At 40.6% G+C, this 72089-nt stretch overlaps 1 protein-coding gene and 1 long non-coding RNA gene across 5 annotated transcripts; one reads left to right on the top strand and one right to left on the bottom strand.

Annotated features, from left to right (window-relative positions):
- Positions 1-16373: 16373 nt before the first annotated feature.
- WASL (WASP like actin nucleation promoting factor) lies at positions 16374-67064 on the bottom strand. Of its 3 annotated transcripts, none has more exons than XM_090136939.1 (12): positions 61530-65643; positions 39552-39686; positions 38273-38359; positions 37635-37731; positions 33476-33499; positions 28446-28614; positions 26256-26298; positions 25824-25977; positions 25049-25066; positions 21474-21994; positions 20782-20890; positions 16374-19577 (listed from the first exon to the last, which is right to left on the bottom strand). In XM_090136939.1, exons 1-12 carry the CDS (start codon positions 61569-61571, stop codon positions 19516-19518), a joined length of 1461 nt encoding a protein of 486 aa, XP_089993065.1. In that variant the 5' UTR covers positions 61572-65643; the 3' UTR covers positions 16374-19515. The 3 variants fall into 3 exon arrangements, with proteins under 3 accessions (XP_089993065.1, XP_089993052.1, XP_031470999.2); XM_090136926.1 differs by lacking the exon at positions 61530-65643 and adding an exon at positions 66519-67064 and having other exon boundaries at positions 16375-19577; XM_031615139.2 differs by lacking the exons at positions 25049-25066; positions 61530-65643 and adding an exon at positions 66519-67060 and having other exon boundaries at positions 16380-19577.
- Positions 43517-54105, top strand: LOC149919449 (uncharacterized). Of its 2 annotated transcripts, none has more exons than XR_016464983.1 (3): positions 43517-45814; positions 46613-46822; positions 49673-54105. It is a non-coding gene; the product is annotated as an uncharacterized LOC149919449 (long non-coding RNA). The 2 variants fall into 2 exon arrangements; XR_016464982.1 differs by having other exon boundaries at positions 43517-46822; positions 49673-49756; positions 50011-54105.
- Positions 67065-72089: the final 5025 nt, after the last annotated feature.

Below are 72089 nucleotides of genomic sequence, written 5' to 3'. Positions count from 1 at the left end.
TGGAGGAAGGCAAGGAAATGGAAAGAAAGACTTCAAGGAAAGAGAGAAGAGTGAAAAGTGAGGAAAGTAATGGCACAGGACGTTAAAACTGGTATCAAAAAGGAGGGTAATTCAGAGAAAAGGAATACTGAAAAGTGGCAGATGAGGAAAGAGAATAAAATCAAGAAAAAGTAAAAGAAGATAGAATTCAAGTTTCAGGTCAGTGACAGCTTGAGTTACTTCTTTACAGTTCATATATTTGGGAAGTGGAAGAGAAATAGATGCAGTCCAAGCTGCAGCCTGCAGTTGCTGACACCTTGTTCATCAGTCCTGTCTCCATCACTGCTCTGCTGATGGAGATTAATGTTTCAGCTAAAAAGTAAAGTCACAGAAGCGCCAATCACTTGTGGTTATTTAAGCTCCTGAGGCACACTCCTTCCTGAAGTGTCAGTTCTGTGTCCTGGCCAAATTCTAATCTGGGTAATTACCTTCTGCCTACATAAACTTCACAGCACTTTCAGTTGGAGGCATTTCAAAGCCTGTTTCCTAGCAGAGCTGTGAGACAGGGCTCCTAAATACACCTTGTTAACATTTGATGCCCCACTGAAGGGGAAGGCAGCGCCTTTCCTCCCTGGGTGGGCAGCAGTTCTGCACCCTCTCCTCCCGGGGGCATAAACAGCTTCCAAGAAGCCATTTGTTTTCCTTTCAAATAGGTGATGGAGCACCATATGACAAGCACACAGCACTGCTCTAGGAGATACGGTGTCGCCTCCCAGTTTAGCACTAGCCAGGAGTGGAGGGCAGCCAAGTTGTGCTCCTGCTGAGTTTCAGCTCTCCTGGGTGCAAACACCCTGTAGTTGTGCATCTCTCTGGGGCCTGGGGCCTGCTGCTGAGCTCACATCACTCTTTACACCCCTCCTTTCAGGCACAGGAAGGAAAACAACCTCCTGTGAAGGTTTGGCTGCCTTTTGTTCGGCCTATTTGGTAAGTGTGTCAGCTCCTGCACATCCCTATGCTTTCATTGGGGCTGAGTGCCTCAACAAAGAGGCTCTGGGATGCAGGAAGTTCCTCGAGTGAATTTGAAGTATTCCCTGTCCACTGTCTGTCAAAGACCAGCCAGAGAAATCATACACACAAAAATCTCTCCAAGTGAATTGGTCAGCAATGGTAGAGCTACAAAGGATAACCAAAGTCCTTGCTGCCACTGAAGAGGTGAAGAGGCAGGCGAATACAGCAGATTAGTGTCTTTAGGAAAAGCCCACATGTTCTTAGAACTTTGTCTCATTGTGAATGGCAGAAATGCTGACCTCCTCCGAAAAGCAGGAGGTTCCTGATAAAGAAAAAAGCAAAACCTGCCTCCCCTGAGCTGAATCTCTCCTGTGAGTGTTTTCTGAATACAGGCTGGTGAGGGAGCGGGGGACCCTACAGACCATTGAGGTCACACTCTTGTTGAGACTGACTCTGAGTCCTCCTGGTGCCCGGCTGCTCTTCACCATGTGACACAAAGGCCAGCTGTCACCTGGCTGCTGACATAGCAAAGCATCAGAAAAAATCAGAGCTTAATTTTAACCAGTAATTGCAGTCCTTTAGTCAGTGATTTATCACCTGGGGAAGTGCCTGAGCTTATAGAAGGAAAACAAACTTGAAAAAGTCCAAGAGATTCTTTTTCCATGAAATTTTATGCCCACCTGCTGAGCCCCTTGTTCAAAGTTTTGGATAGTGACCTCTGTTCCTCTGCAACTGCGGACTCAGTGGGGGGTAGACGTGCTGGTCCAGCAACACACTCTGTTCACCCCTCCGGCCCCATGGAGGTTGCTCCTTCCCACTGAGCGGGGCAGGTGGCCAGCAGAGCTCCATCTGGGTGAAGCCACCTGCATTTCCAGGGCCTGAGTCTGTGCTACATGCAGATGAGAAGCCAGAGGAGCTTATGCACACAGTTCTAGCAAGATTTTTTGGAGGATGGATGACCTGGGACCTGGAAGGATGCAAGGCAGAGGGGAGCAGGAGGTTATTGCCAAGGACCCTCCCTCACCTGCATACCAGCCACCTCAGCATAGAGGACTAGCTGTGAGTATTCAAAACTTCCATTCCCCAACTCATATAGTTTCCTCAGAAGTTCATCAGATAGATGAAAGTAATGTAGAAAAATGTAAGGTGAATAATGTAGAGCAGCTCCCTAGCCAAAAGAGAAAACTTTTCCATAGGTTAATAAGAGAATGACTCCTAACTACCTTAAAGTACCTGCAGTTGGTGGATGTAATGGGAGAAGTAGATCCAAGAACTATTCCTGGGTGTAAGCCTAAGTGAAACATCATCTGGGAGAGTGCGTACAATTCTGGTAACTAACAGTCATGACAAATTGTTTTGAATTGGAAGCGAGACAGAAAATGGCTAGGATAATTGGGAAGCTGAAGAAGCTATCCGATGAGAAGAAATGGGAACAGGTGTTGGGATCAGTCTAGCCAAACAAAGGCTCAAAAGGATTTCAGCTTATGTCTATAAATACTGCAAAGGGGAAAGGGCTATTCAACCACAGGACGCTGTTAGCAGTAGAAAAACAATAGATGTAAACTGTGCATGGCTACATTTGAAGAAGAAATCAAAAGAAATCTTAACAGAACATGAGGGTTGTCAAAAGAGCTTTCTCATTAAAAAAAGAGTGGGCAAATTTGATGTGTTAAAATAATGCAGGAAACTTATAAAAAGGACAGTTTGGTATGGTACTCTCAGTAGCAGAAGTTTGAAGCTGATGACACAGAAGGTCCTGCCATTGTTGTTTTAATGCTATTAGATGTGATAACTCCACAAGATCTGCAAATGGTAATAGTACTGAAAGATGAAGTTGTAAAAAGCTCCTACAATTTGCAGTAAGATGTCTTATTTTCAAATCTGTACAAGTCAGCTGCAGCTTTATAAAAAGATTATGACGTGGAAGCCCAGGTCTTTCACTAGATTCTGGCTTTATACCATCTGAACTTTATACCAACAGGAACCAAGTGCAAGAGGGAACAAAATGTAGTTCACATATTGCTAAGTCCAGCTGTTTTTGTCTGATCTCTGTTTTCAAAACCCTGCAGTTAAGACAGAATTCATTTTTAGATGCATTCATCTAATGTCAGAAGTTGAACTATCAGATAAATGTCTTCATTCTGTATTTTCAGTTCTTGACTAGGACTGAGTAAGCTAGGTGGTTTCTCAGAATAACAGAATCACCAAGGCTGGAAAAGACCTTCAAGATCATCCAGTCCAACCATCCACCTATGACCAATAGTACTCATGTCCCTCAACACAAAATCCAAACGTTCCTTGAACACCTCCAGGATCGGTGACTCCACCACCTCCCTGGGCAGCCCATTCCAGTGCCTGACCACTCTTTCAGAAAAATAGTATTTTCAGAAAAGTAGTATTTCCTGCTCACAAGCAGGAAACCTGCAACCAAGAGACCTTGACAGGGAGAATGAAGCCTTGCACTGAAATTCGGAGGTGAAGGAGTGAACTGCAGCTAGTGCACAGCTAACCCCACAGTTAGAGGTCTTACTTTATTGTGATGGTGGTGGCAAACACCACCAAGCAGCTGTGTGTGACTACTCAGTGTGGAAAGGAAAAGGATGGATTGGTCCTAAAGAAAAATGGAAATACTGAAAAATTCTGGCCTTATTAAAACCATGGCAACAGCCTCCTTCTCAGGTGCATTTATTTCTCTCTGTAACACTTTACCTGTTCAGTTCAAAATGAATATGAATTTTAATAAGCCTTTTTAATAGCACAAGTGAATCATTTTGTACAGAACTCTGACACATGGAAACTTGCTTATCGTTAAAATATTGTCAGAGCAGAAATTATCTGGGATTTTGGTAAGAACTAGAACATTCATCTCAGAGCCAAGTTTGGGGACTACGTTCTGGGCTTTGCTTCTACTATTTATGTACTCTTGGGTGAACTGCTTAATTTCTTATACCTCTACTTTGCCTTAGAGATAGCAATATTGATATGCCTCAAAGTCTTGTATGGTTATGACCATACAAGTCTCAAACACTGACTCATGCACTGACTCAAATTTGCTTGAAAGATATTGGGGTCTCTAAGATGGGGCATTTTTTTTAACATTTAGAAACATTTAGAGCTATGGCTTTATTTTGTAATGAATGTTCTTCAGGCCTGCAAATGAGCTACATGTCCAGCAGTGAATTTCACAGGCACCTGAAGGAAGTGTTTATGTGTACACAAAATGGGATCACTCCTCTTGCTAGGTCTCAGTTTACTTCTCTTTAAATTTGTGATACATGCATATGTTCCTGTGTTTCACAAACAAGTTGCAAGGCAACTGTGCTCATGTTTCAAACACTGCTGAACACTTCCTTCCAGCTTTCCATTTTCACCTTCACTTACCACAGCAAGCTGGTCTTGGTAGCACAGGGCAGGCAGATACCAGCAAATGCTGCCCACATTGTAAGCCAGTGGGACAGACAGCAACACTGGTCCAAAAGGTGTGTGACTTCACAGGTAGCACTCAGCCAGTGCAAAGGTTTCTGTTTCATCCAGGTTTATCACACTTGGGTGCCAGGCTGGACAGTGTTACTTGACTTTCAGTCAACTCTCTTTTGTCCGCAGTGGCTCTGTAGGCTGCACCTCATGTAGACTACATCTTATGACAGGCTTAACTTCTATCTATTTATACGTGATCCCAACTTCAGTTTCTTGAAAGTGATTGAAAATAACCTGAGTTCCAGTCGCTACAAACACCCTGACTGCTGAATTTTAGATGTAACACCAGCACAACCCCAGCAGAATTTTGCAGTTCTGAAACAGCACTGTGGCAGTCCCTGTTGTCCCTTGTTTGCTTCCCTGGTTGCATACTACTGTCCCTCTCTTGGTCCAAACCTGCAACTACTTATGGGAGCTAAGTACAAAACTAACCTAGAAAGAAAAAACAGAGCACTGTTCTGCTGGTTTGGCTCCCTGACCACTTGTTGCAGGCTCTGTGCTGTGCCGCTGGTGCAGGGAGGAGACCCTTTAGCCAGAAACAGGAAGATGATGGTATCTGGGCAGCATGCATTTAGATTGGCTTAGATTGTTCTGGATACATACCCTCTGCTCTTTGTGATCCCTGTGACAACAAAATGTGGATGTTGATAGCCTGGCACAGCTGAGCAGCCCGCATCACCCTGCTGTGCCACTGGCTCCTGGTCTCAGGTTCCCACTGTGATGAATCCCATGGATCACATGGAGAACTGGGCTCACAGCTGGGTGTCAGACAATCCTTGGCTCTAATTCCACTCCACTGGCTTGCTGCTATCAGACACGGTGTGTCTCAAGGGCACTGAGCAAGTCGTGCCAGCTCCCTACTTCTGCAGAACATAGAAGTTATTTCTAGAAAGTGCTTCCAGGGATACCATTGCTCCAAGGCAAGATCAAGCATAATTAAATCAGTCATTAAAAATATATTGTAGATTGTCTCCCTCAACAATCATCCATTATATTTATCACTGGGAAGTTTTCTTAGCGCTTAGTCTTCCCGACTGGAACGTCGAGTCCATTACTTTTGATGTCATCTACCTTAGACCCATAAAACCATTTAAAATGGATTATTCTTGTTTGTCAACCTCAAGGAGCAGCCACAAAGAGACCTGGGGGTTCTTGTTGTCGGCAAGTTGAACACAAGCCAGCAGTGTGTCCCTGCATCCCAAAGGGTCAATCGTACCCCGGGGTGCACCAAGCCCAGCACTGCCAGCTGCGTGAGAGGAAAGCATGTCCTGCTCTGCTCTGTGCTGTGTGGCCTCACCTCCTGCACTGGGTGCAGCTTGGGGCCCCACAGTATGAGAAGGATATAAAGGTATAAGAGTGTCCAAAGAAGTGGGAAGATGGGGAAGGGACTAAAGGGCAAGGTGTGTGAGGAGCAGCTGAGGCCCCTTGGTTTGCTCAGCCCAGAGCAGAGAAGCTGAGGAGAGGCCTAATGGCGGCTGCAGCTCCTCACAGGGAGCGGAGGGCAGCGCTGAGCTCTGCTCTGTGTGACAGCGACAGGGCCCGAGGGAACGGCATGGAGCTGTGTCAGGGAGGGTCTGGTCTATGGTTCTGCAGTTCTATGATCTGTGAGTGACTGTACAGCACATTAATATTACAAAAATGCTGTATCTCATCCTGCCATTTACATGCAGGGAAGCCAGCGCTAAGGGTACTGGGCCCTTTGATATTCATCCTTAGGATCCTTAATAGGATCACAGCTTATTGCACATTAACTAGCTGTGACCTAGGCAAGAGCACAGCTACTGAATCACAGCTTAATCCTGAAGCAGACAGGTACCCCCCTGCAGCATGCTACTCCGCAGCCCCTCAGCTGTATTTCCAACATATTCAGGCAGCAGTGCCAGAGGAGGAGACATGGTGGTGAGTAATTTGGAATGTGGATTTGTTATCAGATTTAGGTATCTGAGCAACCCAAGCTTGCTTTCCCCTTCACTCATCTTGCCCATCAGTTTTCTGACATTGTCCTGTCACGATGACACTAAGTAGTACTACCTGGGATAAAGTGACAGTGAAGTGACATGTGGTTCTTTCAACAGGAAAGGGGCAATTCATCACTTCCAGGGTGGAATATATCTTAGAATGAGAGTATCAGCCTGACTCTGCATGTCTTGTGTGCTGTTTCTGTAATAGGACTCCCATAGGAGGGACTGCCCAAAACACAATCCTGGACTTCACTCCTTTGTATTTTAATGGCTGTTTAAAAATCTGATTTCCAAATCAGCTTATTTCCAAGCTGACAAAATGTCTATAGCTCTAGATTAGAATCACAGAATCATAGAATATCCTAATTTGGGAGCGATCCCCAAGAATCATAGAATCACAGAATCATAGAATTGCTTGGGTTGGGAGGGACCTTAAAGACCATCTAGTTCAAACCCCTCTGCAATAAACAGGGTTGCCACACACAAGGATCATTGTGTCCAACTCCTGACTCCACACAATACCACTCAAAAATCAGACCCTTGTCTGAGAGCACTGTCCATATGATTCTTGAACTCTGGCAGCTTTGTACCATGCCCACTGCTCTCTGGTGAATAACCTTCTCCTAACATCCAAACTGATTCTCCTGTGACATAGCTCCATGCCATTCCTTCAGGTCCTAAACACCTTCAAGATAATTTCAGTTTGACTGTAACATTATTTCCTTATGTGAATTTTGATGTTAATGCATTTCTTGAGCTAACTCAGGTCCACTCTCTCACTTCCTTTTTGATGAAGAATGGAGGGTTCCTTTCTTCCTAAGGAGACTGGTGAAACTGTTAAGGTCTACAAATAGCAAATGGGATGGAAAACCTCTACAGGGTCATTCAGTCCTCTGTCTGGGGCTGGGAGAGCTGCAGTGATCTCCCTGAAAAGGAGAAAGAAGATGAAAAGTGTGTCCACTCAGTTCTAGCCTTTCTGCTTCAGGAAGAGACACCGAGATCCACTCCACTCTGATGAGTTATGGATGTTTATTGCAGCCTTGTCTTCCCAGCCTGCTGTCCTGAGATCACAGGACCAGGGCCTCAGGGCCATTGCTAGCATTTAGAAGCAAATAATGGACTTGGACATGTCATTTCAGATACATCGTTATACCTTAAAAGCAGTGCATCTGATTTAGTTGAAGCAGGCTGGGAATTACCTGAAAGTAGAACAGGAGTTGCATAATTTATTACAGACGGCTTTTACATGAAAATATGGATTTAGTCTGGAAATGCTGCTGAGGCTGTAGCTTTACCCTGTCTTCCCATCTCTTAAAACAGATATTTTGTAATGCTTTAAAATGTGAACACCTGGGCTGAGAAGTGGCAGAATTTCCTGCATGATATCAGCACAGACACTTTTGAAAAGGATTCCCACCACAGCAGGAGAGGACTGCTTCATAAAACACATCAGGAACTAAAGATGCTATAGCCTTTATGCTGTTCCTGCAAGCACTTCAGTGTTTCGCATAGATGAAGCTTGCTTTTTCAGTGCTTGCCTTGGGACATTTTTCTGTTTAATAACTCCTCTCAGAGAATGATCAGCATGATCAAAGTGTTATCAGCTTGGGCTCAGATTGCTCTCATCAGTGCCAGTCCTTCCCTAACACGTACTTGTTCTGGGATCTGTGTTGTCATGTAAAAAGACACCATGCAATCTTTTCTTTCCCCTTTAATCCTCATCTAGCATTGCTTAGGTCATGGGAGATGTAAATCCATGAGGTAAAGAAAAGCCAGCACAACACCACCAAGACAGAGCAAATCAAAGCTCCATCAAGCTGCCTTTTCCTCCCTGCCAGCTCTGAACCAGAACAAAGAATAAAACACCTTTTCATCTTACGTCTCATGACAGATGAAGAAAGAACTTCCCAGCAGACATCAAACTACAGAAAGGCTTTTAAATCGCTGGGAATGTTTCAGATAGAGGTTCTGTCCCGGTGGCTGGAAGTCTGATAGGCAGAATGGAGAGGATTCTCTGGCAGATAAAGAAAAATAAAACTGACACTGGGTCTAAATGAATGTTGTTCTTGAGCAGGAATGTTTTCAAAACAATTTACAAAGCATTTTCATATATATTTGGTGTTTTTCTCTGTTCTAAAAAAAATCTTTTACATATTTTATTGGAAACCAGATGCCTACAGCTACATAAGCACCTGCACCACACATGAAATGTGTATTTACAACTTGGAGGATAAAGTAAGTTTGTTCTAGGGTTAAAAATTCTCTATCTAAGGAATTTGATAAAAGTAATGTTGTGTACAGAACTAGCCTGATTTCTATTGCAAATGACTTCTCTAGACACTGCAGGGCCATGGCCTTTCTAGAACCTAAATCTCTGCTTGCAAGAATTGCAAAAACTGTAATGTGAACTGGTAGATCTCTTGATATATTCTTGTACATGCTGTTATCTTTCTGTGCAATGGGTCACCGCCTCAGATAGCCTGACAAATCTTTCCTCAAGCCTGCTATTCCAGGCTTTGTTTCTGCTCTATGAATTCTATCAAAAGCTCATGTGCCCTGGGGGTGTTTCAGGGTTTGATCATAGATGCTGCAAAATTGCTTCAGACGCTCCCATCTCTGGTATAACTGTGTATTTGTACACCAGGTGTGTTCTACTCTAAGATATAGCGGATGATTAAGAAGAACCACTGATGAAATGCAGAGAGAACCTCATAGCATGTTTTCCCAGCAGGTAGCCATGATACACATGAGAGCTGCTCAATGAAGATAATAAACTCTCCCTCTCAGCAGCCTGCTATCTCCATTTCTCACCACACCTGTGGCTGAACCATCACACACCAATTAAACCACAGATTCTGTTGCTACTGAGCCATACACTGTGTTCCTGTCACAGCCCCCATCCTTTCTACTCCCAGAGCACACCAAGAATTTGACTGAGTCCATACCAGCATCTCACTCCAGTTTAATACTTCCACATAAAGCATGGTTGAAAGACTTTTGTGATTGGTAAAATACAGTGCTTGATATAAGGAGCAAAATGTGGAGAAAGTCACAAACATCTGTGAAAGCTGTGGTGAATCCTCCCTTGTAACTTGAGCAGCAATGTTCTATTGCCTGAACCCTTCATTCAACCTCTTCTAGTCTGATCTGGATAGTGTTAGAAAAGTGCTTACAGGACCTGAATAAAACACTGTCACTCGTGCACAGAGAAAATATCTAAACTGAATGAAAATCTTTGGAATTAAGACTAGTCTGAGATTTGTTTAGCAAGGCCTTCAGAAGTTGCCCTGGGCAGGAACATCTTGCCAGTTTTGATTAAATGAGCAATATGAAAAACAAAGCTTTTGTTTCTTTTTTCCTTCTTTAATACTGCAGAAGTGATGCTACTAAATTAAAGTCCAACTGTTTGCATAGCAATAAAAACAGGAGGTCAGATTTAAAGAGCTGCATTTGCTCTTGTGTTTTTTGGAAGACCTCTCTGCCTCTAAACTGACAGCGCAGCTGTTCATTCAAAATTATGCAGAAAGATTAAGAAATTCTTCGTTTGGATCCCAAAATATATGGCAAACACAGCACTTGGAACAAAGCGTGGAGCGCATCCTTCAGCTGAAACAGGGAGCCATCACACTGCTACCACATGGCTGCAGCACTTGATTTGTGAAGTACAAACGGTAAAGCTATAAAAGAGGAAAATAAAGCAATCTGACTTCAAGCACATCTAGCAACAGTTTCTCTTAACATGCCACGATGGTCTGCATGGCTGATGATGTAGTGTGACTGTCAACCACCAGCAAAAATATTATCACACACTTCAAAGCTATTGGCTGCCTTTCCTCAAATTAAGTCAGAGCTTTAATGTGCAGCATGATGAAAACAGGATGGCCCCTTTCAAACCACAGTGATAGAGGCAGATGAGACAGTAGGGCGAAACCTACAGAAGCCAGCAAAACACAGAGCCATAAACAGAATGCCTTCTCTGCTTCAAGTCTTCAGAGCCCCTGAGCTTTCTAGAGGCGTGGCAATTGCACTGCTGCACCCTGTGGTCTTGCAGATGTGCAATTCGGTGTACTGACCCGTTCCTGTGATTATATAACTCACACCTGCAAAATTAGTGCTTTTTACATCTTCAGGAGGAAACGCGTGGCTGCTCACGGCCAACCAGCAGCGAAGCCTGCTGCATTACACAGGCAGAGCTCTGTGGCCACCTGACAGGGGAGAGCTGCTGCAGCTCATACAGGCACTGCCTGCAGCACTCCTGGACTGGGGCAGCTCAGCAGCCAGGACTCAATGTTCTGATCAGCTAAGCTTCTGACACTGTCCGTCACAGTGAGGTTCTCCTGACGGGACCTGCTGTGATGGGATGTGCTGCTGAACCTGGGGAGGGCATTTCACTTGTATTCCACAGGATTAGCAGCTGCTCTTTAAGTTCCAAATGCTATTCCAACTCACATCTTTCGTATGTAGTTTATTAATGCTAAATCCATAGAGAACTGCATGCTGCAGCTAGGTTTCCAATGCTGTAATTGCACAGGACATTATATTCAAAAGCACTGTTTAATGCAGCACCAGAGTATGATCCAGCATTTATACCCACGAACAAACAAACTGCTCAGATTAACTCTGGGATATGGCTGTGATTCTGGTGGTGGGGATTTTGCGTTTTTTTGAACACTTAAAAACGGCATCCACTTCTGAAAATCAGGCTTAATAGAAAAACAATTCTTAGCATTTTGTGAACAGAGAGAATTAAATTTTAACAAGGCATTTAAAATACTTTAAATGTCCCTTCTGTGGACTGCAGCACCTTGTTCTAATGCTGCCTTGCTTGAGCAGGGCCAGATGACCTCCAAAGTCTCTCCCAACCTCAATCACACTGCGATACATTCTATTTTACCTTTGATGGGCTGTTACCACCCTTATGCAGAAGTGTCACTGAGGCACAGAGAAGGCTGGGTTGAGATTTGGCTTCAGGTAAGACATCTAAAGCTAAGTGTCCAAAGTGCACATGCCTGCCTGCTCACTGGGGTCGATGCTCTTTGCAGGCAGTGAAGATCGAGTACTGTGTCAGAACAGTGGGACAAATGGAGACATCTGAAGCGTGGGACAAAGGCAAGGGGCCCAGCTCTGAAAGTGCTTTGGGAAGGATGTAAGGGAGGTTTTAAGGAACTCAGTATCATTGGAAAATCAGGAACTATGAAGATGTACAGTGATCACAAGAATCACAGAATGGCCAGGGTTGGAAGGGACCTCAAGGATCACGAATCTCCAACCCCCCTGCCACATGCAGGGCCACCAACCTCCCCATTTAATGCTAGACCAGGCTGCCCAGGGCCCCATCCAACCTGGCCTTGAACACCTCTAGGGACGAGGCATCCACAACCTCCCTGGGCAGCCTGTTCCAGTACCTCACCACTCTCTCTGTAAAGAACTTCTCCCTGACATCCAATCTAAATCTTCCCTCCCTCAACTTCAAACCATTTCCCTTTGTCCTGCTGTTATCTACCCTTTCGAAGAGTTGATTCCCCTCCTGTTTGTGATCTCATATTGCATCTCGTTTGTTCTCCTCAACTTCAGATCTACTGGAAAGGCTGTTCTGACAGTGAAAATGCAAAGAACATGAAAAGCAACTTTAACAACCACAGTATTTGGTTACATAAAATACCTTATGCTTACAGGTAACAGCACAGCGAGGTTAGTCTTTGAATGTTGGCAGAATACAGGTCTCACTAAATTCTGTGCTGTGGTGTAGCTGAATTTGTCTCATTAACAAGGTCTGTGGTAATGAGGAACAAGGAATGCTGCTGCTCTAAGTCAATTTCAGATTCAGATTCCACCTCTAGACTGGACAGGCTGCTTGACTGAGGCAGACTCCCCAGCAGAACAGTGACAATGACTGTCACTGCCTGAGGTCCATGTGAGAGGCTCCTGAGCTCCAAAGCCTAGAGTCAGTGCACATGATGAGGCAGGCAACGTGCCCAGCAAAGAAAGGTCCTAGTATTTGCTTTTCTTTTATTTTCTGTGCCAGCAGAGATCTCTTTCAGGTTGACTCCTTGAAAAATACATCTCAGACTGAAGCTATTCTCTTACCAGCCAGCAATCTCTCATGTTCCTCACCAACACAGTGCTTTCTCTACCGGTTATTAAATACCTCTTCAGCTAAGTATGTAGATAATACCATATTTCCTCCAATAGGAATCCACACCAGGATGACTTCCATTTGCTCTGAAACAGCTCATGTATTGCAGTAGCTGCATGTCATAGACTACTAAAGATGTTTTTCAGACAAGTGTCCTATTTTTGAGATGAGGTTAGGAGATATGTCCTGTAAGAAATAAGACATTTGTAGTGAAGACCACAATGACTGAGAGCAGTAAGAGCTGAGACATGACAGGGTATCTGCAAGAAAAAATAATTGAATTATCTGGGCAGGACATTGGCTCAGCAGTAGACATGAGAGCATCCTGGATCCTGCAAGGTCAGCACAGAAAACAATGTACCACAAAAAGAATCATTTAAAAAAACTGCAGGCTGGTTCTATATGACATTTGTCTTGCTCTACTGGACTCTACTTCTCTTTCTGCAGACTTGTAGTCATTTTTTAATTATTTTTTTCAGATCTCTGAACACTACATAAAGTGAATATATTTATTTCAGTTTTAATCACTAAAACACAGTAGGGTTGTGCCTGCTTCCCAGGCATCTTGCGGAGGACTTAATTTTGTTGGCAACTTTCCTTTACTTCTAGCCTAATAAGAATTCTGCTTTATCCCATAGTTTGTATTAGAATCGAAGTAATTCATAAAGAACTAAGTTAATAAATTCATTATAAATTATTGTGAACTATTCTCTCCATAAGCAGTAACCCACATGTGACAGGTCATCTGGCCAAGGAACACATCACCAGCATAACGTGCTATATTCAAATACTTTTCTAAGAACAGAGAGTATGCATGGAGACCTTCTGCCAAGAAAATCATTAGTTCCCTCCCCTCTCTAAACCACACTATGCCTTTCAGATATGGATGCCAGTTTTTGAAAGGTCATCTGGAAATATCTAAAGATGTGTTCTTTGTTTAAAGCCCAGTGATCATATACTATACTTTCCATCCAATAATTATATTGATTCACACGTGAATGGACCAATACATTAAATAATAGGACTTGGATGGGATGCTGAGCACTAATAATATTATCTTCATTCCAAAAGCACACTGAACATCAGAATACGTGCTCATATTTTCTCTTTCATGTGATCTTGGCACCAATTTTGGTGGGTCACTGAAAGTAATGCCTCCTCTTTATTTCTATGGAAAGTACAACAGAAGCAAAGAGCATAGTAACACTAATTGATAGAGCAAATTCTCAGCTACAAAACACTCTTTTTCAATGTAGCCACCACCATTAGCCAGTTCTTGTGGACGAGCTGATTGAGATGCTCTTTGTGGTGTGACAGCTGTGCATGGCTGTCCAGAAGGTGGCTTGTCTTTCACATCACTGTTACAACTGCTGAAACACACCACCCACTGCCTCACTGTGCTTTCTTCTACCGTTTGGTCTCCACATTCAGTGTCGATGAATGTCAGCAGGTGCCATTTTTTCCACATGGAGGAATTCAACAACACCTTTTTGCTTCATACACACTTCCACCACATCAGAAACCATTCTGTCAGACTGCCCCTCTGCTGCCATCTGTCACATGGCAACAAAACGTCACAGAATATTGGTGGAAAGGTTCAACCTCTACTGCCATACCAACAGTATCTTCCTCTGATGTTATGGGCCAACATAATAAAACAGGAAGCGTTACTTTTGGAGCAGCCCTCACATTTGTTTTCATACCAGATACTCCACTATCAACATGGTTTAAGATGCCAAATTCAGGCACAACCAGTTTGATGTAATTGGTATCAGAGTAGCTCAGTTGCTCTCCAGAAGTACCCTTAAACATCTTAGGGACAGTAACTAAGTTTCAGTAATGCCTACTGCAAGGACTGGGGTGTTACAGCACCTGCAGGTAAAAACTTAATTCTTGATGCACTCCTTGAAAGAGAACACATATAGCCACTATATTTCTGCTTTGGGCACATACCTTTTGTCCTAACACCAACAACAGAATCACCAAGGTTGGAAAAGACCTTCAAGATCATCCAGTCCAATCATCCACCTACCACCTCCAGTATTTCCCACTAAACCATGTTCCTCGGTACCACATCTAAATGTTTCTTGAATGCCTCCAGGGTCGGTGACTCCACCTCCCTGGGCAGCCCATTACAGTGCCTGACTGCTCTTTTGGAGAAGAAATTTTTCCAACCTGGATCTCCTGAAATTATTCTCCAGAGACTTTAAAAAAAAAAAGAAAGAAAGAAAAAAGCATTCCATGGTTAATGTAAACTGGGTCTAGACAGCTTTTTCCATTTCATTTTGAACACAAAAAGACATTCTCTGTTGATAATTCAACAGGCATAACCTTGACAAAGGACTACACATGCCAAGGGTCATTTCTTGCCTCAATCAAACAGGCACTGTTTTCATTCAAAGGGCTATTCTAACCAGAAAATCACATAGCTTTCATTATCCAGTGAAATGGGGGTGAGGAGTTAAGGAAGAGATACAAGCATTTGAGCAGTCTGAGTACCTGGTACCCTGACCATCCAGGAAAGGGCCAACTCTCAACAAAGGGCTTCAAATCCAGCTCAGCTGTTCTGGTAGTTGCCTGGTTTTTAACATCAACATTCAGAAGAGCCAACGGCTGGCTCTGAGTGCCTGCCAACTGCATTTAAGCAAACGCTTCATGTCTGATATATGATACAAGCATTATATTTCTTATTGTCAAGCTTTAAGCTTCAGGTACTATTGTGTCCCTCGGTCTGCACATATAAAAACATAAAAACCTTCCCATCTAATCCTCAAGTAACAAGTTTAAATACGTACTGCTTGAATAACAGACTCAGAAGAAACAAGTTCATGGAGGGAAAAACAGACAAAATAACAGCTTAAGAGTTACACTCAAAGATACTAAAAACTCAGAGCACCAGCAAAGCAATCTTTAAGCATGCATGTTTGTCAGCATTAACAAAGATGACAAAACAAATGCAAAATATCAAGCTTTTCCATTGAGAGTATGTATAAAGCTGTTTAGAATTACCTGTCCTGCAAGTATTAGCCAAAACTACACCAGAGTATGAACCTGAATACTGGATAAATCACTGCTCTCATAAATCACTCTACATTTTGCTCTGCAAATACTGTAAAATTCAGCACAAAGTAAAATTTGTCAAAAAATTATTTTAATACGGACACGTTGGCGCTATTTTAACATTCAGTGTGTTCACACTTCCAAATCCGTGATTTCCGACTAATAGTTTATTCCTTTGAGCAAAAACTAGATGTGTTGTAACAGTTTGCTGATATAAAGTCTCCTCTGTAACTGTACAGACATTTTCACACTTTCAAACAGTAGAGAAAGGTTCACGTTGCTCTGCCCTTTTTGCTCACAAGAAAACCTTAGGCAATAGACAAAACACAGAGCAAGAGGCGTTCTCACTGCAGTGGGAGAGGACAGTGCTGGTCCTTTTCAGAGAGGTTTGATATCATCTAAGCTTCCCTAACCCATTTACACTCTTCTATAAATAAAGCTGCTTATCGCTGTACTTGAGCTTCAGGAGCTTTAATTAGACCAGGAATTCCTCTAACGATTAGATAAAGGCAGTTGCAATGGATCAGTAACAGCCTTAAAAACAAAAGAGCATCTCCTTTTTCCTCTTCACCTACGTCTCACTTAGGAAAGTAAACCACTGTCAAATAAAATCATTAAAAAAATAACAGCCTCTTTTCAAAAGCATTTTTAAAGCTTGTTGACCGAGCAAAGAGAAAAATCAGAAAGTGTTGAATTAATATATAAGTAACAGTTTCAAATTGCTCTCCACTTACAGGCTGAACACCCGAGCAGCAATAAGTTTCAGAATACAGCACACACCAGATAAAAAATGTGAAATGCCAGGTGCCCTTCAGGTGCCTTAGAAGAGGAAGCAGGCTGAAGCACTGCAGCATACTAGATGGGGATTCACATCTGTAAAAACCTAGCAAGTCACAGCACCCACTGAGAAGAGTTAACCAGTTAGTACTCATGCTGGATTAACAAAGCCAAGTTTGTTTGACCTTGAAATGTTGCTGTGTTATTGCACTTGCCCCCAGCAGTAGCTGCTTCCAGAGGAGCTGTGAGCAGCTGTGAGATCTGCCAGGAGGAGAGGGTGTCACATTCATTGTGTTTACTCACTGGCACAATCCAACTTTCCAGACGTGAAAACTACTGCAATTTGACAGTCACTATTTACTGCTTTGTGAACATGACTAGGCAACCCAAACTACTTTTAAAGCGTATAAGCAAGATGTACATCTATTTTAAAAGCTGTGCCATAATTAGCACTTACAAACCACACAGTTTTACACTAGTTGGGTCAAATTAATTTTATTATGCTCCATGATGAATTGCCACCAGTGCAACATCCTATTCACTGTACATTTCAAAAATTCACATACTAAAAATTTCAGTTTGATAAATGGAGAACTGAATGATTGAGAAGTTCTTACGGATTCCATACATACAAGTGGCTAGCTGAAATTGTCTATGCACATAGAGTGTTGAAATACAAAGCCTCATGCTAGTTTGTTAATTGCTAAGGCTATCTGGACAGTCATTTAATTGGAATATATATAAGAGAGGCCTTCATTACAATGTTTAGCAACAATGCACCAGCATCATGAAATGTTATCTTCTGCTCACAGTGCGAGTAGCAGAGTGCTGAAGCATGCAGTTATGACTAACTTAACTGCCACTGCAGTCTTTATGCCTGAAATTTCTCGTGTACATACACTATTTTAAAGTAAATATTAACCTGGACACCACAGAATGTGAGTGTACTTTTCGCATGAAGAAAAGGAAATGAAAACCCAAAAGCTTTCTTTGGCCAGTATCTACGAATTAAAGTTTTACTCAGTAACGTAACTTCAGAGCTCCCAAAATCTGGAAGAGAAAATTGATAAATGAACTGTGACGCTTAATTACAAACTATATCACATAAATTCCAGCTCTGGGAACATAACAGCTAAACATGTCTAGTAAGTAGCATGTTAGGAAATCCTCTAGGCCTCATCCGCTTAATTTAAAATGCCCTATATGCAGTTAGAACAATGAAGGAGCAGTGCCAGAAGTTATATAAAAGCCATACAAGTACTTTCCTCCTACACAGGTTCTTAACTCCACTGCCATTAGCTACCCGTGGCTGCGCTTACACCTGATCCAACATTCAAGCCACTAGAGCAGCAAAGCTAGTAGAAAGTGTTTCCAGCAGCTGAAGGCAATAAGAAAGCTACTGCAAGAAAAATCAGACCACTTGGAATTTTTTTTTTTCTCGTGTTATGTGCTTAAATTACTCTCAGAAGGAAGTTATCATCTTCTGAATAATTTAACTACAACCTTACTTCTCCCACTACTTTTAAGAAACTTTCCTTTCTTCTCACATGACTAAATAAATTTGCTAGAGACTAGGCTATCACTGGGTTAGAAATCCAAGCCATATCGTGCAGGTCCAGCCTGCCAACATCAGGTCGTCACTGGGTTTCAGTCAATACAATTCTGATAACTTAAATCAAGTTTGATACCTCGACTACAGTCAAGGACTCAAGACACTATGCATTAACTATGTTCCAAATATGACTGACTTAACTAAACATTCTGTGTCAGATGTATATTTTTTTTAAAAAAATTCTACCTGAAAAATTACAGTAAGTACAGTAATTAATGTTGCAGATATTAAATACCCACTTAGCAAAGATTAGTATTTTATAATAGGCCGATACGCCAATATTTACTGCACTACAAAGTACAACGTATAAATGTTCAAGCTGTGAAATAAGAATCCCATTTTTTGTCCACTTATTCAAATACTACTCCTGTGAGTAGGGGTCTTGATCTTCATCACAACCCTTGGTCTTAAAGCCAACGTATGAAAACAGAATATTGCCATGAAGTTTCAGTATGTCGTCAAACCATATGCTGTGTTTTCCAACTTTTTGGATGTAGGATTGGTGTTTCAGTATTTGCCATGTACCATAACACAAAGACTGCAAAGTAATCCCGCTTATGTTTACTTTATTAGTACACCAATGCCCTACAAATTTTTAAAAGTAATTAAACATTATTGAAGCAAGCATTAAACGCAGCCCTTCAGCTTGAAAACCACATAAAAATGATTTTAAAAATAAATCAAACTGTAGCAATTGCGAGCCTCCAGTACAGCCCCCAGTAATTTACATTTCTTCATTCTGAAAAGTCAAGAACTAGGAAAAAAAAGGACTGAACCGGTCTGCATCAAAGATGCCTGTATCACAACATAAAGCCATCCCGTTTAATTCTGATGGAGAGTTCCCTAATTAAAGTATTCAACTACTCCTGCTATTCGACAGCAGTCAGTATTGCTACAGTGAGGGCAAGGCAATCTTCTCAACTAGCTGTGCACTTCTGTAGTGATTTTGTTTTACGAAAAGTATACTGCTAAGATTTGAACTGCAATGTTGTGATGTATCTGAAACCATGCAATAGTATTAAAACAGCCTCAACATTCAAGTAGCATTGCATTTGAAATGAAGGGGCTAAATAAACTAAGAGCTGCATCACTTAAAGAACATAGTGCTATACTAGGTTTTAATAAGAAAATTTAGATACAGAAAAAGTAGGGTATGAAAATAGTGTTTTCCTTCTTGCATTATAACTAAATTACATTAAGGTTTTTGTCAGTCTCACATGTTACATTTAAACTCCCTTACTGATGGAATGGAAGGTATTCACATGTACATGATCATTCAGGTGTAAACTTGCACACATTAACAGGGAGTAGCTTTGTAGAGGATTATGACAAACCTTTACAGATTAAATGAGGTATTGCACAGATTAATAAAAAAGCAAAAGGCAACAAAAATATACAGCAAATTGGTAGAACATTTACATAATAATTTTACAGAATCCATAGACAGAAAGTAGTGTTTAGTATATCATTCACCTTAAAAAATATATATATAATATAATATATGATCAATCATCCCACTCGTCATCATCTTCAAAGTCTTCTTCATCATCTTCATCCTCATCTTCATCTAAAAAACAGGAAAAACAAGATGCTTGCATGCATCAAATTCTCATTACAAAAGTGCTATTGATTGCTCCCAGAGCCTTCTGACAAAAGAACAAGCAGTTTGAGGAGGTCAGAACAAGACATTTGATAATATTTTAAGGTTGTTAGACATGGCGTTCAGTTTAGACTGATAATGGATGAAAGTTAAATCTTTATCCTTTCTGTAGGAAAAAAATACTGCTTTACAGATATAAGAGGAAATAATCAAATATGCATACTCTATTACTCCTTTTTAGAGAACACAAGAGCAGCCAGCTTGTTCCAGACTGAATTTTAAACTTAAGACAGATAAATTTCTAGAACCTAAGAACTGCTATCTCAGGGTTATTCTCTAGCTGTTTTCTATACAAGCAGATAAAAATATTTTCGTGAGCTTAGGACTGTTGTGGTTACTGGAATATTCTAAATTGTGCAATGCACAACTGCAACTTCAATGTCAGATTTGTTACCTTTATCCAGCCTTCCATTTGTAGTTTTTGCATGATGCAAATTTTTAATGATATAAACGAGCGATTTGTTTGGCAAGAGCATTTTCCCTTCCAGGAAATGCTGCATGTAGCACCCTTCCAGGATTTAATTAATGTGAAGAACCAATGTAGATTACAACACTGGGCACCAAACCACTAAACTACATTTAATAGTCAATTGGTACATGGACTGCAAGAGTAGATCTGGTACTAACGCCAGCTCTGGAAGAAAAACATGTAGCAAAGTCCAAAGGGAAGAGATGCACCTCAGTGGCTGCACTGCAGCTACTGAGCTGCATTTATTACAAACTGGTATTACAAGGAGAAGTGCAAATCATCTTCCAGCCTTACGCTTTCCAAGCACTAAAGATTGAAGAAGTGATTCAGTACTAGAATGGGACTGGTCAAGCGATGTGAATTATCTGCTTGTTACCCAGCAGGTGGCATCCAAAGCACACAGGAAGCCACAGTTTTAAGCATGTAACTTTCTGCAACAGCCCTGGCTTCTACAAACACATCATTAAAAACCTGTTCAAAACATTTTGGGAAAGTATTTCAGATAACTCCAAAATGCCTACAGCATTCTGTATTTAACTGCATGCTGAAAATCCATGCCTTTTCCCCAGATTTTGTCTTCAGTAGAGAGTTAACACTTGAAAAACTGATGCCCAGAGGTGAGAAGAATTCCATCAGGCTTACCTGAAGAATGAATGGCTTTGCTCCTTTTCTGCATAACTTCCATTAATGCACCCACAATTCCTGAGGTGGGTGCAGGTGTAGGTGGTGCACTCTCCTGGCCATCAGATACCTTGGAAGAAGAGACTCGTTAGATTGCTACTATTAACAAAACAGAATCTGTGTGCTTCTCAAAAAACCTTATAAAATCAATGCATTCACTGTCAGCCACAAAGAAGACTGAAACTACAATTTCCTTTATAAGTTAACAATGTACCTCGAAATATGAAGTTTAATTCTATTCTTTTACCATACTTCAGTTAGTCTATATTGAAGTATTACAAAAACAACATTTAGTGTTTGCCTTCCAGTACTGTTACTGCTTAACTCATCCCCTGCAGATGTTTAGAAGATTTGACTGAAGTATTCATGACATCAGCAACCTCTGATAGTTCCTGCAAAAGTTCTTCACAGCCATGACACTGGGGCATCAAACACTGCTGTATGCCTAAAGCTTTACTGAAAAGTGAGAAATTTCTAAACAAGAATAATTTCATGCATCAGTACTCATTCATAGTAAATTCACTTTCTAATCATTTATACAGTAGTACTGTTTAAGGCATCATTTCAAAAACTGCCAGAAGCCATTATTCATATTGCAATACTGCAGCCATCTGCAAGTCCCAGAGGGACTTAAATGAGAAACATTTACTTACAGATTTGAGCTGTATTCCCTGTCTTATCTGGTCTAACAATGCATCTCTTCCTGAGCAAGACACCGGTCGACTGTTCTGTTCTACTTTCTTTAACTGGGCTCCTTCTCTGATTTGATCTAGGAGCGCCGCTTTGTTTCCTGCAGGAACTGGAAGCTGGTGATCGACCTCTGAAGGAAGGCCTGGCGGTGGAGGAGGACCAGGAGGCGGCGGAGGAGGAGGAGGTGGTGGTGGAGCAGATGACCCAGTGACCGGCGGTGGCGGTGGCGGAGGAGGACCGGATGGCGCAGAGGATGAATGCACCGGCGGTGGAGGAGGATACATCCTGTTGGGGGGAGGTGGGGGCACGGCGGCACCTGGTCTAGATGGAGGTGGGGGTGGAGGTGCCGCTGTCGGGGCTCTCGAGGGAGGTGGAGGTGGTGCCCCTCGGCCTCTAGCAGGGGGAGGAGGAGGGCCCGAGCTGTGGGGAGGTGGTGGTGGAGGCGGAGGGGGTCCTCCTCTGCATGGTGGTGGTGGTGGTGGAGCTGAAACAAAAGATAATTTAACAATCGCGTTACGGAATACTCTCAAGTCTTTCAGAGACTGGCAAAAGAAGGAAAAAAGGGTTTGACTTGGTTTTTGCAAGGATCTCTGTGCATGTACAAGTTTTACCAACCCTGGATTAAGCTGAAGATCACTGAATATAAGCTGTGCTTATATGAATCCAAATTAAGTTGAATACAGCTGGTCTCTGTCATTTATTTTGTAAACTCTTGTAAAAGCAGTAACACTGCAGGGAGCAAGTGCAGTACAGAAAAAGACTGAAGTCACTGTACTATCCAGGTCATTCATTTTAGTTTGGTACTATGCTAGTAATGACCTTCATGGTACAAGTGCACTTGAAAGTCAAGGTTTCAATTCCCCTCTAAAGGATGTAGAAAAAAATTCAAAACAATACTGTAAGATAATGTTGAGGATAGAAGGCAAGGGGAATGGATTTTAGAAAACACACTTAAAATGAATACAGGATTTCCACTTTACAAACAATTCATTATTTGATTAGGGAATAAGATGCAAAGTTTTTGCTACTGGAAGACGAAGCTTTAAAAAATATGAATGCATTACAATTAGGAATAGGTGGGACACAAAGATGAACATACTGCATATTACTGTGTTTAACAGCATGCCTTCATATCCTTAAGCACCATGTGGCAGCTTCTACAAAGACAAACAATGAGGTAGTACTGTTGATACAGCATTTCAAGTTCAAGGTGACAGGTCAGGGCAAAACTTCAGTCTAATGAAGCAGTTTCCTCTTGCAGGCAACAGGATAGAGAAGCTATTGCAAAGCTCTCCATTGACTGCTTCACAATAACAAAGGTACCTTTACAGCTACTAAGAGTTATCTTCTTTTCTGCCACCATCTACAGGTTGGCAAATAAGCCTATTTTTGAGAGCAAAGTAACTAAATGATCTAATACTCGTTTAGTAATACTAACCTAGCAACGTGAGTTTCTCTTGCTTTATAACAATGAAGTAATGCATCACAATGGTTCTAAAAACATTTTTTTTACATTTTAAACTATAAAACTATCATCTGAGAATGATCTTTCTTATAGTTCTCTAACTGTATGAGAATTCTGGGCATATGGACAAACTGACCTTGAAAAAACTGGCAACCACTGGCAAATATACTTTTGCTCAATCTTTATTTGCCAATAGCAGATGCTCTGAGCCCTTCCTTCATATAGGCTTGAAAAATATGAGTGAATGATATGAAATCCTCCCTTCCCCCTCAAAAGTTCAAAACCTCTGTAAATAAACTCTTAAAACCTTTATTCAAAATTAGTTTCAACAACATCTTTGTGGAAATGACTTTAGCAAGTAACAACTACAGGGCTACTTCAACACAGAGCATCACTTCTGTATCCTGTGGCCTTGAAATGTACTTGTTTTGCTAACTGCATTTTAAATAACAGCTTTATTTCCTCTTCCATTAAGTCACATGGTAATGTGGTAATGTAAGTTGTGGTTGCCCATTACCACTTAGTCAGATGACAACACCTAGATTATTAAGAAAGTTCTCATTTGATTGTATATGCCTGATAGCAAAAAGGGTGTTATCCTTAAGACTTCTTCACTTCTTCTGTCCTGTTACATGCTCAGAGAGCAGAACAGGCTGCCTGCACTGCAGTACAGGGAGCAAAGGCCAAAAAGGGGGATTTTGAAGGAGTACAAGGCACTGGTGCCTTTGTGCTCATCCTTCTCTACCCTGCTCATCTCACAGGCTTATATCACTCTAAAATCACACATTACATCCCAAATTCCACAAACTTCTCTACGTTTCCCATCCCCTAAAAAAAGAAACAGCAAGGACAAAATCTCCTCTCAAACTTCATGTATTATACAAGAGAAATACTGCCAACATTTTGATTTAAAAACAAAATAAACAAAAGACACTGCCTTCCCCTTTTTTGTTACCCTGACTGTAGCTCCCTTTCTGGCCATCGGAGGGCAGTATTTTCAAACGCAACTTACTCTGCAAGCAGTACAGAGAGTTTTTCTGCAACTCACAAATGATACACAACACAGCCATGCTTCAGTCTGTGGTGTCTGCAGATTTTGAATTCACAGCTCAACTTTTCCTGTGGCAAAAGATCTCACTTACATCACATCTAAAGCAATATGCCACCTCCCAGTCGTGGAAACACAGTTCAGGAAATTTTGCTTTGTTTTCAGAAGGCTTGCCTGGACTCAACTGAAGTGAAGAGGGAGGAGTAGCAAGGAGGGAGCACCATGACCTCATCTTCTCTCCCTTCCCCCCAAACAGATGAGAGAAGCAAAACAAGAAAACTTAGTTTTTATAAATGCTACATGGCTGTTAACATGGAAGCCTGTAAAATCTCCTGCTGACAGTACTGCCCCCAAAAAACCCCAAACCAAACAATCAATATCAGAACTAGAGAAAGTTCTATCTCAGCTGAATGAAGTGTCAGCAACTCTCTGCACAGCATCCTAGTGGTGTGAGTAGTTAAGCACAGAAATTCTTGCAGTAAAACAGAAAAATGCGTTTCAGTTGAGAAAAAAACACTTCAAACATCAGTCAAGTCTACATATTATGTAACTGGATAAAACCACCGGAATATTTTTATCTACCTCTATCAAAAAGCACAGAGGCAGATTATTATCATGCATGTTAAAGATGACAAGGCATTTCTTTCAATTGTATACATGCAAGTGGACATAACTTGAATTGACACAACAAAAATGGCATTTTAAAAGTATTTCAAGCTAGTTACAAGACTCCAAGCCAAGTCTTCTCAATCGAATCTCAAGATCAGCAGTTTGGGATCAACAATTTTGTACACATTTTAATAGAGTTAATTTAATAGAGTTAAGATTGTATAAAGAAATCGAAGATTTGTTGCTGAAAAAGATTGTAATTGAAATTTTGCTTGCAATTTATGTACAACATTTGATCATAATTTATAGCATTGCAGTCAAACAAATGTGGATTAAGGTTTCTTGTCCAGGAAAGAAATCACACAGCAGCATGAATACTTGAAAGCATATACTGAGATGCCAGCTCAAATACATACCACTCCAACGTGGGGGCCCTAGAAATAAATGTAACAAAGTCATTGTACCCTGAACTTTTAACTATTCTGTCACTCAAACTATTTATCCAGACTGCTACCATTTCAATGTCATTATTATTCCATTTTCTGTTTTTCCTGAAGAAGTGCTGTAGGCAAATATTTAAAACTTTTATACTGACAGCCTAATATTCAGATTAACCTGCTATCCTGTAGTAGATAATGCATCAGTTGAGATCACAAAGATCACATACAAAGGAAAGAAAAAGCTTATTTCAGAATTTCCTTGCATCAGAAAGTTAAATCAGATCTTCCTGATCAAAAACTTACACTTTTTACCTTAAATAACAGGTCTCTAGCTTTTGTGGTGCTGGCAGGGCAGACATGCTTGGCACCACACACACCTGTCATGTACTTCCACCATAACTGACAACAAGAATATTGCTTCTAAAGTTTAAATTTATGAAGATCAAAATTATAGACAAACATGCAGCTTTTGCAGTCTGAAAACCCTGAAATATGTATATAGTCACTGTTACAAGCCATTATTTAACTGACATAGGTACCACTCTTACCCTTAAGGAGAAAGTACTCTCATGGTCACACAAGGACATCTCTACATGGAGTATGGCATAAAGAAACATGCAATCCAATATATCTGAGGCAATATGAAGTTCAAAGAAAAAAGTAATCAAGTTTCTCATCAACAGCTTCTATTTAAGTCCCTAGAGTAAAAAACACCATACAAAGTTTTGTATGGAAATAAAAGAAAGCCTACCTTGTCTGCGCAGTTCATTTTTAACTGCCTCCACACCTCCTGTTTTCTCAATGAAATCATATATGGCCTTGGAAGTTTCTTTGTCTTTCAGTTGAGCCTCTGAAATTCCACATAGATCAAACAAGTTTTTCAGTTCTGGGTCCAAGTTGTTCACCTGCAAGTCAGATACATTTAGGAGGTTGACGGAGAAGTTTCTAAAACATCATTTGTAGTGAGGAAAAAAACCTGTAATGTTATTTTGTTCTTTGCATCTCTTGTAGTTTCCAAGGAAGTAAATAGGAGGCATTATTTTGGAGTGACTTATTATAGAATCACACAATTTGTAATTATTTTGATGTGCAGTTGACTCATTTGATGCCTATCTTCACAATTACAAAGCCTCTACAGCCTTCCATCACTCAGTAGCTTGAACAACATACTAAGATTACTTACATCAAAACCTGTGTTTGGATCCCAACCAACATGTCCAATGTGTCTGAAAAAAAAAAAAAAAAAGCAGAAAAGGCCACTTAATCAGGGTAAAAATTGTTATCTAAGATAAACAGGACACTCAACTTAACTGCATTATTACTAGTTTCTAGCTTCAGCCTCTTAAGACACTAAGTATTTTTTAACTCTTTAGCACCATATTTGAGAAGAGAATAAATCTTCCTTTATTTTATTTTATTCTCCACTTTTATCAAGTGGAAAACTAGATTCCTCTCCTAGTTTATAGTCTGTGGCAAAATATTAGAGGTCTGGAACATTTCCCTTTTGAGGAAAGGCTGAGAGATCTGGGCCTGGTCAATCTGGAGAAGAGAAAAAGAGATGTCATCACTGCTTATAAATACCTAAAAAATGGCTATTTAGCTAGACTAACATGAAGCATAAGCATGATTTCATTGTTTTGCTTGTTTCTCAAAACACTACATGTCCACATCTGACTAGCAGAAGCAATTCAATCATTTTATCTACTGACTGCAACTACATCCTGCCAAAGGCAGTAGTGAATGCTGGTCTTCACCAGCAACACAGCTCAAGTTGCATACAGCTTATTCTAATGCTTTATTCCCTGAACACCACACCAAGAGTTAATTCGTACATATCTGCAAAAAGCAGCAATTGCAAGTATTTAACATAGCATGATGGCACTTTGGTGCATGATACCCAAAACTGAGCTAGACTTAACATGGAACAAAAGAGACTTCCAAGCTTCTTTTTCAAAGGTTTACCACATAAAATTTGAAATTACACTTAATGTTATCCTGTAGACAAATACTGACATAAAATACAATTTATCTTCTGTTTGAACTTCATTAAATATTTTATCATCTTATTCTCAGCTTTTCTATGACTGCTTTAATATTTCATGAATGTACATGAAGTGTTCCACCATTATCAGAACTCAACAAACATAAATAAAAGCATCAAATTCCATTTGTCTTCACTCCTGCACAGTCTTCCACAAATTCTGATCAGAGCTAAGTTAAACTAATACCAATCATTAACATCAATTCCATCTGCATATGCTGAAGTACAGCATCAGTATAGCTACAACAGTGACCAGCTACCAATCACTGCTCACATTTCCTTATGTATCACTCCTTCTCATTCTTCATTTTTCAGTAGTAAGTGAATTTAACAGATGCAGCACTTCAACATTCATGTCAGGAAAAAATATGGTCGAGGTCTGAATTGTTTAAGCACAGCCTGAACAGGGATGCATTTTAGCTTCTCTCCTTTTGCTTCTGTCCACTATGTACCAGGAGTCTCTTGATACACTGCAAAAACATTACTGTAACTGTTAATACTGGCATTACTTATATGGGATTTTATCCTGGGAAAGCATGTCAGTGGAAGCAATGCAAGATAATGGTTTGAAAAAAACAAGATGTTCATTTGGCATATAAACCTCACACTGGTTTTCCGACACTTCATCGAGGCTGTCACTCCTGGACTAACTCAAGCTTTTCAAATTGCTGTTGTTTTAGCACAGCAAATAAATGCACAAAATAAGTGCACTTCTTTTAAAAGGCAGAAGCTTAAACTATAATTTAAGAAGAACAACAGTTAACTCAGTAAACTGACTAAAACTGACTTTCAAAATGAAGCTTAAAACAACAGATAACTATTCTAGAAGAACAAAGATATCTATGAAATACTAGAAAAAACAACCTGCTCCTAAAAAAGCATATACACACAGCGTACTTTTTATCACAAGACATGAGATATGAGCCCACATACCCAAGCTTACAAAGTCAGGTATCCTACAGCTATGCCATTTCTGCAGTTATGGAAAGTCAGGACCTATGTGTGTATTTTGTTTGACACAGAACAGCTAAGAGTACACAGCTGTAGGAATAAGGAGTTTTGAAGTCAACCGTTGAGGTTGAATGAAAGAGGAATCTACTCTGAGCTGACCACTTAAGCAAGCCATCTTAATACAGCTTAATCAAGTTACTTCAGGACAGCAAGTTACCTTTTATTGCAGATAAACTCCCATGCGTTTAAGTTAACTTGCTTTTAAATCCCACAGAATGCCAGTTAGCATTCACTCGAGTTCAGGTTACACATAACAGTCAAACATGTAAGTCCTGAGTATTCACATGCATAACTGACAAAACCTCCAAAATAAGTCCTTACTGGAAGTTAGATGGTGTTCCAATATCTGCCTTTGTCAATCTTCTCTTTTTAGTTTTTCCTTTCTTCTTTTCTTTGGTATATGAAATATTGTTGACTTGTGGAGTGTAAAATCTGTTAGTTGTAATTTCTGGGTTTTTGATATCAACAGTTGCCATTGGTAGATTTGGACCTGTGAAGACAAAGAACAGGACTTTTACTACTGTTTCAATAAAACCATATTTAACTTCTAATTCAGAACACATTTTTGTGCATACGTGTGGCTAAATGTTCATACTGAACCCACAACTCTATGCATTACATGCATCTGACTGGGTCCTGGAAGTCAGAATCATGATGAACAATGCCATTTGCTGAAGAAAAAAAGGGTGTTCCCAGAGCAGAGCAATGGCAGGAAAATTTCTTAAGCTAGAGTTTAATTTCTGCAAAATAAATTAATTCTAAATTAGAGGGTTTTCACACACATTCACAGAACGCTTGAAATGAGGGATTAAGTTACAACCATGCACTGTGCCAACATAACTACTGCGTCCTAGACAAGATTTGAAAAAGTGTATGCCACAAACAGCAATATTCAGTGTGCAATTACCCTGGAAACACAGTACGTGCTTTTTAACAGAGAAGGAGCCTTCACTTATCAAACATCAAGTGGGAATACTGCCATCTTCAAAGGTATGACAGTATTGACAGAGCTATACTGGATCTCTTATTCTTTGATGAGTTTGTAAAATACAAGTCTCAGATGAAAAACAAAGCTCATGACAGCAAAAGCAACACCAGAAACAAAGTAAACAAACACTCAGATGGCCAATTTTAACATTCCAGTATTGTGTTACTTTTGGAATAATAGTACATAAATGTCCCTAGGGCATTTTCCACACGTTTTTTTTTTTACAGAAGGTAACTTTTCTTACATAAGTGACAGTGATATTTAGACACTATGAGACAATTTATTCCTTTTCCATGTATGTGTGTATGTGCATATATGTGTATATTCAAATAAACCTACTAAAAGAATAAATAATCTCATTCTTCCACAGATGAAACCAAGCAAGTCTATTTAAGAGCAGTTTGGCCAGGGCTAGTTTGAAGAGCATAATCTGTGAGTTAGTACTGGTTAGCCAATCAAGGAGAACACAATTCACACATCCAGCTTCACTGGGCACGTGATAAAAAACACCCCACAGAGTTAAGAGAATCAGAACCTTATTTTGATATTATTTTTTTGTAAATGTGTTTTGTATGGATTATTCAGAGTTATCCTAGGCATTCCAAAAAGAACAACGAGCTGTTTTCACAGCCTGAAAAGAGAAGCAGACAATCTGACAGATAAATTATCTGACATCTGCAGTGTAAAACTTCAAGGGGAAGCATCTAGTAATGGCCAGACTACGAAACACAAACAGAAACAAGATACTGGGATAGACAAAACTCATTTTAAAGCATATGACAACTCCTACATTCCTCTGGCAGCCTTAGAGGACAAGTTTTTGAAATTGCATGTGAAATGCAGAACAAAATTTCTCAAGTCTTTTCTGCTATGCAGAAATGCTTTGAGAGAGGCTCTGATCTAGCCAGCTGCCCTCTGACAGAATGCAAAACTACTAACTGACCCTCACACCTACGCACAACTTTGTTGTAAAGTTTAAGTTACACTTACAGTTTGCACTAACTTGACCAACTGTTAAATATTATCAAGCCAAAACTTCACATGAGGTTAAGTAAACCTGCAGGATAATCTGAAAAATTAGGGTTTAAATTTCATTTAAATTCAGAAAGAAGGAAAATACTGCAGGAGTTCAAATTCACTTTATTTACCAATATCAAACCTTCTCCCTAAGACAAGGATATTTATAGTTTTTCAAAGGCGATACTGACATTCAAGAAGAAACACTACCCTTGCACTGAACACTGCTTGCAATTTTTATTATATCCTTCTCAACTCAGTCCTTGTTTAGCCCTTGAAAATATACCTTTATCCACGTAAAACTCAAAACTAAATGGAACTGGTTCTGAATGGAACTGGTTCTAACAAGTGCAAAGCAGCATCCATTTGCAAAATGAAATTTTATTCAGCTGAGCTCAAATTAAGGACTGATACCTAACTCTTTGATATTAACATTCACACCAGAGATCACAGTAAATTCTTCTAGATGAAAGTTATTCTTACCATCAGGCTTAGATCTTAGATTCCCACGAGGGATAAAAGAACTCTGGAAAGAACTGTCTTCTTCTAGAACTGCCATATTTATATCCAACAAAATTTTTCCCATCAAAACACACGCACTTTCCCCGTCAGGTGTAGACAGCTCAATAAGTGAAGATGACAGAGGCATATAGAGCTCATCATTAGGAAGTACCTGACAGTACAATGGCCTCAGGCATCCAATGACATCAGCATCTGTGACATCTTCAGAGGGGGCTCCCAAAAATGTGGTACAGAACATTTTGAAATGGAATTTCTAAGAAATTCTTCTGATTTCAGAACCTCTCTGGACATCTGTCTCAGACTACAGACAGCTCTACAATAAATGCAAACTACTTAAGAGCTGAAACAAAATTTTTCCACATGGTTCTTAAAGATCCTCTCAAAACCTGATCTCTGACAAATGCTTATTTCATCCAGAAATTCGCTGTGAGGTCGGTTCAACCACAGTAAGTCCTTTTTATTTGCATGAAGAGACCTAGCTACAACAAATGAGTAGAACATAAATCCCAGGAAATTACAGGCTAATACATTTTACATAACTCTTAATGCCAATTTGATTTTAATCCTGCAATTCTAAAAAAAAAAAAAGTCTTAAATCTGTACCATTGAAAACGTCATACAAAAAATAAGAGTGCTTTTTCTGTGCAACTCCCCATTTATTTCAACATACACAGAAAACCAAGCAAAAAAAAGCACCATGAGAATAAAATTTCCCACAGCACTTCAAAGCATGGATTATAGGAGTACAAAAAATGTGACTGCTCTTTTTTTGTTCAGTTTTAACTGATGCATTCATACTGATATATAGAACAAAAGCAGCTCTTCAATTTTTTTTTTTCCCCTGGTAGAATTTCACTGCATATGGAGAATAAAAGAACAAACATCTGACCTGATAACAGTTGGGCCTTTTTTCCCCCCTCCAGTTATATGTGGGAAGTACATATCTCTGTAACCTGGTCCAAATGCTGAAGTGAGCTGTCTGTAGGCCAGAACCAACTGAGGCTATGACCTGTGCCCTCAGCATGTCTCACCCGAGACTACAGAGGCCATGAAGACCAAGTGAAGTGCCAGCACAGAAGCCCAGCATTAGAGCACTTCACAGCATCAGAAAAGGAAGGTAGGCAGATCATAAAAGAGCAGAGGATGTCCCAGCCAGAACACTCCACTAAAACACAGAGAGCTCCGAACAGCGATTACGAACCTGAAACACCAAGCAAACTTGTGAATATTCTGTCTTTCAAAAAATATTCAGGATAAACGGGCAAGATCAATGAATGCAAGTTGAGTACTAAATTTTTTATTCAAAAAAATTTTGTTGCCAAAGGTCTGTGGATTAATTATTGAGACTGTTTTAAACATGGAATTTTTTCAAGTTTAGTTTCCTTTATTCCAATCACCACAAACAAGCTAAGCAAATAAACTGCTTCCATTACTGATGGTCAGCTTTTAGAGTAGAGACTCCAAAGCTAAATTTGCTGTGGTAGGTGGCACTATATCATCACCACCACTGTTTTTCTTCCTTTATGCTGCTATCAGGAAAGAACTTTTTAGGTGAGAAAAAACAAATGTTGCTCTAGACAGCGAACAATTAAAACATACCCATAGCTCAGAGTAGCTATTAGATAATCACAGGTTGGCATTTGTACGATTGTTTCAAAACTAAGCAAGCCAGTCTTTGTTGAATGAAGGGATACAAAAAAAAATGCCCGGACTAAACTGATTATTAACTGAACTTCCTCAAAATGTAATATGTATGAAAAAGGCATGTTCATTTCTTGAGAAGTATTCTGCATAAGGGATATACAGGACATCTGTAGTTCCCATGATTCAGGATTAGTTCAGGATTATCTATTTCGGTGACTGACTGAGATGTTTGGATGTCTCGGTTATAACAAACCCAAGACTAGAATCACAGAAAATCCCAAGTTGGAAGAGACACATAAGGATCATTGATTCACCTCCTGGCTCCACACAGGACCACCCAAAAATCAGATCTCCTCAGGAGTACAGGGTTCTGGGTTCCTACATGATTAGTTGGTGATATCTCTACTAAAACAGTAATCTATCAGGCATTAGTTGAAATACCATGGGAGAAATCTCTTTTTAGTTTCAGGCTGTAAGCATAATTAGATCAAAGACTCCAATATTCATTGATGAGCATCTCTTGCTTGTTTTTAAGAAAAGACAGTAACATTTTGGGATCACACTGATACATTCTTTTTACTTATGTAAATTTCATCAGGATGTCCTGAGAAATCTATTTCTTCATGTCAGTGAAATGCAAGGCAAATACATTCAAATATTCTCTCATGGAAAAAAGATCAACATTTATAAGCATACGACATATTACCAGAAAGCTATGTTATAAGGTCGGTCAGAATCAGTAGTTAAAATTCTATAGATAATTTATGAACACTGTCATGACCATGCCTACTTTTAGACATACAGCCTACCTTTTAATTTCAGCTAAGTTTTGTATAGTTATCCTTTATAGGTATATTTTGAAGACCAAGCAGGAAATGAAAGGTACAAAGCCTTCTTCACAGCTTCAGCTGAAGGGCCTCTGTCCTATTCACAGAAAATCATAACCTTCTCCAAAAACATTCTTTACAAATGCCAGCTAAAAAGCCACAAATCTTCCAACTACAACTAAACAAACACCAAAGAACAGAAACAAAACAAATATAGTAACCTCCAGAATATGAGTTTACTGCTTCTGCTACCACATGACTATCCTGAACAAGTCCAAAACAAAGCTGCATACAAACCATAAATGACAGTAGCAGGAAAAATTAAAATGCAGTGGTTCATGCAAAAAACTTACCATTGGGTGGGTCTCGTCTTTTTTCTGTTGAAAAAGAAAAAGAGTTATTATTCACAGATATCATAACACAAATACATTCTAGACTTTGCTTTCCCTTGACACTTTCGGTGATCCTGAACCTATAAACATATAGGATTTAACCTATAAACATCTTTAAAGCCTACACGTTGAACAGTTGAAAAAACACCTTAAGCATTAGAGACCCGTAAAAACCCATTTTAGATCATGTGTCTTGATGTGAAGTAGGAAATAGCCACCGAGTTTGTTTCATATACTTTGACTCCAAACTAAGTGAAGTATTCAAAAAGAAGCTGTTTTGGTACCACCCAGCAAAGTAAGATTATTATTTTTTTTAAAGTGTTATGCTTTATGACTTCCACTTTCTTTGTTTTATGTGGAAATATAATGAACATTTTGATACAGTAAAGTTCTTCCACAAAAGCATATGTACTTCATAATTATTTCTCTTAGTGTGAAGACCTCAGGACACAGAGGAGCAAAACACTTCTCCTGTCACTGAAAAGTAACAACATGGGACAGAACTCAAATATCCTTACAATGATATTTTATTCACTAAGCCACACCGTTTCAAAGACCATGAAGAATTTGGCTTGACAATTTAAGATGTATTTGTAGGCATTTCATACCTCAGCACTCAGCCTGTAACAGTAACTTCTTCTTTGAAGGAGCCCTCCCTCACTTAGTATTCATTTCTATCCACTTCAAACAGGATTTACCAATCCTGCAGTCTTTCCTCAAAGCACAGTCTAGAGCAAAAACTAGTACACAGCTGAACAAAAACCAGTACAGAGCTTCACATAGACTATTTGTGTACCTACACAGACATTCAGAAGACTTTTGACAGTTTATCACCTCGTCTCATCAAAAAACACGGCTGTATATGGAAGACACTACATTCCTTTCAGGTCTGGAATCCAGTAGGGCCTCCCCTAAGAGCTTAAAATGAATTTGTAACAGATTCCTCTTCACAAGTTTCAGAAGAACTGCTAACCCATAGTGTTTTCCAGACAAATTCTCCTCTTTGAATATTCAGGCTAAGAAACCACTTTTGTTGGAATTTGAAAAAGCCTGCTCAACTTCTGGAGCCTAATTACAGTCCAATCCAAGAAGTATCAACAGCAGAAAAGGAAAGCACAGGATTGATGGCAAGTCATTTAGCAAAGAATGGGAAACTGGCAAAAGCAGAAGGCATTCATAGGAAATGTTGAGTGGCTTTGAGCCAAATCATGGGAATTATTATAGTTTTCATGAGGAGAAAGAGTTCAAGAGATAAAACACTGGAGAACAAAACAAGACATTTTAAACACTTCCTGCAATTTCTGCTGGGTATAGATAAGAATAATCTGTGGCCAAAAGACACTAGATTTGTTTTTCTGCAGTTTCCACCGCAGACTAGAAAATAACAGCTCGTCTTCCGAAATGCTGATAACCTGACCAGAGGTCTGACTGAAGATGGAGATATCTACTGATCAACTTCACCAGCTGCCATGCCTCAGAAAATGCTCTCATCTGAATGTAAAAAAATAAGCAAACAAACAAAAACTTGTTTGCATTCAGTATTCAGCTCAAAGTGCACTAGGAGGGGCATCAGGAGCTAAAAGCTGTTGGAGAAGCAGATGCTTTCAGAGGGTTGGAAAAGAGCTTCCAGCCATGATCTACAAGCTTGTAAAAATTAGACAAAAATTGAAACCTGCTTTAGGAGCTAGGAGTTGCCCCTAAGAATTAGACAAAAACTGAAACCTGCTTTTGAAAGGCATTTAGCAATCAGGCTAAGTTCTCTCAGTACGCGGAGAGGACACTTGTGTGTTTACATACATTAGCATTTATAAGGCAAGACGATAAACATAAAATTAATGGTATTAACATGAAGGTATAGCAGAAGTATGAATGCACCATGCTCACAGATGTTCACCCTGCTATTTGGGGTCTGCTGAAGTAGTAAATGGAGAGACTCATTCAGTAAGTATACTAGAGAAATTAACTGATTATTCTAATTTCTTCCTAATCTAAGGCTAAGAACTTGATTTTATTTCAAACAGAATTTAACTAGACGAAAATCAGCCTGATATTAAAAAGATGAGGACCTTACATAGAGCATTCTTTCTCTGCCCTTTCTCCCTCATTCTACCCCTCTATGGAATATTTAGCATTTGTAAAGTCTTACACATTCTATTTGAAGCCATATTTTCACCTCTAGAGCTCCAGATACACTTGCTCAGGAGTTTCTGTATACCGGAACATATTTCATTCCAAGTGAGGAAGAGCAGAATACTGCTGCCTCTTCTTACAGCTGTTTGATGATCTTTGGTACACTTGTGTCAGCACAAAGACACAGCTTCCTGAGCCAGAATTGCTGTTCTTGTTACCTTCCAAAACATGAGCTCTCCATAAGACTCCTGGAAAAGCCTCCTAGCAGCCTGTTAAGCCACTCAGGACTTGCAAAGCGATGCCACAGAGTACTTATTTCACTAGAAAGCATGTTCACTACCACAAAAATCCCATTAAACAGGAAAAAAAAGTTAGAAAGCCAAATTACTACCTCAGTTTTAGAAGTTATGATGTGTTAGATACATGCACACAATTTATATCTAATAAAAATAATATATGTAAAAATGTGCACAGCCTAAATGATGTATGTTGTACATATTATCTATTTTTATATAAGCATTTAGATAGAACTAAATACATACACGCACTCCAACAACAAATCAGTTTTGATTTGGGCAAATGCAAAGCCTGTTACTACATAAGCACAATCAGATGTTGTCCAATCAATGACAAATACAGAACTCCATCTGGTGGCTTAACTAGAAAAAAATCAATTGTTATATATATATAACAATTATATATATAATATATATATTTAGATTAAATTAAATATATTTAAATTAAAATTGTCTTCAAGTTATAAGCTTTTGGGGATAAAGTTATTTACCTTTTAAGAAACACTAAAGAGTGCAGGGAGTAAACTTATCCTATGCCATGAACTTGAGTACACAAGCCAACACTATTTGCTCAAAGATGAAACAAGAAAGTCTCCATGCAGAACCTCTTGTGAACAGGAGGTTTGACTGAACCAGTGTTCTCAAACAAACTTTGCTGTGGCCATGAATGCAAAATGTGTATTTGCCTTCTCCCAGGTCATAGGTGCATTTCAGCGCTGTGTTTTAGAAGTGTAATAGCATGAAATTTCAAGAACAGGAGATGCAAGCTAATACAATATTACTTTTACTCCAGTAATGTCACACACTAATGCCACTTCCTCCCTTTACAAAAGTCTATGCTGCACTGCTAGCACAATTCAATCCCAAAATAGACAACAGAGAAGTATCTTGTAGCTGAGACAAGTCCATGCTACAGCTTATTGCAAGCCAGATCACATCCATGTGCATCCAACCTGTGTTTTTTATCACCTCACTCTTCATGGTCATATGAACATCAGACAAACAAGTTGTTTATGAGTTCAATGGAAAACAACCAAGAGAAGATCTGGAGGAAGACTGAGCTCCCTTTGAAACACTGATGATGTTCCTGAGGCATCCTGAAGCTGGCAAAATGCACATTGTGCTTTTGACTGTCTGGTGCAGCAAAGGACAATTTAGGTATGTTATGTCTTATGCACTTGGCCTCTGTCAAGATTATTAGTTTTGAATAAAAGATATTTCTCTACTGAGCACTGGACCAATGCCAATAATTCACTCACATGAACTACTGCAGATTTTTTTACCAGATGGTAAAAATCTTTGTTACAATCCACTTGGGCTGAATTTAAACAAATTCACTGCAAACAGCCCAGAGCTAAAGTAGGGTTTAGTCAAATGTGAAAACAGCTTACGGGAAGATTTCTTGTTTTCCGACTGATAGGTTACCCTTTCTGTTTCTTTCTGCTCTGTATGTTCAAACACCACATTCTTTGAGCCTCAGCTTACTAGGAAATTTACAGCAAGAAGGAATATCAAGCTATTTCAGAAAAGGTATTTTTGCACAACAGAGATGAAGTATACTTTTGTAACACAATTACTTCTAAATATAAATATAGCAGGAAAACCTTCCAGCCATTTTCAGACACAAATAATTTTTTGCCTCCACTCAGTAAAACAGAACCAGTCCCAAATTTAAGATTAATCTGAATATTTACCAGATTTTCTCTGCCGTCGTCCAAGTAAATCTGTTACTGTTTTGCGGAATAGTTTAGCCTCTTCTTCATTAGCAAAGTTAAGACCAACTTGACATGTCTGAAAAAAAATAAATACATCCCCCCACCCATGACTAAGAAAGTGTTACAAAGATTTTCTTCTTACATGTTTTCTTATACTTTTGAAGATATAATCAGAAAAAAAAAATCACGACTGTAAATCTAGAAGAACACAGCTTACTGTGAAACATTCTAAACTAAGAAAGTCTGCCTCCTAATGAGATTTCTACAGCTCATACTCTAACAAATTTGAGGAAAATCCTGTAGCTTGAAATCAAATGTGAAGGAAGGAAAATTTATTTTAAGAAATAAATAATGATGGTGAAATATCACTTAAGTCAAAACAATTTCACTATTAATGGGAGTTGAAATAAAAGAGAAATGTGAAATGTAAAATGTAATTCTTTAATGGATTGATTTTTCTAGCTGAAATCCAAAGTTCTTTCAATAAGTAAGTATAAAAGGACAAGTGATATCGCACTTAAATAATTTACAGAATGAAATGGAAATCTTGATTACATTAGAAGAAGCTACCATTCAAATAAAAGGCATTCTAAGTATTCAAAGATGCTGAGACTCACATCTCCAGCGAAGGTATGAAAATATCCTCTAGGACTATTATATACAAAGTTATTGTACAGCTCCTGCTCCCACAATAATTTTCCATCCTGGAAAAAAATAAGACAAAGCAACATAAGTTTGAAACACTTGGAGACAAACTGTAGTTTAGCTTTTTTTATAATAGAACCTATCAGGAGTTTGAAGCTGCATATTGTTAAGCATTTGCCATTTACCCAAGAGTGAGCTCAGTCCAAGTATATTGGAACATGTGGAGAAATTAGACTATTTCATCATTCTACCTTCTGTTCTAATTCTTGTATATTTTAAAAAACATACTTGAATTTCCATAATCATGCAATAATTACACTGGTAGCATTAGTACTGACCAGTGATAGCAGTGAAATAGTGTTAACAGTAGTAAAAACAAAGGAGACCTCCACCAGCATTATCTTTTCAAGACTGACCTGAAAAACAGTTAATTTCAAGGGAGCAAAAACCTCACTTTAAGATCTTCTAGATATTTAAATGGCATTATGGCTTAGCACCTAAGTAACAGGTTTCTCACCAAGTCTAATAAAGTGACCAAATCACAAATGCAACTGCCAATTGGCTTTCCTGAATGTATCTGTTACTGCACAGAGTGAATGCTGACAGGTACTAAGCTGCTCTTAGCTAAAGAAGGAATGGGAAGCTTCCACGGTTAGTCAGTAGGATATGCTTTACAGCGTTATTATTTTATTAAGGAAATGCATCTTGGAACACTTAAGCTCCTACCTCCCATTGTCCTGAGAGAAATAACAGAATAGGACAGAGGTCTCCAGTATGAAACTACATATTGTGGGAAATTATATTAAATAAATATATTTACTCTGTAGTTTTCATATGCACAAACATGTTAACCATAAAAAAAAGATTGTTTTCATCCCTACAGAACACAGCATCTTTTTATTACTACCAGCCAAAGTACAAATACCTGCTGAAATTATCACAGATAACTGTAGCAGTAACACTATGTGAATTTTCACTACTCTCACAAATCTGATTAGCGGAAAACTACTTCTGCAAGCTGTAAGAAAATTGTATCTGATCTTTATTTGATCTGCAAGAGCTAATATCTATGAAGTAATTCAAATTTAGAATATAAGAAAGCTGTGCAGCCTATTAATAAGCAGTCAGTGCTCTGCTCACAACAGCCATTTATTTGTGGATTTCTGTACAAGAGTGCAACTGCAATCACCAAGTATCGTTCAATTCAAAATGGAGAACAAATATAACAAAGTCTGAAAAGGAAAAACTTACCTTAATGTCATATATTCTGATAAAATATGACCTCTGCGGATTGTCCTTTACAAGGCAAGCTACACCACAGCATTTCTTTGACCACATGGCATTGCGATCTGCTGCATATATTTGAACAACAGCTGAAGACATCGTCTAGAAAAGAAAACAAGTGATTATTTCTAAGGTAAAAACCACAAATTTTACATTTCATCTTTTGGCAAAGCAATTTTTAATTTTGCTCATTCTAGGAAGCAACTGTGATGATTTTCCCAGTAATAAGACGGGCAAGTTCAAATGAACCCAAACTACTTCTGTACTATCCCCTCTCCCCTCCAAGATTTAGATGGCTTAGAAATCGAATGGAACATTTTGTCCTTGATCATAAAAATCAGTAAAAAGAATTTGCCTGTAAGAGGCAGAGCACGAACTATGGCTGTCACACAGAAGTCCTACTGTGCTACTAAATCTTTCTGTTCAGTACTTCAAACTGAATAGAAATGCAATATTCAAGCTGGAACTACAAATTGCAGTGCCTGGAAACACTCCTAGGTATTGGAATGCAACTGTTTATATTGCTTAATTGTTAAAATGGTCTCTGGCATGGTTCTGATCTATGCCAACAAGCATCCTAACATTCTTGGACATGATTTGAGAGTGCATAAGGACAAGAATCTTTCCCAGCTGGCAATGTGAAATTACCCTGTTTTTAAATTGAGAGATTTTATTAAGAGACTAAGATTATTCTACACCAGATTCCTTCAGTGCCTGGGAACGTTCCTGAACTTATTTTCTAGTATTTACATAACTTGTGCTCTACTGTTACAGCGTTAGGAGAGAATGAAAATTAGAGCCTCTGAAGAGCAGTATTTATTCTGTAGCCAGTTCTCACCCAAAAGGATGAGAAGTTACTGCCTCTGTAATGCTACAGGCCAGAGGCTATCTAACCCAGGACCTACATTCTAACAGTATCAGAGGCCTAGGAAAGAATACAACAGTACACCACTACACAAGGGGAATGTACTCTCACAGCAAGGCAGGCTGAAGCTCAAAGCCTTCCTAAACCAGCATGTTTTCCCTTAATGAATCTCTCACCACTCTTTGAATCCATGTGAATTTCTGGGCATTGCAATGATGTATAGGACTGTAATTCATTGTTCACTTATGTACTTTGTGAAGAACCAGCTCCTTTGATTTAAAAGAATCACCACCTGCTAGTTTTAGTTGACTGTCCCTCCTAATTGTAACACCAGGAGACGGTGCCAGTGTTCCTTAGCTGACTCTTCATGCTGCAAACGCTTTTCTAACTATTCTGCCATAGTGTTTACTTCCCTGTTTTTATAGAATTAATATTAAAGTTGGTCTTGTAACAACAACAAAAAAATCATACAAAAAAAAAATCAATCTCTACTTTCATTACTCTTGACTTTCACATGCATCCTACTACATACATCTTTCTTAGAGGAGGGATGAGTCTTACAATGTATGCACCTAGTTTCTTAATCTATTCAACAGAATGTCACATTAATATTGCCTCCTACTTTCCCTGTAAATCAAAGTGTTTTATTTCTTTTCAACTAAGGGAGAATAAGTTGATGTTTTCACGCATCTATTTCAGTTCTCAGAACTTTCCTGGAAGACGGTATCTGGTCTGAATCATGTAATTGCCAAGATTGAAAAAGACCTCCAAAATCATCCACTCCAACCATCCACATTCCACCAATATTTCCCACTAAACCACGTCCCTTTGTACACCATGTAAATGTTTCTTGGACACCTCCAGGGATGGTGACTCCCCCATCTACTTGGGCAGCCCATTCCGGCACCTGACCATTCTTTCAGGGAATAATTTTTTCCTACTATCCACCTTGAATAACAGGCTCCATATTAGGTTTTCCTTAACTCCTCTAACGAGCGTTACTTCACCCTCATCAACACCAACTACGTGCCAAAACAGCTGGCTCATCCAGAATGCACATCTTGTGCTATATCAGTATCTGTTTACAACTACTAAGTATCAGCAATATCCATGTCAAACTTTTCCAGTGGTTTACAACAACTCACAGAATCCATTACTCTTCATGGGATTTCCTTATCAAAAAGCTTTCAGTTTCATTCATATACAGTCAAAATAATTGGCCAAACTGACAGCTACTTGCTAGGGAAGCTTTATAACCTTTGGCAAAGAATGGTGACGTAATTTTCACAAGTTAAAACATAATTCTGTTCCTCTTCACAGCCTCTTCTTCAGAAGTACGTTGTAAGACCAACTTCTCATCACTGTGATATCCATCTGGAAAACTAATCACTTTTCAGTCACCTCTTTGGGTGTAAAGCAAGGCTTATTTCCCCTAGAGCCTACTGAGTAATATAAATTAATCACGACTTGCCAGGTGAGGAAAAAGGAAACTTGAATTAGCCATGATACTGCACCAAACCAGTATGACAGCAGATGTTGCAGGTGTAACAGGTGTTACTTTTACCTTACATTGCAACTGACAAAGGCTTCATTTTGGGCACAGCTGGCAAGATTTTGTTCAGATCCAACAGCCTTTTCTCCCATTTCCAAAATTTCATCTAATTTTTTTAACTGATAGTGTTGGAGGCTCAAAAGAACAAGAAGGAGTGAAAGTTGGTGGATCTACAGCTGCGATCAAGAAGGCATCACATTCCACCAAAGGAATTATCCCAATGCCCCTACAGCAAGCATTCTCAAACAAATCTGACTCCACTAGCCTCCTCCCAACAAGACTATCCAGAGAAACAGGTGGCTTCAGCAGCAATTTATGCACCTTGAATTCCAAGTGCAGAAGGACAATCTGTTTCAGAAAAGGGTTCATGACATTTCTACTCTAATTATCCGGCAGCAAAAACACCAACTGGATTATCTCGGTGAGCCCGCCATTGTAGTGACTCCACAAGATCTGCGTATAAAGCCTTGAATCAGCAAGCTCCTGTTAACAGATAGGGTACTACCCAAAAACACTGTCTTCCCATTCTGCACAATCATAATGGGTTTAATTTACACATGCAAAGTCTACGAGTAGAGGTTAATTTGCAAGTTAGAGAAGAATTTCACTCAATCTAACGAAGGTGTTCTTTTGGGGCCTACCAAGTCTAGAGTTCAATTACATTTAAACTTTACCAAAATTAGTGTTGTGCAAATTCCTAATATTGACGGACTGCAATGAGGTTTTCACATGTTAGAACACAGTCATGAATTCCATTATTACAATTTTTTTTTTTTTTTTAATTAAATGAATAATACAGCAGAAAACAAAAGCTGCATTTTAGGTAGTAAGAAGATGACAAAATCCAATTCATTTTACTTCAGTCCTACTCTTCTATCCACTGACACTCATTGTGAATCCAAGCCTCACAAATTGGATTTTTTTCAATTTTAACTGCAGAACTGCTGCATCTGAAAATATTTATGCAAATACTACAACTTCAACATTCAATAGCATTTTCTGAATTCACATTCAATGCCTGTTGAAGCCAATTAATATACATAGGTTGGTTTTGCACACCGCTCTTGAAGATAATGTTGCATTTTAAAGTATGGGTTCTTTAAAGCTGTACATAAATATTTCTTCACAGTAAGTCACGCCACTGACTTCACAGACAGAACCGAATGGGAGTGCCACTAAATCCTCAAAGTAATTAATACTGCGTTTTTTTTCTGAGTTTCAGCAAGCATCTGTTACTTAATACCCAAAGTTACTACTATATTTTTAGTAGAAAGACCCTGAAGCTGATATTACTGCTGTGATCAACACTTTCGGTGAGGACTCTGTCTTTTTTATATACCTACATATTTGGAAAAGGTGCACGGGACACAAGAAGTTAGCCTATCAACTGAATGCACACGAGAAGACTGTCAACCCTCCTTGGTTCCCTTTACTTATACCACAGCCAACACTCTGCAGGAAGACATGCCATTGATTCCAGAGAGCTGTCACATCCCAACAACTAATTAGCTCTGAAGCAGTAAGCTTGGTGGTGTCAGCTGTACACCGGTTGTCTTTGTGGCAGAGCTGGTCTCATCCCTGGACACGCTGCAGGATATGCGGCACCTGCATAAGGCTCGTGAAAGCACCCGCTGCCTGCAAAAGATGGCCACAACTAGTCACTGCACACCTGCAGAATGTGATCACACCAGCCACTGAGGGCTTCCAGCTGGGCAATAGCTATCAGTGCACTTTGATCAGCTTCTGGTATGAACACTTGCTGCAGCAGCCTGTCAAATTAATGACTCAGAGTAACTCAATGTGTCTTAAAAACTGTAAAGCAAGCCAACAGCCAGCGGCACATCAGATAACAAGACAGAACCATCACGCTAGGTAGTTCTTCAGAATCCCCTGTCGAGGTAACAATCTCCAAGTCTTCACGTACAGCTAACAACTGCTTGTGCTGCTCAAATCAAAGAACCACAGGGAAACTTCGGTTTGCCTGTGACCTCTGCAAGTCTTCCAGTCCAGCCTCCGGCTCACAGCAAGGGTAATTACAGAGCCTCAAGTTGTTCAAGGTCTTGTCCAGTTAAGCTTGAAGTTAATTATCTCTGGGGGAGCTTGTTCCAGCACTCAATCACTCCCATTTTAGTGCCTGAAAAAATGCAACTAACTATAATGTATTATTCTAATGATTCAGCACTGTTGTGTTACATGCTGACGGTACTATTGAAAACACTGATTTTCAGACTAAAGATTTTTCTAATAAAAGTGAAGACCCATATATAAAGAAGTAATTAAATCCCACGTGACAGATTTGTTTTTCTTAGCTCTCCTTCTCAGCTCCTGGAAGTATCTTGCAAATAAAACTGAAAGATAACCGTACTCTATAACGCAAGAATAAAACTGGCTGTGGTTTGTTTCCAAGCACAGTAACTTCTTGGAAAAGAGTGCTGGTGTGACGCATTTAGCTTCCTCATGAGGCTAGTCAAAAGACTTCCAGCTGGAGTCATAGTGCACACAACTTGCTACTTCAGGATTTCCCTGAGAAGTGCTATAGTGAACTTTGCAGACATAGCTACCCAATCCTATAAGAATAGAAATGTTTGAATTCCTCCCTCCCAATAAAATAGGTATCTGGAGAAGTCATCCTGATCAGTAACACTACTGGTAAGCAGGTACTGAAGCCAGCATTTTAAGACCTACTTTGGTGGCAATCCCTACTATACCTAAGCCAACGCACTGAAGCCTGACCAGGTAATGCCAGATGCTCCCATGTCACTCACTTCTTCTTTGATGCCGGATCAGTGAGGTAGTATTCAGTTTGCTTCTAGAGCACCTGTTTAAGGATAAAGATATGCTGCTCTTCTGTGCCCTTAACACAGTGGGAAGTGACAGGCTTCCTCAGATGGCAGTGTTCCAGCAAAGAAACGTGCTAAGTCAAGTACCACTTCAAAGTGGAAAATGCTTAGTGAGGTATAACTTCAGTCTTGACCACAGCAAGGTCAGGAAGCTTCACTACTGAGGAAATTGCTACTAGCCAAGTATTATTCAAGTCATGAAGAAGGAGGAGAAAACTCACTAAGAGTCATGAAAGAGAAAGAAGTAGAAGCCAGAATGCAGGGTAGCTAATTACAAGAAATCAGACTAATCTACAGAAAATTTGGCAATTAGATAGAGCTCAGTGGCTGACATTTCTTTCCCCAGGATACAAGTACTCTGCAGGAAAAAAATCAATCTGAAACATTGCTTGAAATCTTAGATTACCTCAAAAATGTAATGGTTAAGCGATTAACACATTTAAATGTCAACACCTTAATAAGCTCGTGTTATTCAAAGTGAACAAAACTGGAGTTACACACTGGTAATACCTTCATGTCAATCTGTAATTAGCTCATCTTTAGTGACAGAAATAGCTGGAGCTTCCAGAAGCATTATGCTCCACATGGCTCACGCATTATTTCGTCACTCTTAACACAAAATATAAACAACACCTGCTGCATGAAGTGGCTGCTGGAACCTCCTTCCTTCTCAGCAGAAGGCCCTTGGTGCCACACAGGACACAGTTCTGCTGGTACTCCTTGGCAGTTCCACTTCTTGTTTTAAGAGAAAATGTTGCTGTTTTCTTGGCACCGTGGATGTCCCCTGCCATATGAGATCAGTGTGTTCCCTTCGTGCCAGGAAGAGCTGATATCCCACTTCCAGGGTGAATGCACTCATCACTGAGTAATCCTACAGACAGCATGCTCCGCAAACTCCTCCAACTACTCTTTTAAATGAACTGAATGAGCCCCTCTATTAAGATGATCTCTAATTAGGCCACTTAGATGACATGTAAGTATGTAATTTCTACATTGTCAGTGGGAGAGGCATTTGCCACACATTGGACAAAAATACTTCCTGGCTCTTCCACAGAAACACTAAGAACTTGACCTCAGCTAAGTTCAGAAAGAAGCCTGCTGTGTTCATCAGCCCTGGACAGCATGCAATTCACTTCTCAAACATGTGGGACTACTAGGATGGTTTAGGTCCACTTCAGGCAGCACAAGATGTTGAGGCCTCTAAAATTTGGGGTTGTCTTTAATACTCACAACTGGCAGCTGCAACTTACTTCTGCAGTTTTTATAAACAGGATGATGGAACAAGTAAAACAGATGCAGTCTGACTACCTTTTTAGTCTATTCCTTAATAGCCGTAGGTCAGGCTACTTCAGGTTCCTGCACCTTACAGAATAACTGTGTGTGATATTGCCTTTACAGTCCACACACAGACTTCTCCGTAGATAAAAATACCTTTCAAGACCTCTACAATATTTTGACTAAGAAATTAAATTTTAGTAAAGTAGATTTATGCAACTCTAAGACTGACTTAGAATTTAAATCTTCGCGGCAGGTTGTCTCCTGAAGCTTCACAAATGCATTTTGCACTTGACAACATTCACTCACTGGGGATTTGGATACTACGTTCTGAGCAATCTGAGTAAAAAGGCAATCGTTTAAACTTTCAAAGCTATTAGAGCTCGTAAAAACACATTTAAAGAAATACTTATAAACTTATTTCTGAAGGCAATTGTTTATTGCCAGAAGTCAACTTCAGATGCTACAGACATGATTTTATACCCTTTTCCCATAGAAATAAATACAGAACTTCTGGAGTTTGCCGGCAGATCCTTCACTTGTAACACCTGGTCAGCCAATTACAGACAACTCAGTTCTCCGAGCATCTTCAAGCCCCCTGCATTTCCAGCACTTCCCAGATCCCCTGAGTTCAACCAGAGCCAGCCGGTGACTTCCCATACACTCACTGTCCAGCTGTGGGTTGCAGGAGACCAACACTCAAGCGGTGGGTAAGCAAAGTAGCATACAAAGCCAAAGAAAACAAAACAACAACAAAGATGCTTTTACCAGACACAATAAAGATACTTTTTATATCCTACAACATATGTTCAAGCAGCACAGGCAAGATTTCAGCCTTCCAGAGGCATGACATAACCACAACCACACCGCACAGGCTGGCCCATCTCAGCTGAGCAGCTGATGTACCAGATGACGTACAACCTGGAGTTTCCACTGCTGAGCCACCACAACACTGACACTTCCTGTTTGCTTGCACAGCCTTATTACTGGCTTACTCAGTTGTGGCCTGCATCTCAACTCCACTGAAGCCTTGGCCTGTCAGCAAGCAGCAGGCACTCAACAAAACAGTTATTTGTGTTCTGTTGTCAGAACTGTGCATTCAGTTATTTTCAGAACAAATGAAAGCATGCTGTATGCAGATCTTTCACCAATTGGTCCCTGTATTATTGCTCACTGCAGAAGGCAGACATTTACCTTTCAGCTTTGGTTCACTAGACAACCAAACAACAAGGCCATATATCAGTCAAAGTCCAGGGGAATTTTAAGATTAAGTGTTTAAGTCTACCTTTACATTTAAATTTAAGTCTACACTTTAAATTAACAAAGACTTCCAAGACTACAGTGATCCTTACACAAATAAAACGTTGCACAGATATGTACAAAGAATGTTTCATACTCCTGCATAGAAATTGCAAGTTGGCATTATAAGCTCAAGGCAAGAATCAAGAGTTTCAAGCAGTCTACAGCAGACAACTTAGCTCAAACCCATTTTGCCCTGTACTACAACCTATCCAGCTATGAAGTAAACCAGCTGCTCTAAGCTAACATTTTCTTCTCTGCTACCAGCTATTGCGCTCACGCACTCACATCCTCTTTCTTCAGCACTCACCAACAATTTCATTTCTAAATAATAACATTTTTCTAGATGATGCACACAGAGTTTCGTATTAATGCAGGCTCTCAGGAGATCCTCATACCTACTTAGAAAATATGTCAATGTCTTCAAGGAGAGTTCCAGCCTATTCATAAAAAGGAAAATAGGCAGCTTTAAAAAAATGTTAGATCTACTGAAGTTCTTTACAGACACACTCAATGGTACATGCATCATCCCTTCCATGAAGAGAGTCTTCAAAGCAACAGCTACATTGACTGAAGAACAGACGCAGAACATGCCTCAGGATCTCCTGAATTATCCTACCTCAGGAATGTTTACTTATGAGCCCTTGAAAATTTTCTTTAGCATCTACTAAATGTAATGTTCACGTTCAGATTTAAAAAAAGCTTTCTTTGCAGAGTAAGATTCAGGTGAACTCTCCTTATGACCTTCACAACTGAAGGCAGAACAAGTATCTGTTTGAGATACTTAGAGAACACAAAACAGTTTAAATTGTAAAATAAAGTCTCTTACATAAGAAAACCACTTAATGCTACATGGAACAAAGGACTCCCTTCAAAATACAAACAAATTTGAGAAAAGGCTATTAAAAGTAAAACCTCTTTGAATAATAGCCAGCAACTGGTCTTGCAACTGGGTATACACAACTGGAGTCCTGCCCCCTAAAACACACACAACCCACTTAATACAAGGGTATGTAGAGATGCAACTCCCATTTTCCCCATGCCACGAAAATATGTTTCAGTTTCACCTTCAGCAGTCCACATTTCAACAGAACAGTTATGAAAATACAAGTCAGATAAGGAAACTCAACTGTGTAACTGTGCATAAGATTTTTTTTTTTTTTTTTTTTTTACATCAATAATCATAGAATGGTTTGGGTTGGAAGAGGCGTTTAAGACCATCAAGTTCCAGCCCCTGCTATAGGCAGGGATACCTCCCTCTAGACCAGGCTGATCAAAGCCCACTCAAGCCTGGCCTCAAATGCTTCCAGGGAGGGGGCATCCACAACCTCACTGAGCAAGCTGTTCCAGTGTCTCACCACCCTCACATGTAAATAATTTCTTCCTAATATCTAGTCTATATCTACCCTCTTCCAGTTTTCAGCCATTTCCCCTCATGCTGTCACTAAGTCCCCTTATAAAAAGTCCCTTCCCAGCTTTCCCTGGGTGCTCCCTTCAGGTACTGGAAGGCTGCTATAAGGTCTCCTTGGAGCCTTCTCTTCTCCAGACTGAAGAGCCCCAGCTCTCTCAGCCTGTCCTTGCAGGGGAGGTGCTCAGCTCCCTGATCATCTTTGTGGTCCTCCTCTGGACCTGCTTCAACAGCTCTGTGTCCTTCCTGTGTTAATGGCTCCAGAACAGGACACAATACTCCAGGTCTCACAAGAGCAAAGAGGGACAGAATCACCTCCCTTGACCAGCTGGTCACACTTCTCTTGATGTAAAGAAGGATACAGTTGGCCTCCTCAGCTGCAAGCACAAGCTGCCAACTCATGTTGAATCTTTCATAAACCAATACTCCCAAACCCTTCTCCTCAGTGCTGCTCTCAAGCCATTCTCCACCTAACCTGTATCTGCAGGTGTGATTGCCTCAACCCACATGCAGGACTTTGCATTTGGCCTTGCTGAATTTCACGAGGTTGGCATGGGCCCCAATAGTAAAATTACTATAAAGACATTATTCCCACTTCAGAGTCTTCAAAAGAAGGCATGCTACTAGGAAGGAAAAAAGCATGAAGATTGAATGGTTGCAGGATGCCTAGCCAAATTTGAAGTTCCATCCAGGGATACAGTGCTAAAGTCTCTTCCACAGTAGAGGACGTGCCTAATTATGAAAGCATCCAATAAGTGTTTGGGAGACTGCTATTTTACTTTTAGTTTTGCCAATAGCCAGTAGTGTGACACTTGTCTTCATTTCTCCCTTGTGCTTCATTTTCCTCAGTTGTATTATGGAAGAGATGGTGACCTCCACCTTTGTAGGATGCACTGAGAACTACTGATGAAGAAAACAGCATTACGCCGCCAGGTAAAAATCCATTACAGTTTAATATTAGTAATGTGGAACTTCTCTCCACAGTCTGTGAATATCAATTACTTATTGAACATCAACTACTATCTGATAGGCTGTTCACTGTTTTAGAAAGTCTCAGATATGCTATAACCATGAAGATAAAGAAATGGAGATATCCTTTCACCATACAGGACAGCCTTGATTAAAATGACATTTATTACAGCTAACAGTTACAACTGTCATTACTTAAAAGGGTTTCTTCTTTGCAGGTTCAAAGCACTGCATTTGCCAAGGCACAGAAGAGCATAAAATTAGCTTGAATTGACTTGAATGAAAACAAATTCTAGTAGTTTGGAATTGGTCATCACAGTCTAGTCGTCTCATATGGCCAATTCTACACAAACCTCATCCTGAATGCAAATCATCTATTTCCACCTATTTCTAGTCAGTCGCCTGATAGCAGCAGTTTCAAAAACTGAGCAGACTAATTCCAATACAGCTCTTCAACGCAAGTAATCATTTTCTCCATACACCCAGGTTCTTCCTCTTAAGAAAGAGGGCTACATGAAAAGTACAGGGATATTTTAGTTTGGATTTGGGCATTACTATTAATACCTCTTAGAAACTGCATTAAGAGCTTAACCTCAGCCATCTGCTATAGTATGGGCTCTGCAGCCGAAGATTTTCTTTGCAATTCTCACAACGAGTATTATAAACCCTAAATTTCTACCATGTAAGAAAGGCCCCCCTCCACAACTTGTACTTCTGCTAAGGGTTCCCTTTGGACCATCTAAATGGATAGTATAAAGGTAACAGTTGAGTGTAGTTTATTGATTGAAAAAACGTAGGGAAAGATAAACTGCTGACCTTGCAATATTCAATTTTCAAGGCAGGGGAGAAATGGATGAAAGTGACCTCTGCCAAGTCAGGACTTCAAAAAAACAGTTACAAATAGAAACCTGCTGACCATGGAGTTGACAATTTCCTTTCTAAACTTACTACCTACCATCCAAAAATAAATGCACAGATGACTGTTGAATGGGAAAGCTCCTTCTCAGAAGCTTCAATTCTTCCTCTGTCCAGATCCCAAGAGTATTCCTCTGGGTGCCAGATGTACTTCTCACGAGCCTGCTCTGCTCTGCTTGGCAAAACCAGAACAGCAAAGCAGTAAAGAATCTCATCATTTACAACTAATGAGATATGCTTATTCATACAATAAAAACTTTGTAGAAAGGGCAGCAGAATGGATTTCTTCTCTGAACTCAACAATTCTCCTTCAAGGAAATCCACCAATTCCCAGTTTAAATCCATAGGACAGGGTCAGCAGTACAACTTCACACAGAGCAGCTATACTTAGCAATTATAGACAGAATTCAGGAATAGAGACAGTGATATTGTGATTTTTATTCTTAGGTACTCATGTTTGACTGGGCCAGAAGAGCAACTCCACGTAAATTTTCCCTCCAGTACTGTTGCTTCCCCATTCTTAAGTATAACTTGTAAATGTTGTTCAGTAGCAGTAACATACTAAGTCACATATTAGAACTACATACCTGCCTGAATTAACAGATAATCCAAACAATTTTACTCTACCTAAAATGTCAGGTAAGTAGCGCTGCATGTTGCATGAGAAGCAAAGCTTGCAAGAATGACAATCAGTATTAGATTAGATCAATACAAGAGTTTATGGATTCTAAAGTCACCAACATAATTTACATTAAAACAGTAGTTTAAGACATTTTGAAAAATTTTGGGGTAGAAAATCTGTTTTGAAGAACATTTAAAAAAAAAAAAACATTAATAGTACTGAAACTGACCATTATCCTTCTTAGTGAGCATTCTCTGAATTAATGAAATACAGCCAGTTGGAAAAAAAAGAATGTTTATTGAAAAAGATCTTAACACAGCTTTGCTTTTGATCTAATGAAAACGAAATACTGAGACAACCAGTCTGTATAGCACTGGTAGGCCAGTCAGCCAGTATCACCAATGCAATCAAGCACCAGATTGGAAGTGCTACATACTTCAGTTTCTGAACTATTTTTTCCACAAGTCTTTCCGCCTGTTCTGGGACCACTGACAATAAGGTGAAGCTGCACAACATCACTGGCTCTTGCTGCCTCAAACAACTGGCAGCAGCTTTTCTGTCAGGTCAAACATTTGCTACTTTTCTGAAAGCTTCCATTTATGTAATAACTTACAGTGCTTTTATGATAAAGACAGCGTAGTGCAATGATATGGCTGCTAACAATAAAAATGCTAATTAATAAAGGTTGTAACCAATAAACAGAAGAAAAAGGTTACTAATGACAGTGACTTTTTTCAAGAAGTATAACACATTTTGAAATGCAATAATCCTTCATTATGGCACTGATACAACTTAAGATCCAGTGACTAAAAGCAGCTCCCCGTGCCAGAGCTAACACTGGATTGCCAGTTTTTGCATTAATATTCCTTTCCTTCATGTTCAGCTAACTACATCAGTGGCTCTCAGTACTTGAACAGTCTCAATCTGTTAGCACAGAAACAGAATGCTCTTGATATTTATGAAAAATCAGCCTCAGGAATACACAGTTTTGAGAATATCATATAATCAACTTGTTTTAAGATAGAGCTCAAAAATGGGAGCCTACCCAAAATATTTGGTATAGGCATAGAAATAGGATCTCTCTTCCAGTTTGCTAGAAGAAATAATTACAAGAGTGGTTCCTACATGGTATCAGTGCATTAAGAAGTTGCTAGAGGTTCAGTATTACAAACTGCAGATTATGTTTGTCAGAAACACTGTAGTAAAAACACTGATCTTCCTATAAAAAGCTGGCAATGGGACTATGCCAGTAAAAGGCCTAGAGTTTAACAAAATTTGAGAGGGAAAAACCCTCCTTTCTTGCTAGACCAAATTCTACTCCTGGACAGATGGACTACTGATAGAAGATGAAGCAGATTCACAACAATGAACTGGAGCCAAGTTCACTAATAAATGTGTCCTGTAGAACAGCTTTGTTAACCAAAGGTGCATCCTTCAGAAGGCTTCTGCCACCCACAGTGAGACATACAATTTTAACACAGAACTTCAGAGCTCTACAGGGCTGATCTGGAACACAGACTGCTACCTCTGCTGATCCCACGCACAAGCCTCTGCTCTGCAACAGACATTCCAGACCTCTGAAGAATTCCAGAGTCAGTGACATGTCAGCTACTTCACTTTTGGACCAGAATACTCAAGCAGTGCACACACCATGCTGCACTTCAACAAAGCATTCAATGTATCTGACGTGAGAAACAGCCTTGATGACACACAGCAGGCAATTTCATTTATGGCTTGTCTGTTTATTAGGTTCAAGCCAACTACAGAACACCTTTTGCTATTTCAGACCTGCATCTGTGTTTGCCTGTATGTGGTGACCATGGAGAAGTTATTTCTAGTGAGATGCAACAATGGTGTTGTACCAATACCTGCACATCTAATTTCTACAGCAATTACTGCAGCCAGAATTGACATGCGAGTCAGCACTGTAACATAAAGACAAAAAGCATTCAGCTTCTAAATGATGGGTTATTACCTCCCTTCCAATCTGAAGTAAAGACGGCCTGCTGCTGCAGAACTGCCTGTACAGCACCAAGCATCACCAGGGTGCTGGCACCCGCCAGCAGCGACATAACAGCAGGCACTGGGTTGGGGATGGGGGAGGGAAGTGAGGGGAGAGAAGGAAAAAGCAATCACAGGAATCACAGGACAGTGGAGCAAAAATTACCAGCTTCAAGTGTTTAGGTGCTTCAGCTTTAACGTTATCTAACATCAGACCTAGTGGATATAAAAGCCATACACACATTCACAACCCCGTCAGAACCAAAAGATTAAGGTGGAACACAAAAACAGACAGCATGCAATCGTTTAGCTGTCATTAATGATGCTACTTCCTTCTTTAGCACGGTCTCTGGATCTAAAATAAAGAATAAGTTGAGTTCCAGAAAACTGCAGGAACTCTTTAAAATGCAACCAAAATGGAGATTTCAAGAGACCTCAGCACAGATCTCCAGAGTCTTTGAAGACACATGGAACTTTACTCTTGAATTATTTATAACCATACATATCAGAAAATCATGGAATGGATTAGGTTGGAGGGGACCTTAAAGATCACTTTGTTCCAACCTCCCTGCCATAAAAAGAGCTGCCAACCACTACATCAGGCTGCCCAGGATCCCATCCAACCTGGCCTGAAATGCCTCCAAAGATGGGCACACAAAACTTCCCTGGGCAGCCTGTTCCAGTCTCACCATGCTTCGAGAAAAAAATTTCTTCCTAACATCTAAGTCTCCCCTCCTTCAATTTAAAGCCCTTCCCCTAGTGCTATCAGACTGTGTAAAAAGTTAGTCTGCCTTTTGCTTATAAGCTTCTCTCAAGTACTGGAAGGCCACAATGAGGTCCCCCAGAGCCTTCTCTTCTCTAAGCTGAAAAGCCCAAATCCCTCAATCTATCCTAACAGGAGCAGTGCTCCAGCCCTCTGATCATTTATGTGACCCTCTTCTGAACCTGTTACAACTGCTCTGCATCCCTTCTGTACTAGGAGCCCATGGCTTGGACACAGTACTCATAAGGGCAGAGCAGAGGGGAACAATCACCTTTCTCACCCTGCTGGCCACCCCTCCTCTGATGCAGCCCAGCATACTCTTGACCTTCCAGATTTCAAAACACACTGATGGCTCACATCCAGCTTTTCATTCACCAGGACCTACAAGTCCTTCTCTGCAGGGCTGCTTGTAAGTTCTTCTCCCATCCTGTACTCATACTTGGCATTGCCCTGATCCTTCTGTTGTGTCAACAGCAAACTTTCTGAGGGTACGCTCAATCCCACTGTCTACATCATTGACACAGTGTTGAAGAGCACCAGTCTCAAGACAGATCCCTGAGGGACACAACTCATGATCAGCCTCTAACAGGACATACAGCTGATGACAACAACGCTTTTGCTATGACCATCCAAGTACAACCTTCAAATTCATATCTGTCCAATTTACAGATAAGGATGCGGCATGGGACCACTTCAAAGGCCTTGCACAAATCAAGGCAGACAACATCATTTGTCCTTCCTTTGTTCACTGATGTTGTCGCTCCACCATAGGCCACCAGACTGGTCAGGCACAACCTGCCCTTGGTGAAGCTGTGTTGGTTGTCTCTGATCACCTCCTCATCTTGCATGTGCCTAAGCATCTTTTCCAGTAGGATCCGCCCCATGATGTTCCCAGGCACGGATGTGAGGCTCACCAACCTGTACTTCCCTGACTGAACATGAAGATGAAGGTAAAGAACTTATTAAGCATTTCCATTTCTGGCGAGACCAGTTCTCCCTTTTCATTTATTAGAGGGGGTATACTCTCCTTTGCCTATCTCTTCTGTCCACCATATCTTGAGAATCCCTTCTTGTTTTTCACATCCCTCCCCAAATTCAATTCTATCTGTACCTTGGCTTTCCTGAGTCCAATCCTGTACACAGCATCTCTATGTTCTTCCCAGGAAACCCACCCCCAGTTCCACTGCTTATACTTACCCTTTTTTTTCCCCTATCTGATCAGCCATGCTGATTTGCTGTCTCATCTGCCTGATTTCTTATTCTAGGAGATGGAGAACATTTACTCTCAGAAAGGCATCTTTAAAGTGCTGCCAGCCATGTTCTGTTCCACTGTCTCTAAGGACAGTTTTCCACAAGGGTCTTGTCAACAACTCCTTAAACAGCCTGAAGTTTGCTTTCCTGAAGTTCAGGGTCCTGACTCCACTCTTTGCCAGGCCTGTGTTCCTCAAGATCACAAACTCAAGCACGACACGGTGCCAAGTCCAGGCTGCCACTTTTACAATCTCTTCAGCTTTGGTGAGCACCAAGTCCAGTAATGTTTCAACTGTGATGGGTCTGTCCAATACCCAAACCAGGAATTTGTTACCAATTGACTTAAAGAGTCTCCTGAACTGCTTGCATCTCACCATTTTGTTTTCCTAGCAGATATCTGGGTGGTTGAAACCCTGCATCAGGATGAAGGCCTGCGAGCGTTGTGGTTTCGTTTCTCCAGCTGTTGGTTTAGAGGTACTTCAACTGTTTTTTCAGATGCATTACTTTATTGGAGAAGTCCTCCAAAAAACCTCTGGAAGAAATCTGAGGTTTCTCTCCACTGCTTCCTAGAATGACAGTGAAACTCATCTGTTTCTCAGCAGTACAGTACACCCCCTTCTTCCCCGAAAAGAAATTTTTGGAAATTTGTTTTCTTGATAAGCCTGTGCTCTGTAATCAAGAAGTACAGTAAGTGAAATGCAGCAGCCCTTAAGGTCATCCCTGCTGTACCTAATGTAGTCTACAGAACAGCTACAAGTTAGACAGATCTTGTTACAAGAAGCAAAATATTTTTTTTTCCTCCCTGAAATCAGAGAACAGGATCAGGAGCCTTATGAGCTTGTGTTCACAGTATGTCAGATGCACTTGATAGTCTAGTTACTGCGGTCGGTTGCTACATGCAAAGGCAAGCTTTCACCTGCTGGAAACTTCCAGCCACCTGCATTTTCTCATGTTTCTAAAAGCAGTTTCAGAGAGCAAAGAGAAGATTGAATTTTGTTGCTTACAGTATTCTGACTCGATGTCAAAGCAGGACAGTTACAAGAGCAGCAGAGCTGGCCGTTACAATATAATGCAAACAGAAGTGCTAGAACTGACATGACATTAAATTCTCTTGATCACCACTGCTTTTGCCTCCTGGTAGCTTCTGGAGTTTGCACCAACAAGGATCAGAGATACTTTCTGGACTTGATGGCAGATGGTAAAGCAGAATTCACCTCTGTACAGATGAACTCCCACTACTCCCAGCACAACACAAACTGGGTACGGATTGCTCTATACGTACCACCTATTAGAAACTGTGTTTACACCACCATTCTTTCCTAAAACCATGCTCATTAATTTGGGTGAGCACTAGCTAGCATTACCTAAATCTATGCCAGGAAGCATGCCAACAAACTAAACACAACAGACAATCACAGGACAGTGCCTGAGTTTATGTTACTGCCCTACTTAGGTTTTGTTAGCATCAATAAAAGCAGCACGGCTGACTGATAGACCAGAGGTGAGGAAAAGGACAGGATGCATTTTCCTTGCACAAAGCTTCTATGTATCCTGTATGGATATCTCACTTTTGAGCTTGCCAGTTCTGGCTCCCAGGGACAGAAAAGTATGGACCACATACCATACACATGGCCAGTGTGAGGGATGCACCCTGTGGTTACGCTGGGTCAAGTCTGAGGCCACAGCCAGAACATCTGTTCAATAGTCAAACCTAACCTGAATGCTATAAATAGAGGGCAGAGGAACAGACCAGATATATTGTCTACAGGCAGCAGAGGGCACAGATATTCCAATAATCTGTTAAGGAGATGTCTCAATGAAGAATTAAAGCACTGAGATATCTCCTAAATGACATAAAAAGATGAAGTGAAAGCCATGATATAAGAGCTCCATAACTTAGGGAAACATTCAGCACGGAACTCATCAAACAACTGAAATGCATCTAGGCATCTTGAACTAAAGCAAGAAGGGCAGGATCTTTGCAGTTAGAAGCTGCAAGTCTCTCAAGTATGTAAATACTGGCACCTAAACATAACAAATCTCTCAACTTTTTTTTTTTTTTTTTTTAAGGACAGATGGTTTGTTGAATCACTCCTGAGTTCTAGAGATTAAAAGCTACAAGCACTTTCAGTTGAGATGACACTTTAAAACCTTAATCAGTTTTAAATTTAAAGTTTCAGCTACCCAAACTGAAAACGACTTACAGTGCAGCACAATCAACTTCTTTATGAAAGATACAAATGACAATGACATTGTGCAGCCAAAAAATACTGGTTGATAAAAAGCTGCATAAAATTAAGCATCAAACCTGTAAATTTTTAGTAACCTGGCAGTTAACTGTTTCAAAAAAAATATTTAACAGCTACTAATCATCCTGTGTACCTAGTTATACAAGTTTTATACCTTAGATGCTTATAACTAAAGTCAAACAAAGAAAAACCAACTCTACATTTAATTTATTAGAAACTACAGCTTCTTTCTTTGCAGACACATGCAGAAGCCCTTGGCTGCAGCACTGCACAGAACACACTACCACAGGATGTTCATCGTTTTCCTCTCTCTTGTCTGAGAACCACAAAAATCAAATACAGTTTTACAGAGACGAGTATATTTGGATGTCTTTGTGTATATTTGAAGTCATAAGCCAAATGATGTTTCTGTTTGCTTTGGCTGACTGAGGGGGAGTAAGAGAGAAAAATGTCTACTTACAAAGAATGACCACATCTTAGCTGTGCTCAGAGAGAGCTGTCACATGCTAGAGGAGCAGGAAATAACTGAGAGTCCACTCAGAGCAGCACTAAGCAATTCTGTGGTTTCAAATCTGAGCCTGTAGAGTTGCTGAAGCCGTATCTTCCAGCATTCAGTCCTAATACAGCAGCGTCCAAACTGGAGAGCTTGGCCCTCCCTGGAGAAACAGCAGTGGAGGGTGGGGTAGTACAAGCCTGAGGAATATCACACTTAGGTTTTGCTTTTCCATCTCTCACCCAAAAGTTCTCTTTTCTACAGTAATGCTAACAATGACAGCAACAAAAAATAGGAGGAAAAATGTCTAATGGGCATATCTCAGGCTGAAGTGCATTGTACACAAGCAGCAGAGAACAGCTGGTTAGCATCGACTGTCTCCTCTCCCCATGCAACACTCTGCTGAGCTAGGAGAATACAAACTGTGTCCAGCTCAGCACTGGGCATGGCTTGGGCTACATGCCAGATGAGACAACCAGTTCATCAGCAAGAACAAAGCAGTTGTGCAATAAAGAACAGAGTGATAAGGGAGTGGAAGGAAGAACAGTGAGGAAGAGACACTCTCCTTTTTATCGGGTTGCCTTTGTGCACATTCTAGATGCAGGGGCTGGAGGGAGAAAGGGGTACTCTCACAAAGCAGCTGAGGTACCAAGGGAAAAGAGGAAACGAGGAGGAAATCTTCCTGCTGGTACAGAAGGGCAGAAATCTTGTTAAAGAAAAGAATGTTGTAATTAGGGAATGGAAGGAGACCCTGATGCAAACATACCAAATTCAGGGGACAAAGGTCACAGCACAAGACATTGAAGCAAACCAGCAGAACAGAGCTTACAAGAGCAACAGTCACCACATCGATGTCCCAGGTATCATTAACAACTTCACAATTATCTGCTATATAAAAATCTTAACAGACTTCAATTTCCTCCACAGAAAAACATACTCTAAGAAGGCCATTCGTAGTACGTGTTACAACAGAAGTAGTCTTAAGTTATAAAACATTTTACACTTTTCTTTATCCCTTAGAAACATACTAATACAAAAATTAGTACTCTGTTCTTTTATTATCCATGTATCACATATGGGTAAATAAATCTCTTGGCAGTGACTTCAAGATCTTACTATTTAGGGACGAATTCCCATATTCAGATATTCTTGCTAGACAGAAAGATAAGTATTAGGTTTCGTTACTTAATATTCAGAATATGTCATTTAGGAATCCACATTTTAATTTAATCTTTCTTGTAAATACTCCCAATTGTCTTGGGTAACTTTGGGAAAGCCATCATCAATGACATTAGAAGCAAATGTATTTTTGAAATGTTTGCAAACTCAGAGGCAACAGTTATCCTTCCACAGCTAAGAGTTCAGATAATGAAAAACAGTTTCCTTAGCTATTTGAAGAGCAGAAAACTGTATTTTCTTTCAGTAGATAGGTGTTACTCATACTTCAGGCACAGTACCCTCAGCATATAAAACATGCTTAATGAGCACAAATAGGCTCCTGTATGACTATACTGCTCTTATGCTGCACAGTGGCTAATTAAAAAAGGGGAGAAAAAGGCAAAATAACACATTCACTTTGAAGGGAAATGAGATGAACGCAGGGGAATTCTGAATTACACATAAAGTTCTGAAGGGGAAAATAGTGTGTGAAATCTTACAGAAATGAAAACGCTTATGACCTTGATTAGCAAGCCTCAGTGTAATCTTTCAGCTTTAAACTAGACACAATGGAGAACTGGAAAACCCATTAACACTTTCTCAGAAAAGTTAAAAAGAAAAAAAGCTGCTAGTAGTAAGGATTTTAAAAATAGCTGATTAAACATTAGACAGAAAACTACTTCACCAACATGTGGATGCACGTATGAAAGCAAGTGCCTAAGGTGAGCTGAAATCTGCAGATCTGTCAGCATGTCATGGAGTTCTGCAGCACCTGTTTCTTTGCCAGCAACCATCTTCTCCTCTGAAAATTAAGTCTACATGAACTGAGTAATTTGTAAGAAGTTTTGTTAAGAATATATAGTTATGGCAGAAGTTCAACTTTGGAATTCTAATCTGAGATCCCTAAAGTGTCATGCACTGCATAAACATGAAGAGGTATCAGAAATTACATACCTTTAACTCAAAGGTAGATGAAAGTACCAACTGAATTTGAAGAATTAAGAAAGGGAGCAGTTCTCTGTAAAAACATCTCCACAACTGTCTGCATTACATCTTTCTCCACTTGGCCCTTCTTCTCCTGTCATACAAAGATCACAGCCCACTTGAGAGTCTTAGAATGTTGCTGGGAAAGTTCAGGAAGGTAACTGCATGGCTACTTCCCCATTTTCTTGGTTATCCAGGCATAAACAACACTGGAAGCCACAGAATTTGGTGTGGCAGCATACCCACAATAATATTGAGAAACAAAACCATCTCTACAGCATCTGACAGTGTTCCCGTTTAAAACCACCCATGAAGATACACTTCAAATTCCCCTAAATCCACTTTGTATGATTTACTGTTATAAGGAAAAAGTGGTCAACCAAGAAAATTCCTCCGTGCACAAGCAACACAATGCTAACCGTTCTTAAGGAAATCCTACCCTAACCAACTAATAAGCACTCTGTCTAGTGCTCATGGCACATTTCTGCTACTTCCTTTATATTATCTAGGTATTAGGTCATGAAATCACGAGTGCTCTGCACTATACCAAGTTTTATTTCTGTACTGCAAAGACTCCTCAAGAGACAAGTCTAGGAAACATGCTCTCTAGAAGAGAGGACAGGATAAATCTTACCATACTCCTTTAAATGAATTGCAAACATTCTCACATAAAACATGAAAAAGCTCATCCAAACTATCACCGCTGCAGGCAGCTCTGCCTATAGATCAACATAAAAATCAAGCCCTTTTTCCTTCTGATTACTGAACCATACAAGGTTTCGCAGTGACAATCATTCATCAGATGCAAACCACTTCAGCACCTCAGTGCTGAGCTACCAGTGGCTGCTGCCATGTGCAGCTGCTGCCTACCAGCATAACAGTGGCAAACAAACTCTTAATTCCTGCAGTCTGAGGAAACACCGACAGCCAAGCAATAAAGGTCATGAGAAGGCCTACAAAAAAAACAAAAAAACAGGGAATTACCAGAACTCCACTAAAAGAAGTTTGAGATCTCAAGTCCAAACAGCCTCCAGGAATACTTATTCAATCCTGACAAGAGATTTTTTTAGAAGGATCTTATACACTCTGTCTATGACAAATCCAGCTTATGTTAAACTCCTGAAAATTCCAGAAGAAAGAGTCCCAGAGGAAACACTCTAAAAGGAGAAGATTCAAATCAATATTTATGACCAGATAAAGCAGAGAAATCACAAATTCATCATTCCAGGAGCAACAAAGTAGTCTTCCAATTTACATATTTGCATGAAATAATAAATTCAGTCTTATCTTCTAAGAGCTACCTCATCCTCAGGTGTTCTCCTAAACAAGCAGTATTTGGCCATCTTGGTGGAAATCTTGTAGTCAAAACATCTTATGAATGTTCATCCAAATTCTTCCACCTGATTCTTAGCTGCAAAGTGCAGCTAAGTTACAACACAACTGCTTGTGACTACAAATTGCTCCCATCCTGTTATGCCTGGGTCCTACAGGATTCCAGAGCACATTATCAGCAGCATGCCTGGTATCTGTGACCAGCTGAGTAATCATGGAGACTTCTGGTACTCAACTACCTGTAAAAGGTAAAAGAGAAAAGTAGTTCAGAAGAGAATGCAAGAGTTCTGAAGCCTTAATGGATTGAGGTACTTATTCCAGTCAAATCTTACTAGATTTCCTCCTTTATGCTTACAAACACAACACTTCCTAACAAAGTAGGACTCACCTTGCACATCAAGACACCTAATATTTGGTGTCTAGCATGAGTTAACAGACATTTATAGTGCCTACAGCCAAACAGACAAATTCAGATCATAACTGTAAATTATTTTCTTGAGTTTAGGTAAGAGCCAGTGATAGCCCCTGACAACTGTGGAACTCAAACACTGGAATTTCTCTTATCCTGAACTAAATCGTACATTTTATGAACTGGTTCTTTCTCTCAAATACATCCAGACATAAGACACAACATCTTGTACAGTATTCAAGTATAGTCTCAAAACATTTCTCAGCCATGAGTAAATTATTTGTTTACTACATAGTTCACTATCCTTGTTTAATAGCAGGCTGTGAGGAAAATAAGATTGAGAAACACTTAATGATAAACACCTCTGCTGTAGATACAAAGAGGCAGTTTGAGGACACTGACTTGCTTTGAAAAGTCCCACTTTTGTAGGCCCAAATTTGGTTCAGAGGGAACAGTCAAAAAACTGTGCAGTTCTCTCTAGAAGGTTAGCCCTGACATGCTGCTTAGGGATATGACTACAGTGGATACTAATGAGGCATCTGAAGAAGTTGCATGGTTTTTGATAGAATAGGACCGACACACAGAAATTCAGGCTCAACTCAACACCCTTGTGTTTCACAGGACCCTACTCTTTACCCTCGTATTCTCCTTTACCCCCTGTATTCTCCTTCAGCATCTCACTTAAGACCAGATGCAAACATGAAGTAATCAGCACATCTAAACAGATGACTAACTTCCTCCCATCTCTTCAAGAAATAACTCCTTTTCAAACTACAGCTTCAGCTTTTCTGCTACCCTCACAGATGCGCAGCCTGCAGCATAAACTCAAAGTGACAGAACCCCAATACTTCCCTGCCACATGACTGTAGTCTGCTGTCAAGTCTTAGTTCATACTATCATAAGCACAAGTAATCTTACAAGTCCCTTCTTGGAGAAATCTAATTCTTATCAATCAAGAACTAAAACTTCCATTTACGTTTTAATTGTTTTATCTGAAGCATTACTGAAACTTGTCCTTTGGCTCTGACATACAATCTCATTCTGGTCACATGCATTTTAAAAGCAGCCAAAATAGTTCTCTTGGTTTACTGCTGTGTCACTTCACTTTTTGCATTCTTTACCAGTTCCTGTTTACCACATTAACTACAGAAAGATCTTAGCAATTAGCTATCCCTAGCCTTGCTCTCTTATCCGAGCGTTCAGTCCCACTCCTAAGCAGTGTAAGATATCCAGACTCCATCAACTGCTTCCAGTGTTATCAACTACACAATTGTCATGTGTTTATTTCTTTCCTGAGGTCTCTAACAAGCATAAAACTGTTTCTGCAGGAAAACTAATTCTACATCAGCGATGTTACTAATCGCTATTAATCATACAAATTAATGAAGTGTCGTCTTTATTAGAAAGAATTGGACACCTGCTATTTTATCCTTAAACCCATTCCTTAGGTCAAGACTAAAGCAAATTCAGCAAAATCATACAAACTTGACATAACTAGTAAAATATTTTGGTAATATATACAAGAATCTCATAGCTCAGATTAGGATAAGTTTACATAGATTTATTTTTACATTATGATACAAATAAAATAAAGAACTACTTTAGGGAGTAAATTTCACACATGACAGATAACAAACATCACGTGCCTAAATGAAAATTAGTCAAATGCTTTTCATGTACCCATGCAACACTGAAAGTCCTGGCTGGCTACCTGCTTGACACCTACTGTATGCAGTTCTACATTTGGCTTAGTGTTTAAACTAAATTAGCTACAGCTTTAACTATAAATCAGCAGTTTGTTTTAGCCCCTTTAGGCTTTCAAAGATACTGCATCTGCTTACCAATTCAGACAAGCATTTTATATCTCAGCAAATTAAAAAAAAAAAAAAAAAAAAAAGCCAATATCAGTAACCTTTACATGGATTTGTCTACTAAACAATGAGATTTCCAATGTACCAGTAGTCTTCCATATAAGGATATCAGCCACACCAACATAAACTCAATTATGGCTCTTCACCCACTTCTATCACATCTATCAGTCATAATGGCTTAAGATGTCATTGAAATTATGTCAATACTGAATTTCATAGGTTGTGAACACTCAATCAGTATGATTAATTCCATTGCTTTTCCACAGGATAAAATCTGAGTAGTGCAATCTCAATGTAGCTGCCTGGTAACCAGTCCAAGACAACCAACGGCAGGTCTGTTGAAGTAGATCAGGTCCAGAGAGCCACATGCTTTCTTGCCCAAGACCCTCAGGCCTGTTTACAGCACTGTGCCCTCCACAAGAGCACCACAAGTTATTGCTATCAAAAGAGTATCTAGGATCATAGTCTCATGTCTCAGCTGCTCCTCTGACACTCATTGCCTCAGTCACATAAACATAAGGTTATATAAAACATAACCTGAAGTGGTACCGGCATGGCAGAAACATCACACACAGCATCAAGCCCACACACCACCTGCAGCAGTCTGGGAACACAGCTGGACCAGCCTGCGTGAAAGCAAACTTGTAGCACTCTAAGAAACTCACAGGATTTTTCCTCCCCTACCATTTATTAAGTTTTGCTAATGAATAATTCAAGCATGGATTTTAAGAGATCAAATATCATGCATATTACAGCAAGAGGGCACTCATCTCCACAACATGCTAACACTGAGTTACAGTCAAGCCAGAAGGTCAACAATGCCAGGAGTGCACTTAGGCTCTGATCTGACATTCTGGATTCAAACTGGATAGCAGAGGTGGTGACCATCCCCAGGTGCTCATTTCACTCTTCTGATAGAGGCTGCCACCCTTGCGACAGAGATGCTAGATTTGCTCATGAATCAGTTTCCAAACTGCCACCTTTTTGGCTCAGCCCAAAAGTCTGGTTTATCTCTGGAACTTCTGGACTCGAGCCCTCAGGGATATGGTAGAGATGAACTAAAATGTGAGCCTATGCTTAACCTGGAGACTACACAAGGCAGGGGTCAAAAGGGAAGTGGCTGGGACAAATGGGAAAGCTTTAACTGGAATGGCATCCAAAATTCAGTGAAAACCTTAAGAATACATAAATTCAAGAAAAACATGAAGCGAGTCACATCTATAAAGCTATCAAACTGCCACAAACCACGTCACCCAGATACCATGCAGGTATTTGTCTCTGAAGTCTGCCTTAAGTGGTATTTACGCAGAAAAGTTGAGAATGTGAGTAGGTGAGTGTTAGAGCTGAGCATAACGTGTTCCCCTTGACAAGAAAATCTGACTTGCAGAAAAACAAACTCACACAATTTCATGTGCTTTTTTAATTTAGAGTTTTACTACTTTTTTTTTTTTTTGGCAAAGGAATCAAACACATGAAACGCGTGCCTGAAAAATAGCTTGATTACAGATTTCTTACAGTTTTATTACTCTACAAAAAGTCTCCTCTTGACGTGTTTCATGATCACATCTTTTGACCCATTGCAGTGTAATTACTATGACAGCATCCAATTTAACTCACCCAACGTCAACATCGCCTACTTCCTGCTCAGTTACTGCATCTCCTGCTTTCCTGCAGGAGTCGGTTTTATCAACAACACCATCTCAAAGTCCGGAGTTATGTAGAAGCATTGCAGCTGCTTTGCTATCCTACTTCAAGGCACAAGCTCATACTCATGACAAACCCTCACTGCATGACAGCAGGACATCAGGCACCTCGAATTAGTAACCCAGCACTGCAGACAAAGCATCGGAAGACACTCAGGTGACAGTTCTGAATGGCTTCAAGTGGCCATTTAAAGAAAAAAAGAAGTGCAGCATTTATTTAAAAACACAGAAAAGAAAGTTTAAGATAAGCTGCACTTCTCCTAAAACACGGAGCTAACTTTTAAAGGCAGTTTCTGTCGCTGTTTTTAAAACACAGATGAGTACAACTCTACACTGAAATGCAAGAGGGTATTCTAAGAATGCAGAACTCGGCGACATACTTGGGGAACGCGTTCACCAGAAGCTTTTTCTCCTTAAATTGCCGTGCTGCCTTATTTTGGAGCCTAGAGCTGGAGGCGCAGCACCTGAGCACACGGACCTGCCCTCCGGGCCAAGTACGGAGCAGGGCAGGCCGGACGCGGACACGGGCCTTCCACCGCCCCGCAGCGCCGCTTCGTCGTGCCGCAGGTGCACGCGGGGCCGCGTAGAGCCCCCAGCCCCCCCGGCCAGCTCCCCGCGGAGCTCAGCCCCTCACGGCACCCGCAGCCCCGGCCCAAGCGGCTCGGATCCCCGGAGAGGCGAGGCCGGGCCAAGGGTTCGTGCGGGCGGTCCCGCCGCCATTCATTGCGTCCCCCTGCGCTCCGGGCAGCGGCCGGGCACCGCCGCCAAGCCCCCTCCGGGCAGCGAGCCGGGCCGGGCGAACTTCCGGGCGAGAGCCGCGTTACGGGGCAGGGAGGGAGCGGGGCAGGGAGGGAGGAGAGCGGCGCCCGGCCGCGGCCCTCCGCCGTCCTCACGCGGCCCCGGCCCTCCGCGCGCGGGGTGGGAAGGACCGGGGCCGGGCAGCGCCGCCGCCCCTCGGCTCGGCACGGCACTCACCACGCATTTCTTGCCGAGGAAGCTGAAGAGGCTCTCGTTCTCCTGCGGGGTGAGCAGCAGCGAGCCCACGTTGGTGACCCGCCGCGGCTGCGGGGGCTGCTGCGGGGCGCCGCTCATGGCCGGGCCGGCACGGCGCTGCCCTGCGACCGTTGGAGCCCGCGGCCCCCTACTCCTCCTCCTCCTCCTCCTCCGCTGCGGCCTCGCTCACAGCAGCCGCATCGCGGAGCCTCCCTCTCGGGGCCGGGGAAGGAGGGAGGCGGAGGGGTAGGGGGGCTCGGAGAGCGGCCCGCGGAGGGGACGCCGGGCAGGAGGCAGCCCCGGCGCCGCAGCCGATGGCGCCCGCCCCTCCGAGCGGCACTAAACTTCCAACTTCGGCCCGGCTCCGGCGGCCGCACAATCCAACATGGCAGCGGGGGCGGGCGAGACCACAGCGCGCGGCAGCCAGAGGGGAGGCCGTGAGAGAGAGAGAGAGAGAGAGAGAGAGGGAGCGCGCCGCCGCCGCGACCATGCGCCGTGCGGGCCGCCGCCGCCTTCCGCTCCCGCCCCTCGCCGCCCCGCCAGCTGGCGCGGAGCGTTCCGCCCAGCCCTGCCCTCAGTACCTGCCCGGCCGGCCCGGCGGCTGCCGCGGGGCGGGGAGTGCGGCGGGCGGAGGAGGAAGGAGCCGGGAATGAGGAAGGGGCGCAGAGGGATGCGGTGCTCCAGAGGCTGCGGGGGCGGCCGGCCGGGCCCCTCGCCGACCGCAAAGTTCTCAGCCCCGGGTCTGAAAGCACGAACGGGGCTGGGGTGCGTTCGCTTGGGGAGTGAGGAGGTCTGTGCTAAGAGCCGTCGGCAAACGCCATTTGTGTTACGTGAAGTTCGACGGCGCGGCGGGCGGCCCGGCTCCGTGCAACGCGGCACCTCGGGAGCTGAGCTCCTGTCCAGTTTTGAGTCAAGCGTGGTTTAACTTGTAACTTAAAAACCTTTGTGACCTTTTGTCATTGGAAGGGGAATGTCTCCTCGTGGTTCCCCATGCGAATTATCAATTGCATTACCGCACGCTGTGTTACGTTGGGAGTTAATGATGCGTTCTTGCTGTGCAGAAGCAATTCCCTCTCTTTACCCAGTCACACGGGGGAGGAGGGAGCAGTGGGTGTCAGCCATCGCACTGCCGTGCAGCTGGAGATAAAACAGTGCAAGCGGCAGTGGGAACTGCGAGCTCCCAGGGGAGGCTGCTGGGAAGAAACACCGCGTGCAGGCAGCGCCTGTTGGCAGCAGAGCTCTCGCCCTGCTTCACCCCGCGTCTCGGTATCCAGCATAGACGGAGGCTGAAGGCATTCAAAGCTCAAAGACATTGAGCTCCGCTGCTGTGTGCCTAGGCTGGCTTTGGCTGTGTGGAAAAAGTGCTCACGCTTCTTGAAAACAAAGTTGAACACCAGTGGGATTCTGGGGTGAATTAAAAAGAGCGTGGCCAGCAGGTCAAAGAAGGTGATCCTCTCCCTCTCCCCTGGTGAGGCCAGATCTGGAGTATTGTGTCCAGTTCTGGGCTCCTCAGTTCAAGAATGACAGGGAACTTCTAAAGAGAGAAAATGATGAAGAGCCTGGAGCATCTCCCATATGAGGAAAGGTTGAAAGACCAGGAACTATTCAGCCCAGAGAAGACTAAGAGGGGATCTCATCACTTTTAATAAATATCTGAAGTGTGGGAGTCAAATGGAAGAGACTTTTTTCCAGTGTTTTGCAGAAACTGGACAAGGGGCAATAGGCACAAAGTGGAACGTAGGAAGTACCATACAAATGTGAGGGAACTTGCTTTAGCAGAGGGTTGGACTTGGTGATCCCCGGAGGTCCCTTCCTACAGCTACAATTCTATGATACATTGGCTTTACCTTCTCTGATAAATCAATTGTCCATCTGGAAGACAAAGCAACACCCCCATGGTGATATGCTTTGTATTAAAAGAACTGAAGTAGCACAGGAGGAAGGAAACTAGAGAAGCACCAGGGGAAAACCTGCGAACACAAATCTTTGTATGAAGCTCTGTTGACTTTTCTTCATATCTTCCAAAAGGTCTGGCAGAAACAGATGGCAGCCCCTTCTGCTTACAGGCCCTTTTCCCATACTTAAATGAGCCTGTAACTATGTCTGAAAACATGAGGAAGACTGACTGGTGGAAAATCCCAATCTTTCAGAAAATATATATATATATGTGTGTGTGTGTGTGGTGTGTGTATGCATATACAGGACTCCTCAGCATGAAGGTTTCACAGAAGTGGCATGGGTCTTTACGTAAAGAAAAGCAAACAGTAGGAATCAATAGTTTCAAAGTATTTTTATCAGTCATAGGCTCTTCAGTCTTCGTTTCTTTACTGTGTAAGTATGTGCATATTTTAGTAGAAGGGGAAATATTTTAGCTAAGGAATATTGGCAGCATTCCGTTTATTGAAAATATATGTAAAGAGATAAAACACATGGAAGCACTTTACAAGGCACTTTTTTCGCCCTTGCATAACAATTATTTTATAGCCAGAGCCTGTTTCAAGGAAATGTAAGTATCTGTCTTGGTGGTTACAGACTAAATAGCTAAGAATGTAATACACTTTTCACCAGTAAATGCTGATGCTCTCCTCATGTCTCTGCCCCACTGCATTTGTTGCTCTTTTCCTCATTTCTGGTGACTTTTACTTTTTGTTCCTCACTGTGTAGATCCCTCCAATTCAAACAGAATCCTGATTTTAGTTGTGATGCTTTTTGCTTCATGCTGTTCTTCTGACACCAGCTAGCTTGCAGATATTCTTAAGGGCCTTCAACTTTCAGGCTCTATTGTTTGGGTTTTGTTTGCTTTTTTAATGGGGTAGACAGGAAAGGGAAGAAAAAAAGACTATTTTCAGATCCTGTGTTTCATTAATTATGCAAAAGCTGTTTCTGTTTTTGTATCACAGCAGAGCAGTGAGTCTAGAGGTGAAATGGAAATATCAGTATGTGGTGATGAGTACGAGGGACCTAAAGAAAAATTGATTTATGCCTTTAGTATTTACATTTGCAGTAATATCAGCAAAAAGCTGCTATTCCTGCATAAAACATCCAATTTCAAACAAAATTCTGTTGAGCAAAGCCACCAAGCAGAATTATCTGACTATATTTTGAAGAAATTGCGATGCTCTTTCTGACCTCTCTTAGAAAAATTACTGTCATTGTTTATCCTATGCTTTCCTCTGAATTTCCTACTGTAGAACGAAGCTTCAAACTGTGTTGCCGACTCCTGATGCCTCTAAACTTGTGGGAAGCAGCTATTAATTGTTATTTTTCTATTCCTCAGTGATGCCAGTTCATAACAAGTACATTCGAAGTGACGTACTAATATCAAAATATAAACAAGTGTCGTTATTTTACAGGTTTGTAATATAGATACATATTTAATAAACAGATTTTATGATCTTTGGCAGACTTATCTTTTACAGAAATTTTGTCTCTCTGAAGTTTGTCTTTAAATGTGGACTTTTACAATTCTCAGTAATTTTTTGCAAGCTGAAAATTGAATTCCATAAGTAGTCTAAAGTTACACACTTTGAGTTTCAGAGCTTAAATATTAACCCAATTTCAGGAATAATGTTCTGCAATTGAAAATGAAATAACAAAGGTAAGGAAGAGTTTCTATTTCTTTCCCTAGAGCCACAAACTGTAGTATTTTTCAAAGTTTTTTTAAAATTTCTGAATTGTCTGAATGCAATAAGTTAGTTCTCTGAGGAGTTATGTAGGGTTGGTTGGTTTGTTTGTTTGTTTTAGCAGCACTGTGTTTCTCAAATTTTGATTTTTTTCCTCAGGTCATACAGTATGGTTCTCTTATTTTCCATAAGTTGAAGCGACAGTTGATTACACTTGAAAAACGAGATTAAAGGGAAATGAAATTTAAAAATGAAAAATAAATCCTAACTAACTTCTATCTTCAATCTCAGATTCAGTAGCAAGTGAAACAGTATAAAACAGGCACAAACATCACTGCAGCGACCACATAAACATGGCTGGGGGAGATCACAATTGTGAATGTATGATTAGTGTCACCACACTCAGAGAGCATGTCAACAGGGTGGCATAAGAACAGACCAAGAAGAAGGAAAGGCTCCTTTCCCTCAGCACCCTTTCTGGCTGGGCCTGTAGAAATCACTAATCCATTAACTGTGAAACCACTTGTGGTAACCAAAAAAAGAGAAGTCTCTTTGTGGTTGAAAGTGGTGTTTGAATTGTGAAGATACAAGTTCTCTTTTTCAGTAAGCCACATTATTTTTTTCTACATAGACCTCATTTAAGAGAATTGGGTTTAAATTATTACTGAATCAGTGACAAATAACATATTAGCTATTTTGCTCAGAAGATGTTCCTTCACTTCTGCTGTCTATATACTGAACCAAGAAGCATTCAGGAATCCTAGCCTGCTCTGAAGGAAACTGGATCATCAAGTTACAGGTCGTTTCAGGTCCAGTCACTGTATATCATTTTTCTCTGAGATTTTATATCATTTGTTTCAGGCGGGTAACAGCCTGGAATAAAGAGAATCTGAAGTCTACCATGTCTTTTTTCTCTATCTTGAATGTATATCCTATAATTTTCAGTCATAGAAGGACATGAAGCAGCCACAGAGTTTGTGAAGTTGACAGTTGAGTTTGAAAGCTGACAATTAAGTTTGATTTTGATTAGCAAAACTTCTGCTAACTCATTGTAAATATGGAACTGTTGTGTCAGTAGAAGAATCCTCCATTTGATGGCCAGCCAGCAGAAGAGATCCTTGATGGTAGAGTGAGCAGACTGAAGCCTGAGAACTCATGCAGTAGGACAATATGTTCTTTCATTTCTTGCACGAATGCTGTCGTGTGTGCCAGCTAGAACTTTTTCTCCACTTGTAGTGCCTGTTACTTGAGTCCTTGTTTCTCGTATCTTCTCTAGACCTCTTTTTCAGACGTAAATTATTTACTTAAGGATGAAGGAAAGTAATCTGTACTCTTCTGTTTTGCTCAGCAAAATATATCATTGATTTTGCTTTGGGTGTAGAATTTTATTTTGAATATATTGGTGTCGGATACTAATGTAAAAACAACAACAACAACAGCAACAACAACAACAAAAAAGCTTTGAAATCATTTACAAGTCTTTAACTCTTCCTGAGCTTATCTACAGTTCCCTAGTGGCCTGAAGGATAGGAAAGTATTGCTGTCCTTTTCAGGGCTGTGTAGAAGAAGGACCAAAGTAGAACATGAGGCATCTTTTTTTTTCCTTTTAATGCCTCTTTGTTATGCAAATATATTGATCGTTGTCTGCAGAAACAGTGGAACAGTTCTGTGGCTGCTCTGAAAATTAGAAGAAAACATTTTCCCTTCCCCAGCCTAGCTATCATCATAGCTCATCTTCAAAATAGCATGCCACAGGGTTTGTTGAAACACTCTTTAGTCTTCTTGCTTGGCTTATACCTTAGAAGAGATATGTCCTGAATTTTACACCCAGCGATAAACATGAATGGAGTACTTCAGTTTATTTTGATTTATCTGCAGGTATTAAAAAGAACTTTCACTCTTTCCTCTAAGTTTCCTGGTAGCTTTTAAA

Source organism: Phasianus colchicus, chromosome 1 (assembly GCF_987193195.1).
Source record: "Phasianus colchicus chromosome 1, bPhaCol1.hap1.1, whole genome shotgun sequence".
Classification (NCBI taxonomy): Eukaryota; Metazoa; Chordata; class Aves; order Galliformes; family Phasianidae; genus Phasianus; species Phasianus colchicus.
Note: the sequence above shows the minus strand (reverse complement) of the source record. Positions and strands in the feature narration are given on the sequence as shown.

What these genes read in the sequence shown, in the direction of transcription:
- WASL (XM_090136926.1), bottom strand. Translation starts at nt 66,635, where the DNA reads ATGAGCGGCGCCCCGCAGCAGCCCCCGCAGCCGCGGCGGGTCACCAAC. An exon ending in TCAGAATATATGACATTAAG is followed by an intron (nt 38,360 to 39,551) that starts GTAAGTTTTTCC and finishes ATTTTTTTCCAG; the next exon opens with GATGGAAAATTATTGTGGGA. An exon ending in ATCCAAACACAGGTTTTGAT is followed by an intron (nt 25,978 to 26,255) that starts GTAAGTAATCTT and finishes TCTGACTTGCAG; the next exon opens with GTGAACAACTTGGACCCAGA.